Source organism: Eleutherodactylus coqui, chromosome 5 (genome assembly GCF_035609145.1).
Source record: "Eleutherodactylus coqui strain aEleCoq1 chromosome 5, aEleCoq1.hap1, whole genome shotgun sequence".
NCBI classification, from domain to species: Eukaryota; Metazoa; Chordata; class Amphibia; order Anura; family Eleutherodactylidae; genus Eleutherodactylus; species Eleutherodactylus coqui.
Genome location: NC_089841.1, coordinates 77,982,045 through 78,054,133, shown reverse-complemented (window position 1 = coordinate 78,054,133; position 72,089 = coordinate 77,982,045).

Sequence of the window (72,089 nt, the reverse complement as noted above, 5' to 3'; positions counted from 1 at the left end):
CGCTGTCGGATGGGAATTTTACCATCAGTTTGTCCACCAGGGTCCTGTGGTATAGCACCACTCTCGAACCCCTTTCCTCTTCGGGTATGAGAGTGGAAAGGTTCTCCTTATACCATGGATCGAGCAGTGTGTACACCCAGTAATCCGTAGTGGCCAGAATGCGTGTAACGCGAGGGTCACGAGAAAGGCATCCTAACATGAAGTCAGCCATGTGTGCCTGGGTACCTGTACGCAACACATGGCTGTCCTCACTAGGAAGATCACTTTCAGGATCCTCCTCCTCCTCCTCAGGCCATACACGCTGAAAGGATGACAGGCAAGCAGCATGGGTACCCTCAGCAGTGGGCCAAGCTGTCTCTTCCCCCTCCTCATCCTCTTCATGCTCCTCCTCCTCCTCCTCAACGCGCTGAGATATAGACAGGAGGGTGCTCTGACGATCCAGTGACATACTGTCTTCCCCCGCCTCTGTTTCCGAGCGCAAAGCGTCTGCCTTTATGCTTTGCAGGGAACTTCTCAAGAGGCATAGCAGAGGAATGGTGACGATAATGATTGCAGCATCCCCGCTCACCATCTGGGTAGACTCCTCAAAGTTTCCAAGGACCTGGCAGATGGCTGACAACCAGGCCCACTCTTCTGTAAAGAATTGAAGAGGCTGACTCCCACTACGCCGCCCATGTTGGAGTTGGTATTCCACTATAGCTCTACGCTGCTCATAGAGTCTGGCCAACATGTGGAGCGTAGAGTTCCACCGTGTGGGCACGTCGCACAGCGGTCGGTGCACTGGCAGATTAAACCGATGTTGCAGGGTGCGCAGGGTGGCAGCGTCCGTGTGGGACTTGCGGAAATGTGCGCAGAGCCAGCGCACCTTTCCGAGCAGGTCTGACAAGCGTGGGTAGCTTTTCAGAAAGCGCTGAACCACCAAATTAAAGACGTGGGCCAGGCATGGCACGTGCGTGAGGCTGCCGAGCTTCAGAGCCGCCACCAGGTTACGGCCGTTGTCACACACGACCATGCCCGGTTGGAGGCTCAGCGGCGCAAGCCAGCGGTCGGTCTGCTCTGTCAGACCCTGCAGCAGTTCGTGGGCCGTGGGCCTCTTCTCTCCTAAGCTGAGTAGTTTCAGCACGGCCTGCTGACGCTTGCCCACCGCTGTGCTGCCACGACGCGCGACACTGACTGCTGGCGACGTGCTGCTGCTGACACATCTTGATTGCGAGACAGAGGTTGCGTAGGAGAAGGAGGAGGAGGAGGAGGGTGGTTGAGTGGAGGAAGCATACACCACCGCAGATACCACCACCGAGCTGGGGCCCGCAATTCTGGGGGTGGGTAGGACGTGAGCGGTCCCAGGCTCTGACTCTGTCCCAGCCTCCACTAAATTCACCCAATGTGCCGTCAGGGAGATATAGTGGCCCTGCCCGCCTGTGCTTGTCCACGTGTCTGTTGTTAAGTGGACCTTGCCAGTAACCGCGTTGGTGAGGGCACGTAGCATGTTGCGGGAGACGTGGTTGTGCAGGGCTGGGGCGGCACATCGGGAAAAGTAGTGGCGACTGGGAACTGAGTAGCGCGGGGCCGCCGCCGCCATCATACCTTTGTATGAAGAAAAGAAATAGAATCTCAGCGCCTCCAAAGATATATAAAATTATAAATATATAGGTTGGTGAGTGAAAACTCACCTGGTGCACAGTGCGCTCCTAATTAAAGAAGCCACCGGCACCCGATATCCAAGTTTGCCTTAAGAAAGATCCTGGTCTTCAATCCTGTGTCTGCAGGAGAGACGTCCCGGGGTGTAAAGCCTTCAGGCTTCCGATATCCAAAGCGGTAAAAAGAAAAAAGACCCCCGCGCTCCGAGACCAGGAGCTCCGTGACAAAGATTAAATAACTTTTATTGCGACGCGTTTCAACGGTACAAAGCCGTCTTTCTCAAGCATTACATACATATTAAAATACACACCTTTATATACATAAATAAATTAATCCTTACTCACTACACCCGGCTCGGATAGACGCCGCGTCCCGGCGCCATCTTGAAACCACGTGGAGTAATCCAGCATACATTTCACATGATGATGTGTACATCATCTATTTCATAATAAAACAAAACCTTTTCACCATTGTTATGATCTCCATTAAAACCAAATTCCATAGTCAAAGATTGAACTTATTCCATAAACTTGTATATCAAGCAACATATCGTAATTATCAGTAGAACATTGTCTCTATTCTATACAAAAATTCCTTTTCGTTGTATACTATCAAAATATATTTGTAAACAGTTGTAGACTCAAACCATAAATAATCATATACAATAAATATATATAAAAATTTCTTTTTTTTTTTTTTTTTTATAAATAATGTATTTTCACATCGACCATAAATATGATTAGATAAAAATAAATAAATACTTAAATCCCTTTATAAAATATATATAACATGTTATATCTAAACGATAATATTCTAATTATACCCTACATAAATAAAAAATAAAAAATTATTTTTATCATGTAAATATTTATATATTATTCTCTATAAACAGTATTCTCCTATATATACATAAAATTTATATTTCCCCCCAAAATTTTTTTAAAATTTTCTCCAATACCTCATTCAGACCCCCAGGTACTAGGGTTCTCAATTTATAAATCCAGTACATCTCCTTACGTCGGAGATAATTGGTTGACTTGTTCTGAATTTGTTCCAAAGGAGTAACTTTCATATCCTTCGGTTCACAATCATGCTTCTCCAAAAAATGACGTGACAAGCTGTGTTTTAGATATCCCCTCTTTATATTGAACCTATGATTATTGATGCGCATTCTTAGGGAGTTTTTTGTTCTCCCTATATATCTCATATTACAACTGCATTCTATCAAATAAATGATGCGTTTACTACCACAGTCCAGTCTATTTTTACTGCCACATTTCACCATTTGACCATCAAGTTCAATGGATATTCTCCCTTGTTGTATATGTGAACAGCATCCACATTTCGTTCTACCGCATTTGAAAATACCTGTTTTTTTAAAAAAAAATTTTTCTCTCTCCCTCCCGATTTTTTTAGCTTCTGCTCTTGAGGGGGCAATACTATCCTTAATAGTTTTATTTTTCCTGAAAATTAATTTCGGATAGTCATCTATATTTTTCCCAAGTATTGGATCACTCTTAAGAATGGACCAATTTCTTTGTAAAATCCTGCGAATTTCCCGATTTTGGTTGTTATATTTTGTTATAAAAGCTGTCTTATATGTGTTTTTCTCTTTATTAATTTTTTTAAAATTATTTTTATTTAAATTCTCATGTGAAAATTCATTCCCTAAACCATTATTATCACTCAAATCACCAAGTGACATATTTTCAGCACTAATCCTTTCCTTCATTATTTTATTATATGCTGTGTTAAAAATGCCTATAGGATAATTTTTTTAGATAAAAATTATCCTATAGGAAAATTAATAAAGAGAAAAACACATATAAGACAGCTTTTATAACAAAATATAACAACCAAAATCGGGAAATTCGCAGGATTTTACAAAGAAATTGGTCCATTCTTAAGAGTGATCCAATACTTGGGAAAAATATAGATGACTATCCGAAATTAATTTTCAGGAAAAATAAAACTATTAAGGATAGTATTGCCCCCTCAAGAGCAGAAGCTAAAAAAATCGGGAGGGAGAGAGAAAAAATTTTTTTTAAAAAAACAGGTATTTTCAAATGCGGTAGAACGAAATGTGGATGCTGTTCACATATACAACAAGGGAGAATATCCATTGAACTTGATGGTCAAATGGTGAAATGTGGCAGTAAAAATAGACTGGACTGTGGTAGTAAACGCATCATTTATTTGATAGAATGCAGTTGTAATATGAGATATATAGGGAGAACAAAAAACTCCCTAAGAATGCGCATCAATAATCATAGGTTCAATATAAAGAGGGGATATCTAAAACACAGCTTGTCACGTCATTTTTTGGAGAAGCATGATTGTGAACCGAAGGATATGAAAGTTACTCCTTTGGAACAAATTCAGAACAAGTCAACCAATTATCTCCGACGTAAGGAGATGTACTGGATTTATAAATTGAGAACCCTAGTACCTGGGGGTCTGAATGAGGTATTGGAGAAAATTTAAAAAAATTTTTTGGGGGAAATATAAATTTTATGTATATATAGGAGAATACTGTTTATAGAGAATAATATATAAATATTTACATGATAAAAATAATTTTTTATTTTTTATTTATGTAGGGTATAATTAGAATATTATCGTTTAGATATAACATGTTATATATATTTTATAAAGGGATTTAAGTATTTATTTATTTTTATCTAATCATATTTATGGTCGATGTGAAAATACATTATTTATAAAAAAAAAAAAAAAAAAAAAAGAAATTTTTATATATATTTATTGTATATGATTATTTATGGTTTGAGTCTACAACTGTTTACAAATATATTTTGATAGTATACAACGAAAAGGAATTTTTGTATAGAATAGAGACAATGTTCTACTGATAATTACGATATGTTGCTTGATATACAAGTTTATGGAATAAGTTCAATCTTTGACTATGGAATTTGGTTTTAATGGAGATCATAACAATGGTGAAAAGGTTTTGTTTTATTATGAAATAGATGATGTACACATCATCATGTGAAATGTATGCTGGATTACTCCACGTGGTTTCAAGATGGCGCCGGGACGCGGCGTCTATCCGAACCGGGTGTAGTGAGTAAGGATTAATTTATTTATGTATATAAAGGTGTGTATTTTAATATGTATGTAATGCTTGAGAAAGACGGCTTTGTACCGTTGAAACGCGTCGCAATAAAAGTTATTTAATCTTTGTCACGGAGCTCCTGGTCTCGGAGCGCGGGGGTCTTTTTTCTTTTTACCGCTTTGGCCATCATACCTTTGAAAGCCTCCGTTTCCACAAGCCTATACGGCAGCATCTCCAGGCTGATAAATTTGGCTATGTGCGCGTTTAACGCTTGAGCGTGCGGGTGCGTGGCGGCGTACTTGCGCTTGCGCTCCAACACTTGCGCTAGCGACGGCTGGACGGTGCGCTGAGAGACATTGGTGGATGGGGCCGAGCACAGCGGAGGTGAGGGTGTGGATGCAGGCCAGGAGACGGTAGTGCCTGTGTCCTGAGAGGGGGGTTGGATCTCAGTGGCAGGTTGGGGCACAGGGGGAGAGGCAGCGGTGCAAACCGGAGGCGGTGAACGGCCTGTATCCCACCTTGTGGGGTGCTTGGCCATCATATGTCTGCGCATGCTGGTGGTGGTGGCTCCCCGGCTGATCTTGGCGCGACAAAGGTTGCACACCACTGTTCGTCGGTCGTCTGCACTCTCAGTGAAAAACTGCCAGACCTTTGAGCACCTCGGCCTCTGCAGGGTGGCATGGCGCGAGGGGGCACTTTGGGAAACAGTTGGTGGATTATTCGGTCTGGCCCTGCCTCTACCCCTGGCCACCGCACTGCCTCTTCCAACCTGCCCTGCTGCTGCACTTGCCTCCCCCTCTGAAGACCTGTCCTCAGTGGCGTAGCAAACCAGGTGGGGTCAGTCACCTCATCGTCCTGCTGCTCTTCCTCCAAATCCTCTGTGCGCTCCTCCTTTGGACTTACTGCCCTTACTACTACCTCACTGATAGACAACTGTGTCTCATCGTCATCGTCCTCCTCACCCACTGAAAGCTCTTGAGACAGTTGCCGGAAGTCCCCAGCCTCATCCCCTGGACCCCGGGAACTTTCCAAAGGTTGGGCATCGGTCACAACAAACTCCTCCAGTGGGAGAGGATTCGGAACCATTGCTGCCCATTCTGGGCAGGGGCCCGAGAACAGTTCCTGGGAGTCTGTCTGCTCCTCAGAATGTGTCATTGTAATGGAGTGAGGAGGCTGGGAGGAAGGAGGAGCAGCAGCCAGAGGATTCAGAGTTGCAGCAGTGGACAGCGCGGAATTCTGGGTGGTCGATAGATTGCTGGATGCACTTTCTGCCATCCACGACAGGACCTGCTCACACTGCTCATTTTCTAATAAAGGTAGACCGCGTGGACCCATTAATTGTGAGATGAATGTGGGGACGCCAGAAACGTGCCTCTCTCCTAATCCCGCAGCAGTCGGCTGCGATACACCTGGATCAGGAGCTCGGCCTGTGCCCACACCCTGACTTGGGCCTCCGCGTCCTCGCCCGCGTCCACGTCCTCTAGGCCTACCCCTACCCCTCAGCATGCTGTATTACCAGTAGTGCAGAAACAGAACGCTGTAATTAAATGTGCCGCTTATTGGCCTTTTTGGCTTAAAGGCATGGCCTTACGGAATGCACAGCAGAGCCAGGAAACAATTTTGCGCACGCCTGTAGTGAGACGTAGGTGCGTATGACTGAGCTAGTGGAATTCACAGCGCAGAAGCAGTCAAATGGCCAAAGGCCAGTAGTAGGCCTTAAGTATTTTGCTTCTATTTTTTTTTAAATGCTGAGCTGATACAGCAGACAGATACTGTAGGCAGCGTATAATATTATGTATACTCTTTCCCTCTGGTGGGATGACGGCGATCATGAAACAGAGACAGCAGATCCAGGAAACAATTTTGTGCAAGCCTGCTGTAACACTTAGCTGCGTATTAATTAGGACTACTACCCCCAGCAGATAGATACTGTAGGCAGCATATAATATTATGTATACTGTTTCCCTCTGGCGGGATGACGGCGCTGATGTAACAGAGACAGCAGATCCAGGAAACAATTTTGCGCAAGCCTGCGGTAACGCTTAGCTGCGTATTAATTAGGACTACTACCCCCAGCAGATAGATACTGTAGGCAGCATATAATATTATGTATACTCTTTCCCTCTGGCGGGATGACAGCGATCATGTAACAGAGACAGCAGATCCAGGAAACAATTTTGCGCAAGCCTGCTGTAACGCTTAGCTGCATATTAATTAGGACTACTACCCCCAGCAGATAGATACTGTAGGCAGCGTATAATATTATGTATACTGTTTCCCTCTGGCGGGATGACGGCGATCATGTAACAGAGACAGCAGATCCAGGAAACAATTTTGCGCAAGCCTGCTGTAACGCTTAGCTGCGTATTAATTAGGACTACTACCCCCAGCAGATAGATACTGTAGGCAGCGTATAATATTATGTATACTGTTTCCCTCTGGTGGGATGACGGCGCTGATGTAACAGAGACAGCAGATCCAGGAAACAATTTTGCGCAAGCCTGCTGTAACGCTTAGCTGCGTATTAATTAAGACTACTACCCCCAGCAGATAGATACTGTAAGCAGCGTATAATATTATGTATACTCTTTCCCTCTGGCGGGATGACGGCAATCATGTAACAGAGACAGCAGATCCAGGAAACAATTTTGCGCAAGCCTGCTGTAATGCTTAGCTGCGTATTAATTAGGACTACTACCCCCAGCAGACACGCAATAAACTGAAGACGGTCACAGGCAGCCCAAATATAGTATTGTTCCCCAATTTTTTGGAAAAAGCCCACTGCCTATATAGCCTGAATATCTCTTTCCCTGCCTCACCAGTACTGGCCCTATACTCTGTACAATGACTGCAGACTGCGGACGCAATGCTCTGCACGCCCGATATACAAAAAAAAAATAATTGTGCAACACTGCTAAAAGCAGCCTCCACACTACTGCACACGGTTAGATGTGGCCCTAAGAAGGACCGTTGGGGTTCTTGAAGCCTAAAATAACTCCTAACGCTCTCCCTATAGCAGCTCCGGCATCAGCAGCACTTTCCCTGAACAATGTCAGAACGCATCTGTGGCGAGCCGCGGGAGGGGCCGATTTATATACTCGGGTGACACCTGATCTCGCCAGCCACTCACTGCAGGGGGGTGGTATAGGGCTTGAACATCGCAGGGGGAAGTTGTAATGCCTTCCCTGTCTTTCTATTGGCCAGAAAAGCGCGCTAACGTCTCAGAGATGAAAGTGAAAGTAACTCGAACATCGCGTGGTACTCGTCTCAAGTAACGAGCATCTCGAACACGCTAATACTCGAACGAGCATCAAGCTCGGACGAGTACGTTCGCTCATCTCTAATATTAAACTAATTTTTATCAAATATATGTTTCCATTTGTTCATTTTACTTTTGAAGCACAATTGAACAATTTTACATGTTTCTGAGCAATTTAGAGCAACCCCTAAAGGGTTTTTCCATGGAAATACTATTGATGACCTATCCTCACGATAGGTTGACAATAGTTGATCAGCCGGGGTCTGATGTTCATGACCTTTACCGATCAGCTGAGTCAGAGATCAGAGCGGAAGCTTCCGTGCCAACCGCTGTGTAGTGGTTGCTGCTTGTGACTGCAGGTACGCCTCTCTTTGAAAACAATGAGAGCCGTGCCTTTAGTTACAAGTGCTGGCCACTATACAGAGGTTGGCGTGTAGACTTCCACTCTACGCTTTGTGTATTTGGAGCGGAAGTCTCCGCGCCAACCACCCATGAAAGAGATTGTAACTTGATCCTGTGGGGGCTGAAAGACCAATACTATGTTGGAAAGTTCTAAAGTCTGTATTGTCAAATTTCAAAGATTGTACTAAACTTTGCTACTAAGTATAGACTACTACAGTTTATTGCAACACGCTAAATCTCTTTATCTACCTGCCTAAGGCCTCCCTCACATAGACAATTTTTACAGCGCAGCACTAAACTCTGTACAACGCTCCCATTCATTTCAATGGGGCCGTTCACATATGCGTCAAAATGTAGCATCTTCAATGCTGCGCTTTGAAAGTGATGCATGTTCTATCCTTGGCCATTTTCAGCCCTGCGTCACCCATTGAAATGAATGGGCAGCATTAGCAGCGTTGCTGAAAGAGCACCACAACTTCGTGCCGCGCTTTGGGCAGCACTAAATGCAGCGCTAGCTGCACTACCAAAAAAAAGTTACACTCACCAATGCTGGCGCTGTCTGGTCCCTGGCACTGCTTTCCAGGGCTCCAGGCACTTGTCAGAGGATCTTTTACTAGTTACGGGGTCTTCAAACCCTTGCCTTCAGCAAGACATTGCTCTGATTGGCTAATCCAGCGCCAATCACAGCCAGTGCTGGATGCACCAATCACAGCCATTGAATGAATAAATGGCTCATGGCTCAGCCAATCAGAGCAATCTCTTGCTAGAGGCGTGTGTCAGGACAGTGTCCGGGATATGGGGGTCCCTGATATATCCCGCAACCCCTGTCCCTGCCTACTTGCCCCCCTGGGCTAACCCCCAGGGCGACAACTGGGCGGCGGTCCCTACCCTCACTAGGGAAGCGGGACACGGGAAGACAAACAGACACTGAAGACAAACAACGGTAGAACGGTCAGACAATCCGGGTCGGCAACAGGAGGGTACGCAGTACAGGGGGGTCAGGCAAAAACGTAGTCAAGGTCCAAAAGCAGAGGTCAAGAAAGCCGGGGTCACAAACAGGAGTCAAAAGAATACGCGGGTGCAGCTGGAAGACCAAACTAACACTGGCAAGGCCTGAGAGGAAAACACACCTATTTAAATGCTGTCAGCGCTCCCGCCCCAGAAGCTGATTGGGGCGGGGAGCCTGACAGCAGCAGGGCTAATCAGGGCGGTGCTGGGGGCACGCCCCCAGTCTCACTGCACAGACAGTTACCAGGGAAGCCAGCCTGGTAGTCAAGCGACTAGAAGCACCAGCTGCCTCCCTAGCAACCCGGCGGCGACCAGTCTTACAGCGGCCCGGGGAGATCACAAGAACCGGGGTACCTCTGCGCCGTGCTCCTGTACCCCGGGTGGCCGGACCGGTGGTGCGGGCACGGCGGCCCCGAGAGTTGCCGGTTCTGACAGTACCCCCCCTTCTACGGGGGGACACCGGACCCCCATGGCCAGGTGCGGGCTTAAGCGGGAAAGCCCTGTGGAATGCCTGGACTAGGCGTGGCGCATGAACGTCCCTGGCAGGGACCCACGTCCTATCCTCAGGGCCAAATCCTCTCCAGTGGACCAGGTACTGCAGCACACCTCTAACCCGTCGGGCATCCACCAGCCTTTCTACTTCATACTCCAGTTCCCCCTGTACCAGAGAAGGAGGAGGCGGGTTCTGGGTGGGTAGAACTGGAGTCACATACTTCTTAAGTAAGCTTTTGTGAAACACCTTGTGGACCTTCCAGGGGTCAGGAAGTGCCAACTTATATGACACCGGGTTGATGACCTGAGAAACAGTAAATGGGCCAATGAACCGAGGAGCAAGTTTCAGGGAGGGAACCTTGAGTCTCAGATTCTTGGAGGACAACAAAACTTGCTCCCCGACTACAAAAGGTGCAGAGATGGTACATCTTTTATTTGCGTATTTACGCAGTTTCTCTTGGGAACCCTGAAGGTTCTTACGAACCTGGGCCCAAACTGTGCACAGTTCCTCAGAGGATATGTCGGCGGCCGGATTGTTCGAGACCACAGGAGTGGAAAGCGAGAACCGGGGATGAAACCCATAGTTACAAAAAAAAGGTGACAATTGGGTCGACGAGTTAACATGGTTGTTGATAGCAAATTCGGCGAGAGGTAAGTAGTTGGCCCACTGATACTGGTTATCAGAGACAAACAGTCGCAGATACTGGATAAGTTCTTGGTTCATTCGTTCCGTTTGTCCGTTACTCTCGGGATGGAAAGCGGAGGAGAAGGACAAATTTACGTTTAGATTTTTACAGAAGGCTCGCCAGAAGCGAGCGACGAACTGAACCCCTCTATCTGACACAATGTCCTCGGGGATCCCATGTAACCGAACAATCTCCTTGATGAACATTTCAGACAGAAGTTTGGCGTTAGGCAACTTGCAAAGCGGAACAAAATGTGACATTTTAGAGAAACGGTCTACTATTACCCAGATGACCGTATTCCCCAGCGAGGATGGCAGATCAGTAATAAAATCCATGGACAAATGGGACCATGGCCTGGACGGAATGGGCAAGGGAAGAAGAGGACCCTCAGGACGTCTCCTGAGATTCTTCCCCCTTGCGCAAACCGGGCACGCGGACACAAATACCCGTACCTCCTTGGCCATGTGCGGCCACCAATAGAGTCTGGATACTAACTCCAGCGTACCCCTGATGCCGGGGTGTCCAGCTAGGACAGAAGCGTGTGTCTCCTCTAACACTTTCAATCTCAGTGACGATGGGACAAATAATTTGCCTTCCGGAAGGGCTTCAGGAGCAGATTGTTGAGCGGCGTGAATGAGAGGTGAAAGGTCGGAGGAGACAGCAGCGAGGACCACCCCAGGGGAGAGAATGCTCTCAGGCTCCGGCTCGGCAGGTTCCGGAGAACCAAAGCTCCTAGACAGGGCATCAGCCTTGACATTCTTAGAACCGGGTCTATAGGTAACCACAAAATTGAACCGAGAGAAGAACAAGGCCCAGCGGGCTTGCCGAGCATTTAACCTCTTAGCGGAATCTAGATAGGTGAGGTTTTTATGGTCTGTGAGTACCGTGATCTGGTGATGGGCTCCTTCCAAAAAATGCCTCCACTCTTCGAAAGCCCACTTAATCGCCAGCAATTCCCGGTTGCCTATATCATAGTTCCGTTCGGTGGAAGAAAACTTCCTAGAAAAATAGGCACACGGTCTAAGGTTGGTGAGAGTGGAGGGACCTTGGGACAGTACCGCTCCCACACCAAACTCAGAGGCATCTACTTCCACCAAAAAAGGGCTGGACAGATCTGGTTGTACTAGGACAGGTGCAGAAGAGAACGCCGCCTTTAGGGTATCGAAGGCCCTCAGAGCCTCAGAAGACCAGGTCCTCACATCTGCCCCCTTTCTGGTGAGGTCCGTTAGAGGTTTAGCCACCACGGAGAAGTCTTTGATGAATTTGCGATAGTAGTTGGCGAAGCCGAGGAAGCGTTGAAGGGCTTTCAACGACCCTGGCTGGGCCCACTCCGTGATGGCTTTCACCTTTTCAGGATCCATCTGGAAGTCGCATGGCGTGATGATATACCCCAAAAATGATATCTTTTGTACCCCGAACACACATTTCTCGAGTTTAGCAAACAGCTTGTTATGTCTGAGTCGAGCTAGTACAGTCTGAACGTGAGTATGGTGACTTGGCAAGTCGGAGGAAAAAATCAAAATGTCGTCTAGATATACAACCACGAACACCCCCATGATATCCTGAAACACTGAGTTCATGTACCCCTGAAAAATGGCGGGGGCGTTACACAATCCAAAAGGCATAACTAGGTATTCAAAATGCCCGAGGGGCGTATTGAAGGCGGTTTTCCACTCATCCCCCTCCCGAATGCGGATGAGGTTGTATGCTCCCCTGAGATCAAGTTTAGAAAACCATCGGGCACCAGCGACCTGGTTGAGGAGGTCAGGAATGAGTGGAAGGGCATACTGGTTTCGTACTGTGATTTTGTTTAGCTCTCTATAGTCAATACAGGGCCGGAGGCCCCCATCCTTCTTCTCAACGAAGAAAAACCCGGCACCCACCGGGGATTCTGAGGGCCGGATGTGCCCCTTGGCCAGGCTGTCCTGGATATAGTCCCTCATGGATTCTCTCTCAGGAACCGTAACGTTATAAATGCGGCCCTTAGGAAGTTTGGCCCCAGGAATCAAGTCTATTTTACAGTCCCATTCCCTATGAGGGGGCAGAGCTTCAGATAATTGTTTGGAGAACACGTCAGAAAACTCGGAGAGGTAATCTGGTAGGGGGGTCCCCTCGCAGGTGGAGATTCCCACCTTCACCGCACAAAGGTGGTTGGCACAGCGGGGACCCCACTTTACCAGTTCCAACGTGTCCCAATTTACTACCGGGTTGTGCTCCCGGAGCCAGGGGAGGCCTAGGACGACGTCCACAGACAAATCTCTCATCACTAGAAAGGTGCAGGTTTCCACGTGTAAGGCTCCTATCGTAAACCTTACTTCAGGGGTAACCAGATGAACCACCCCTGCTTGCAATGGGGTGGAGTCCACTCCTGAAACCAGAATCGGGGTCTCTAAACGTAAAAAAACCCCGGACAGTTGAGCAACGAAATTAAAGTTAACGAAATTCGCCGCAGCCCCAGAATCAACAAAGGCTTGCCCAGTACGGTGGAAAGCATGAAATTCTAGGGTGCAAGGCAATAACATTTTGGATAACACAGGGAGTACCTTAGCTCCTAGACAGTCCTCCCGACAACTGCCTAGGAGCGGGAGTTTTCCTGCCGTGGCTTCTTAGTGCAGGTGGCAATGCGGTGACCCGGCTCCCCACAGTAGAAGCAAAGATTCTTCTTCAGGCGATATTCCCGTCGCTGCTTGGGGTTCATGGCTCCCAGTTCCATGGGCTCGGTGGTGGGAAGTGAGAGAGTCAGGTCAGTAGAAGAAGTGGGCGTGGGGAGTGGAGTGGCCCGAGCGGCGTGTCGGCCCCTCAAACGTCGGTCGGCCCGAATAGCAAGCGTCATGGCTTGCTCCAGGGTTCTAGGCTCTGGGTGGGCCACAAGTAGGTCCTTGAGACCCTCAGACAGACCGGTCAAAAATAAGTCTTTTAGGGCGGCATCGTTCCACCCGGATTCCGTACAATGTTGACGGAATTGGGAACAGTAGTCCTCCGCCATTTTACAACCCTGGCGCAGGGCCAGAAGTTTGGAGACTGCGTAGCCCGCCCGGTCGGGTTCGTCATAAATTTGACCCAGGGCGGAAAAAAAAGCGTCAAGGGATAGTCGGGCTGGAGAGCCTGCTGGTAGCGAGAAGGCCCAATTTTGGGGGTCCCCCCTCAGGCGGGTAATTACAATTCCCACTTTCTGATATTCAGTACCAGAGGAGTGGGGTCGGAGATCAAAGTAGAGCTTGCAGCTCTCTCTAAATGCAAAGAACTGACCTCTCTCTCCAGAGAAGCAGTCCGGCAGCGTGGCTCGGGGTTCTGACATAGTCCCGGGAGCGGAAGGGGGCTGCATGGGACCTGCAGCCGCCACTTGTTCCTGTAGCTGCATGCGGGCGGTTAGGTCCTGGACCAGGTTAGTAAGGACCTGGACCTGGTTCGCTAACGCAGCCACGGCCTCCATCGAGGGATTCAAAGTAGCCGGGCGGATGCACGAGTCTGACCTACCTTCGGCCAGTGTTACTGTCAGGACAGTGTCCGGGATATGGGGGTCCCTGATATATCCCGCAACCCCTGTCCCTGCCTACTTGCCCCCCTGGGCTAACCCCCAGGGCGACAACTGGGCGGCGGTCCCTACCCTCACTAGGGAAGCGGGACACGGGAAGACAAACAGACACTGAAGACAAACAACGGTAGAACGGTCAGACAATCCGGGTCGGCAACAGGAGGGTACGCAGTACAGGGGGGTCAGGCAAAAACGTAGTCAAGGTCCAAAAGCAGAGGTCAAGAAAGCCGGGGTCACAAACAGGAGTCAAAAGAATACGCGGGTGCAGCTGGAAGACCAAACTAACACTGGCAAGGCCTGAGAGGAAAACACACCTATTTAAATGCTGTCAGCGCTCCCGCCCCAGAAGCTGATTGGGGCGGGGAGCCTGACAGCAGCAGGGCTAATCAGGGCGGTGCTGGGGGCACGCCCCCAGTCTCACTGCACAGACAGTTACCAGGGAAGCCAGCCTGGTAGTCAAGCGACTAGAAGCACCAGCTGCCTCCCTAGCAACCCGGCGGCGACCAGTCTTACAGCGGCCCGGGGAGATCACAAGAACCGGGGTACCTCTGCGCCGTGCTCCTGTACCCCGGGTGGCCGGACCGGTGGTGCGGGCACGGCGGCCCCGAGAGTTGCCGGTTCTGACAGCGTGGTCTTGAAACTCCCTTACCAGCAAGAGATGCTCTGCAGGCACAGACAAGTGCCTGGAAGCCTGCAGGGATGGCAGACATCGCCTACTAGGTGAGTATTTGATTTTTTTTTCTAAGCTTCCTTGGCTGCGTTATAAGCTGTGCTGAAAACGCTGCCAAAACGCTGACATAACGCATGCCAACGGTGGAACCGCAGTAAATGCAGCATTTACTGCAAATGCCTGTGTGAGGGAGGCCTAAGAAAGGACCCCCCACCGCCATATTCCTGTTGTTGTATTACCATACAGTATAAAATACCAGGATGTCTGATGTATCTGAGACTGCTGGAGGACATTATTGGCACGAGCAGCTGTTTAATATTCAATAACTTGATTAGGGTTGTGAAATTGGATTGTATTTCTACAGAATAACTTGGAATGAGAAAATGTTGTTTACCTAAAAGCAATTACTAAATGAAAATATTGATCAAATTTTGGTTTTGGAGACAGATGGAATATTTGGCGCAGTAGCTGTGGCAGCCTCTTCAGAGTTGTAAGTAAAGCTGAATCAAAAATGTGTACATTAGCTAATAAAGGGGTTTTCCCTTCTTGTTAAGAGATGACTTATCACTAGGACATGCATAAGGTGCGACTGCTGAGACAATCGCTAATCCTGAGAATGAAGAGTCGCTTTAGCACCACATTAAATTCCAAAATGAAATGTCCAGCACTCGATCCAATAAAAAATATAAAACTGAAGCTTTATTTCATAAAAGTTTATGAAAATGGTAAAATCGAAACATCCTGCTTAGCGTTTACGGCCACCCGCTGTGCAGGGAGTTTCAACCCAGTTGATCAGTAATCAGTTTCATACAATATCATTTTATGTGATGGAAAATCCTTTCCAATCTAATATTAATAATCTTTATTTGTATAGCGCCAACATATTCCCCAGCGCTTATAATAAAGGGGAAATAAAAAACAGGACCACGGTTACATGTAGTAATCAGTTGATGGGAACAGTAGGGGTGAGGGTCCTGCTCCAACGAGCTTACATACTACAAGTAATGGGTGATACAGAAGGTAAAGGGGCTGGGGATATGCAGGCGAGGTGGAGAGTGAGGGATGCTATACACATAGACAATAGTCAAATTGGGCTGTATAGTGGCTGAATTGGTATGACTGCCGTGGGTGGTTGTTTACCACTAGCAGGAATTGCAGTCGGTAGGACAGGAAGCATGTTATCAGGTGGAGTACAGAGGGGTTTGGTTTAGGGAATATGTTATGCCTCCCTGAAGAAGTGGATTTTTAGAGCATGCCTGAAGTTTAGTGTGTCAGTGATTGCCTGGATCACTTTTGGTAGCACCTTCCAGAGAACTGGTGCTGCTCTGGATCAACATGAAAAGTCCTCCTCCTGCCCAGGAGCACAGCTGTTTTGTGGTTATTGTACCTTGGACTCTACCAACAAATGATTTTTCAATATTTGTAAATGACTTATCGTCTTCTGTTCACGGGAGAAGGAAAAAGATGGAGAAAGAGTAATAGTTTAGTAATTTTTGTAACTACTCTGCAGTGGCAAATATGTAAGCAAATCTATACCAAAATGGTATGAATTTGCCTCTGCGAAATTCCCTACAGAAAGTTATGATGGATTCTCCATGGGAAATCCATCTCTGTGAACACAGCCTCACAAGGTCCTACAAACGTTGAAATATTTTTTTAGACCAGTTTAGTTTAATGTATATTGACAGAATCTTGCTGTACAAAAGCGGAGCACATGTATGAAGGGTTGTAACTGGTGCAGAACTTGTCCAGTTTTATAGCGTTCTGCAGTATGAATTACATTTAATAAGTTGTGCAATGCTTAAAAAATATCTCAGTCATCCTGTATGACAACTTTTATCAATTTTGCCCCTTGCATCTATAACATTGTTACATAGTATGTTAGACAAAAAAAAGACGTGTCCAACAAGTTCAGCCTATTACCCACCAATGTTTATCCAGAGGAAGGCAATAAAAACTCAATGAGGTAGAAGCCAATTTTCCTCATTTAAGAGAAAAAAGTTCTTCCCGACTCTAATCTGACATTTGGAATAAAGAATCGACAACCCTTCTAAAGTAATCAGTGACTAGAATATGTAATATTATTACTCTCAAGAAGGGTGTCCCGCTCCATCACTACGTCCTCAGGCAGACAGTTCCACAGTCTCACTGCTCTTATGGTAAAGAACCCCCTTCTATGTTGGTGTAGAAACCTTCTTTCCTCTAGACATAAAGAGCGCCCCCTTGTTACAGTCACAGTCCTGCGTATAAATAGATGATGGGAGAGATCTCTGTATTGTCCCCTGATATGTTTATACATAGTTATTAGGTCGCCCCTCAGCTGTCTTTTTTCCTAAACGAAATAATCCCAATTTTGATACCCTCTCTGGGTATTGTAGTCCATCCATTATATTTATTACTTTAGTTGCCTGCCTTCGTATCCGCTCAAGCTCTGATATGTCCTTCTTGAGTACAAGTGTCCTAAACTGTACACAGTATTCCATGTGTGGACTGACCAGTGACTTGTAAAGAGGAAGAACAATATTCTCGTCATTTGCCCCTAGACCTCTTTTGATGCACCCCATGATCCTATTTGCCTTGGCAGCAGCTGCCTGACACTGGTTGCTACAGTTAAACTTACAGTTAACTAAAATCCCCAAGTCCTTTTCCATGTCAATGTTACCCAGTGGCTTCCCATTTAGTGTGTAATGGTGACAAGTTCCTCTGTCCATGTGCAGAATCTTACATTTACCTCATCTATGGTTACAAGATTGCTGTACTGTCTTGGAAGATATGTATTGAATGAAGATTTTTATTATTATGAAGACCTTGTAACTACTAGGATTTCTACATTAATTGCTAATCAAATGTGGTCTGATTATTACTTATTACCGGTTCATACTAACCAATCTTTCTTGAGAAGAACTGTTTTGTCAGTAATCAGGCTTTGTATGTCTTTGTTTAACCCCCTCTACAGTTCGCCCTCCTCTATTTGTTCTTCAGGAACTTCAAATCGCTGTAGTTCCGGTTGTATCATTGCTACTGATATGCTTTTGTTATTTTTTTTAAAGCCAAGATTCACCAAAAATATCCACCAAAAATATGTCCGTAGCACTAATAGAACCAAAGGTACAGACTTTTGAGGCTGGGTCAGGAATACTGAGGTTACAGCTGTTATTCAATAGCTGAGAGCTGCCCCTGATTGGCTCAGCGCAGGGACCAATCAGAGGCAGCACTCACTCACCCATTCATGAATTCATGAATGGGTGAGTGAGAGCTGCCTCTGATTAGTGAGGGCTATGACCAATCAGAGGCAGCCCATTCAGCAGGCGGGGATTTAAAATCCCCGGCTGCTGAATACTACACAGAGCAGTTCAGGAGAACTGCCGGTCGGCCGCGGCTGAACTCCGGCTGCAGGGACAAGGTGAGTATATATATTTTTTTATTTTTACACATTTTAGGATGATTTTCAGGGAAGGGCTTATATTTTTAAGCCCTTCCCGAAAATTCATCCCGCGCTCGCCGGCAGCCCATTGCTTTCAATGGAACCGGCTGTATTGCCGGCTCCATTAAATTTCAATGGGTTGGACAGCGCTCCTTTGATCGGGCCCGTTTCGCCGAAAACGCTGCTAGCTGCAGATTCTTCGGCGAATCGTCGGCCCCGGTCACGCGATTTGCGGATGCGCATCCGACATGCGATCCGCAAATCGCGGCAAAAAATGGTCGTCTGACCGAGGCCTTAGAATGAAGTCAGCATAATATTTATACCACACGGTGAAAGCCAGAAAAATAATTTTGAAAAACAATGGTGAAATTGCTTTTGCTTTCATTATCCTCCAGCAAAAAAAATAAAATTTCGAACTCATCTCACAAAATACAAGGAGTTGGAGATGAGGGAGCATACTTGCTAAGGGCAATTACTCAATCGAGCATTGCCCTTAGCGAGTACCTGCCCGCTCGGTAGGAAAGATTCAGCTGCCGGCGGCGGGCGGGGAGCGGCAGGGGAGAGCAGGGAGGAATGGAGGGGAGATCTCTCTCTCCCTCTCCCCCCCCCCCACTACCCCCTGCTTACCGCCACAACTCACCTATCACCAGCGCCGGCAGCCGAACCTTTTCTTCCGATTGAGTAATTGTCCTTAGCGAGTATGCTCGCTCATCTCTACAAGGAGTCATACCGCTACATTGAAAAAAAAATGTAAAAAGTTCTGTCTGCTGGAACACAAAAGGGGGTTCCAAATTCTAAAATTAGTTTTGTCACTAAAAGTTTAAAAGGGAGTTAAGGCAACTACTAATATTTTTACATGAGGCATAAATTAAAAATCTACAGTTGCAAAAAGAGACATTTTTGGGAGGGTTTGCGCACTATTAGGGTAATTACACACGAGCAATCGCGATTTTGCCACGAGAAAATCATGGCAAAATCGAATCTTTTATTAACTGCGCTTTGTGAGCACCAGTGAGGGTTTTTTTGGAGAATAATCTCGCATCGCATCACTGCCTCCTGCGATAAAATCGTGCGTTTATCGCAAATGTCAATGGGATTTCTAATGTTAAAATAGCATCTCCTGAACATCACATCAGTGAAAATTTCGCAAGTCTGAAAGAAATCATTGACAATTATTGGTTTCATAATTTGTTGACTATCACAGCAGGCGAAAATTGCGGCAAAAACGCGCATTTTTCTTGCCCGTGTGAAACCACCTTTAGAGGATTAACGCTTGTGACCCTCACACTTCTAATCTTATTTCCTTAAAGGGGTTGTCTCGCGAAATCAAGTGGGGTTATACACTTCTGTATGGCCATATTAATGCACTTTGTAATGTACATTGTGCATTAAATATGAGCCATACAGAAGTTATTCACTTACCTGCTCCGTTGCTAGCGTCCTCGTCTCCATGGTTCCGTCTAAATTCGCTGGCAGCTTGCTTTATTAGACGCGCTTGCGCAGTCCGGTCTTCTCCTTTCAGCACGAGCCGCTTCAGTGTGCTCCCCGCTACAGCTCTTCTGCGCATGTGCAGACGAGCTGTCACTGCTCGGGAGCGCGCTGGAGCGGCCATTCTGTACCATCCTCTGTTACAGGAAGGTGCAGAGCCGCCCAGCTGTCCCGAGAAGCCGTCCAGCTGTCCCACCGTCCAGCTGTCCCGCCGTCCTGGTAAGTGATGGGCCGGGGGAGCTGCCGCTGCGATGGGAGGGCTGCCGCTGCGATGGGGGGGCTGCCGCTGTGTCGGGGGGGGGGGGGGGGGCTGCCGCTGTGCCTGGGGGGGCTGTCGCTGTGATGGGGGGGCTGTCGCTGCGATGGGGGGGGGCTGCCGCTGTGATGGGGGGGCTGTCGCTGCGATGGGGGGGCTGTCGCTGCGATGGGGGGGGGGGCTGCCGCTGTGATGGGGGGCTGTCGCTGCGATGGGGGGGCTGTCGCTGCGATGGGGGGGCTGCCGCTGCGATGGGGGGGGCTGCCGCTGTGCCTGGGGGGGCTGTCGCTGTGATGGAGGGGCTGTCGCTGCGATGGGGGGGCTGCCGCTGTGATGGGGGGGCTGTCGCTGCGATGGGGGGGGGCTGCCGCTGTGATGGGGGGGGCTGTCGCTGCGATGGGGGGGCTGTCGCTGCGATGGGGGGCTGCCGCTGTGGTGGGGGGGCTGTCGCTGCGATGGGGGGGCTGCCGCTGCGATGGGGGGGCTGCCGCTGTGCCGGGGGGGGGGGCTGCCGCTGTGATGGGGGGGCTGTCGCTGCGATGGGGGGGGGGGCTGCCGCTGTGATGAGGGGGCTGCCGCTGTGATGGGGGGGCTGTCGCTGCGATGGGGGGGCTGTCGCTGCGATGGGGGGGGCTGTCGCTGCGATGGGGGGGCTGCGCCGGTTACCTGCTGCCTGGCGGTGGGTGACTGGTCGGCCGTGTTCACTCCAGGGGTCCGGTCGGCGGCTGCGGGGCGTCTGGTTGTCAGGGAGACACAGCTGGTAGCGTCTCGGGATCGCGCACGTCGGGCTGCAGCAAGCGAAGGGAAAAGAGCCGGCGGCCATCTTGGGAAAATTTTTATAAGTTGCTGAAACGCTGGAACGGTAAGTAGAAACCGGCTAGAAAAGTCATTTACAGGGGGGCTTAGTAATGTATGCTTAATTAGGGGGACTGGGCAAAAAAAAAAATCCACTCCTGCCTCGAGACATCTCCTTTAACTGAAACACCTTTTGCCAATAACTTAGCGCTTGGAGTAGTCCTTAACCCCTTAACACTACATGACATAAGTTTACGTCCTGCCTGGGGGGAACTTCATGAAACAGGATGCAAACCTACATCCTGTGAATGGTACGGAACCAGAAGTGGAGCCGCACCATCCCATAGCGGAAGCAGGCTGTGACTGGTAGCTGGCCTCCTGCTGCAACACTCGGGGATTGAGGAGAACATTGATACCCCTCCATACCCACCTTGCATGCCGTGATCAATGTAAAGGGCTCACAGATTGACATCATAGGCACTCCGCGATGTAAGGCTAATGGGTTGCCAAGGCAACTGGACATCATAATAGCCTTCGATAGCTATTGTGAGCGTTAATGCATTGCAATACAAAGGTCCTGCAAAGCATTATCATAGCAATCAGAGCAATAGTTCAAGTCTCCCATAGCGACATAAAAAGTGTTAAAAAATAAAAATAATCTAAAAAAAATGTAAAAAAAAAAACTGCTTCTGTGCACTTTCCTGTTTGTATTAAAAAAAAGTTAACATTTAAAAAAAAAACCACATCTTTGATATTATCGTATTCATAGAAACCTGTAGAATAAATTAAACATATAATTTATCCTGCACAGCAAAAACAATAAAAATAAAAAACGGAGGCAAAATGCTTATTTTGTTCATTTTGCCTCCCAAATAATAAGACCACTTTCACACACTCTTACACATGAGTTTAATGTTTTCCTGTACCGCACTACAAAAAATTGCGGCAGGCCCATCTCTTTGCGATCCTTGAAACACATTGCTCATTGATTTCAATGGAACCTTTAAAGCATCGCATGGCTCTCTCACGGTGTGTGATGTTCATGCGAGTGCGATGTGAGGTTTCCCATTGAAATCAATGGGAAACACTTTTGATCCTCTATCGCTCATGGAACTCACACGAGAGGTTCGGAATATTACCGATGCGGGGGATTTTTGCCTGAAAAATGCATAGAATCTGTGGATAAATCGCATGTTCACGAGAATGAAACCCAGCCCGATATCACACTCACCCGTGTGTAGGTAGTCTAAAAGTGATCAAAAAAGCCATATGCACCCAAAATAATTCCAATGTAAACTACTGCTCTTCATGCAAAAAAACAAGCCCTCACAGAGCTCCATCCATGAAAAATTTAAAAAGTTCTGGGTCTTAGAATACAATGATGTAAAAAAAAATCGCTTGCGGATGAAAAATCGCAGCATGCTCCATTTTTGAGCGGATTCCGTACGGACGGCTTCACTGTAAGTCAATGCATGCTTCCCAATCCACAGCCCTTCTGCAATTGACATTGCGGAAAGGTTGCGGACTTTGTGTTTAAGAAAAAAACTTGTACTGCGGATTGTCCACATGGCTCAACATGCGCAGATGAAGATTCAAAAAAGCAGGTACGCGCGACGCCGCATGCGGAATCCAGCTCTGCCGTGTGCATGCGGTCTAAGTTTGACACTATTGGTGAATTGACCGCTCGGAGCATCTGTGTTCCTCATTATGTATCATGCAGTAACAGGTGATCTTCATACTTTACAATTCGTGACTATTTCTGCCTCACGTTCACACGGCACAACACAATCAAACAGTTTCACTGCAGTATCCATATGAGCAGCAAAAAAGACAGAACAGAGAATTACTGTAGAAAGAAGGAACTCATAGAACACTTGTATGTCCTCTGTTGATTTAACATTTTAGGCACAGGATATCCTCTACGAGGTCCAGGAAATGTCAGCACTTTCATTGAAATACTTATCAGTGCTGAAAAATATGAAAAAAGTGTGGAGGTCTGTAACATTTCATTCTTTAGGTTACAAGCTTGATGTTCCTTACTTTGATGTCCACTTTTGGGCAAGAGAACATGGAAACACCTACATAATAGTCTATTTCTAAAATGACAATGCTCATTTTTTCCATTTCTGAGTGTTAACATCAGTACACAGGGGAAACAAAAATCTGGGGATAATATGGTTGGGTGAGATGAAGGATAGATACTAAGAAATGCCAGCACTCGCGAATTATAATAGGAACGATTGGGATGGTTGTCCCGGAATCATAGGAGCCCTTGGCCGATCAAATTGACCTATTAGTAATGCTAAAGCAAGCAGCTGCACTACTATATTGGCGCCCCACCACACAACAGGCCAAGTCTCCAGTGCAAGTTTGGGGCTGCCAGGCCCTGCTGTTAGAACGCTGGCCACTGGTAGAGGACGCGGTTAAATTCATTAATGTACTCACACTGCCTTCCGACGCTGCATACAATCTTGCACAGACTCAAAGCATAATGTCTTCACTCCTCTCCTCCTCTCCAATACTCAGAGAGCAGTGAGTGCCAGAACCAATGGGAGGTGTGAAGATGTTATTCTGTTTGCCTATGCAAGATCATGCGCAGTGTTAGAAGGTAGTGAGTGCTATAATGAATTTAACCTCCTCCTCTATTAGTGTCTGGAGTTTTAGCAGCGAGTCTGGTCTCTCTATATAGGGCTTTAGTACTAATTGAAGCCACAAAGGATCCTATTACTAAGTTGGGCCACAAAAGGGGTCCAATTACTAACTGTGGCCAGAGGAGGTCATATTATTGAGTGGCACCACGGAGGAAGTCACTATTTACAGGTCAGACCACAGAGAGTGTCACTATTACTTAAATGGGACCACAGTAGGCGCATTATTACTATAGGGGGACACTGAAAAGTTGATTAGGGTTGCAGAAGGGTGGGAAGAGTGTGCACAGGTGAATCATAGCTAGAAGAAATATTAATGGCAGATCTGGGCTCAGAAAGAAGAATACTGAAAGCAGATGACTCTAAACAGAGACAAGCTCATCTGTGATCACTAGAGGTAACTGGACTGTAATCACTATCACTATGTAGAGCTAGTATTCGAGTCCATATATGATTAAGCAACCTTAAAGGGGTTGTCCAAGTGCAGAAAATGTTTTAAACATGGGTGCAAATGTGTTAAAATAATAAAAGTAGCCATACTTTTCCCTGGCAATCCACTGCTGCATTTTCCGCAGTTTCCCCAGTCTTTGCTTACAAACACCTACCATCTCACCGCTGCAGCCAATCGGTGGCCACAACAGCCATGTGCCATTCTTCTGGCATCATGGCTTCCAGCATTGGTGATGCCAAGAGAATGGCACGTGACTTCTGCAAATTTGATTGGTCAGCTGGTTGCTGTTTATAAACAAAGACCATAAGGACTGCGGGAGCTACAGTGCTGGATTGTTCTGGGAATCAATGGTCGAGTATGGCTGCTGTTATTGTTTGTTTTTTTTAAACATTAATTTTTATTGAAAGTTTTCCAATATGCAAAATTATGTTGGTGTTATATAAATGATTTATCACATAGCAATATTTGATCTGGTTTGATAAACGATACCAAGTTTCGGTGTTCCAGTTTACCAGAGTTTTCTCCACCTTTCATTGCTGTATTCCAGGTAGTAGCAATTCACTGGTAACAATAGCCTGGCCAGGGCCAATGAAGATCAGAGGGGAGGAGGAGGGAGGAGGGGATGTTTCAGGGGGGAGGGGTATTCTTCTCTCTTAGCATGATGACCCAAAAGGGGCAGGGGGAGCTGTAAGACTATGTTTTGGATATTGGACTTATAGAGAGGTTGTTAGGCCAACCGCGGTTGCAGGGAGGACATAATCTATCCATGGGGTCTAAATACTCAGGAACCTATCATACCTGTCTTCTATTATCAACATTAGTTTTTCATTGACTAGATACCTGTTTATACGGTGCTTAACCTCAGAGAAGTCCAAGTTAGCCTTACTCCAAGATTGAGTGATAGTTTGTGTTGTGGCTAAAAAGAAGAACGATATTAGTTTTCTGGAAGATGAGGGTATATTTTCAATCCTCTTATTTAACAGAGCTTCCCATGGTTTTTTCTCAGGGTATGATAGGTTACTGAATAAATTAGGAAATATGTCCTAATCCAGAGTCTTTTGACTCGAGGGCAGGACCACCACATGTGGAACAAGTCTCCTGGGGAGGAGGACCCCCGGAAGCAATCTCTGGAGTAGCCACGAACCACTTGTGCTATTCTAGTGGGAACTAAATACCAACGCAGTAGAATTTTATATGATGTTTCCAACATTAGTGTATTCTGGTCGATCTCCATATCTGACACCACTCACCTCCTCTAATGTATTACCTATATCTTGTTCCCATCTAGATACATATGGTAGTTGTGTGCGCCATGAGGAATCCACTAGCCCTGAGTAGATTTGTGAGATGAGGCCTTTGCTCGCGGGTATTTAAGACAGAATGTTTCGAAGGGGGTTATGATTAATGGGGAGTTTGTATTTCGTAGGAGAGAGGATATGAAATTCTTAAGTTGTAGGTAATGAAATATTTCGTAAGGCGGTAGGTCATATCTTTCCTGAAGGGTGGAGTATGTTACCATGCCAGCGGCTGTTATTGTTTTAACACAGTTGCACCTATGTTTAAAAATATTGTTTGCACTGAAGATAACCCCTTTAAGATGAGGATGAAGGAAGCTTTCTTCTCTCTATTATAGTAAGTGACATGTAAACAGAGAATATTATTTCTGGATCTCGGTAAGTTTAAAGGTTTTTGTGATAAGACTTGTGCCTATTGATTATGTTGTGTATTTATGAATGCTAATTTTTACAAATGGGCACAGTTCTGGCCAGTGACTGAATAGTATCTGTCTGATTTCGAGAAACTGTGCCAACCTAGCCACAGGGCAGCATTTTTAAGGCTTCACATTCTTGAAGATTTAGTACGTTTAACTCTTTCTAGGTCTCAACTTGGTTTGTAAAATTTCCCAACAGAGGGAACATTTATATTGCATACTTGTATTGATCAAACATCTGCATAGACTTGCCTAGGTTTCAAAGGTTTCCTTGTATGTAATGATGTGGACCAAATACTTACCAATTCTCCTGCAATCTAGATTCATTATCTAGATGGGATGATGGGAAGATGAAGCAATCATATTTATGCACTGAGCTTGGTTCTGATACAGTATTTATTCAATAAGATGTGTTGGTACTGTATTATGTTATGAGATTGCTTTTGGTGCTGTATTTATAGTATGAGCTTGGTTCTGGTGCTGTATTTATTTACTGAGCTCATCTGGTGTGAGTATCCTGTTATATTGCTGCTTTCTGCATAGGCAGAATACAGGCAGATTGCATATCTGTGCAATATATATATATATATATATATATTTCTTGTTTTTCTTATGATGGGGGGGAAGCACCAAAATACATCTCAGTGTGCTATCTAACCTAATGAATTACAGTACAAGACAGACACCCCACTGGAATCAATTAGTCAATCAAGAAGGCAAGGAAAAGTGAATGTGGAGTATGTATTAGGCTGCATTCCCACGAACGTATATCGGCTCGGTTTTCACGCCGAGCCGATATACGTTGTCCTCATGTGCAGGGGGGGGGGGATGGAAGAGCTAGGAGCAGGAACTGAGCTCCCGCCCCCTCTCTGCCTCCTCTCCGCCAAGTTCAGAGAATTAGCCCCGCCCCCACCCCTCCCCATTGCAAATAGTGCAGAGGGGCGGAGAGGGGGCAGAAGCTCAGTTCCTGCTCCTGGCTCTTCCATCCTCCCCCCCCCCCCCTGCACACCAGGACAACGGTGAAAACCGAGCCGATATACGTTCATCTGAATGCAGCCTTATGAATAAGGACAGTAGGGATTGGTGGGAAAGTGGGGTTGGGCAACAGGGGTTCATCTAACAGCAATCTTAGACCTCATGTCCTCGGGCGGGAGCCCGCAGCAGAATCCCACCCTACCTGCGGCAAGAGGACATTACTTACCCATCTGGATCCACTGCATACTGTACAGGTCTTCCATATTCTCCACTGCGGATGTGGGTAGGAGTTTTTTTTTTAATGTCCTGCTTTCCCACAGGATCCGTGGCTTGTCTGCAGTGTCAGCTGCGGGTGGGCCATGGATTGGACGGCTTCCATTCCATGGAGCATGCTGAGATTTGTTTTCCAGGCCGAAAGGTTTGCAAATCAAAACCGCATGCTTAAATTTACCTGCGGGCACCCATGATTGTCTATAGGCGGCTTGAATTGCGGATCGTTCGGACAGGTGTCCTGCGTGGATTCCGAAATTTAATTCTGCCCAAGGACATTGGGCCTTAGTGAGCTTATAGAATTGAGTGTATGAGAGGCCTTCTTAAACCCCTACTTTCTGGGCTTGTATAGCACCTGTAGGTCCAAATGAAGTTATATGACCCCTGAGGATCATGGGCTTCTGGTATTAGCTGTTTGAGAGGACTTGTTGCAATACAAGCAGTGGCTCAGGAGCCACATGTCACACTCAGGTCCCTTATATCTGGTTTCCCAGCGGGTAGGAGCTCTTAATACTATTGTATCCTAGTTGCATCAGGGTTAGTTTTACTGAAAATAGGCACCTGGGTCAAAACCATATCAGCGGCACCAATACTGGGATAAGAGGCATGAGAGTAGGCCATGCTTATATAAGACTTTTTCCATTTTAGTTTCCAGCTACCCAGTGAGGTTCAACAACACCCCTTGTATTTGAAAGTGGTTTGCAGGCTAGAAATGTTTGGAATTACTCTGCATTGCGCAGAGTACATAAAGGCCGACATTTACTAATCCTTTTACATGAGCAAACTGGTGTAAAAATATGCAAATGATGATGCACACCATTTCTGCACATAAATAGCAACTTTTTGCCACACAGGTCAAAATTGAATAATACCAGAAAATTTAGTGTGGTCTTCAAGAAATAGGAACTCCAATACTGATTACTCATCATTTGGGTAGATCATCAATATCTTATCAGTGGAGATCTGCCGCCCCAATGAGCACTGCGCCCTCTTTACTGCATACCAAGCACAGGTCCATAGGCATTGCATTTGCTTACTTCTAGGGGTGCCCATCATCTTTCTTCATGGCATACCAGCTCAATCCCATTCCCTTTAAAGGTGCTGTTAGACCATGTGACATATGAACATGACATCACTGGCCTTTAAAAAGGTTGCGGCGCTCAAGCAGTTGATCAGTAAAGGTCCTGAGCCGCAGACCCCCACTTATTTGATAGTGATGAGCTATTTTGAGGGTAAATAATCAATATTTTAGTCCCAGTTAAATTCTTTAATAACTTTGATGGACTTGGCACTGCCTAAAAGTCAGAAAATGAAATCTAGGCAGTAGATTTATGAAACGGTCTAAAAGAACAACAGTCTTAGTTGACAGTTTTATAATCTTGTACTCTAGGTCTGCTATGGGCAGGCATACATTTGGACCAAGAGCACTATTTTCTGGTTTTCATCTTAAGAAATCTGTCTGAAAAAAAGGAAACCACACCCACCTATGTAAGCCACACCCACTTTTATTTGCCCTTTTTTAATATTTGGCACCATTTTTAGTACAAATCTGGTGAGTGCCATGATTTGCAACTCTTTTACGCAGTTTATACTAAGAGGCGTAAACAACTTAGTAACTGTGCCTCACAGTGTCATGTAAAAAAACGCTAGAAAAGTACAATGAAATGAAGTTGAAAGACAACAGAAGACTCGGATCATATTTTCCAGCTTGAAGGAGGGGATCTGTGGGAATGACTCTTGACAAGCCTGGGACACACTGTGGGAGTCATGCCGCTAAGAGGAAACACAAATTGGCAGCACCAGCCCGTGGGACACCGTCCACGTGGTTTGCTTCATCGGAGGCAATAACGTGCTATCACTCTGGAAAGACACTCTGACAGATGTGCCAGGAAACATTCACATTTCAGAAGAGGAAGAATGAGAATCGCTGATTTCCTTCATTATGGGAAAGAGACATTTGGCGTTCTTTTTTACAGTAAGCCCAATCTGTAACATAAAACGTAATGTAATATTTTCTGGAGGGTTATAAAAGGCATGTTTGTGAAAGTTATAGGAGCGCAGCGGCCATTAATAGTGCTTAATGGCAGTTTATGGCCTTATGCTGATTGTAAAAATCCAGACTTGGTCAAATAAACCGAGGTGACATCATGTCTGTCATTGTGTGTTCAGTGACAAGGCCTGACGTGCAACATCAGCCTGGGATAACCCAAAATCACTGTTTTTAAAGGAAACAGTAGCACTCAACACCTGCTGTGTTATGGGAAACAGCCTCGCCATCATCTGCTAATGCATTTAACACATGCAAGAGTGGCACGACTGAAGGAAAACATGGGAGACACACTCTATAATAAACATAACTGAGAAGGGTTAATTATAATGATAATGTCAATTCTTAGTACAGTATACATGGCAATTTTGGGCAATGCCAGCCTAGATGGCACCCTATGCTGAATTTGTTTTGGTGCCCTTTGTCATAAGAAAGAAATAATATACAGTCTGTACAATAAGCAGTCTGCAAGTATTCCATTTCGGCAGAAAACAGCAAGATAGCAGCATACGAACACCAGAACAGCTCAGTGAATAAATACTGTACCAGAACCAAGCACATAACATATATACAGCACCACGACCAAACTCATAACATAAATAAAGCACAAACCAATCTGTTGCGGCTTGTTGGTTGCGACAACGTCGTGGCATGGTGGCTTCAATACAGGCAAAGACCTGTTGCCTTGTTAAGCAGGTCAATAGTTAATGTGCAGAGTCTGCTGGTGCTGTCTGCCTTTACTGCATGGTTGCATGCTGGATTAGTCATGTCTAGGAGTAGAGTGGAGGTATGGTTTTCTATTCACTCTGCCTGTTTTCAGCTGCAGAGTGGCTATATATTCTCACCCCTCCTGGTGAGCAGTGCTGCTTATTCCGTTTCATAGTGGAGAACTTGGAGTTTGGAGCTCGGCTGTGCTGGGTGTTTTTCTACTTGCAGATAAGTTGTTGTGGGTTCCTTTCCAGTTTGGTTTGTTGCTTTTCATTTGTTTTTTCTTTGCATGTCAGTTCATCTCTCCAGGGGTTCTTATAGGGACAATCAAGGCCCAGAAAGAAGACAGTGGGGCCACCTTTTATCGAGGCGATGTCCCTGTTTTAGGCAGGGACCCATCACCTCCCTGCTAGGTTAGGGCCAGGCTTCCTTCCTTCTCCCTGGAGTGGTGCTACAGTCCCACATTGCGTGGTGCGAGGCTTTTTCCAACTGTGTGTACATTCCCTGTTGCTGTGCTGAGTGCAGTACTATTGTGTCGCACAGGCTTTACATCTGGGCTATGTCTTTCAGTTGTGGTGTGCACTGCTTTTTTGGTGCATTTTCTATCTACTAAAGTAGTCGTGAACATCACACTGCGTCCGTGCTGTGCGTGGTGCTTGTGAGCTGCACAGATGTGACACAATCTCAGTAAATACATACAATACCAGAATCAAGCTCACAACATAAATACAGCACTGCAACCAAGCTCACCTTATAAATATAGCATTGGTGAATATAATTAAATATTGTATAGTACCAGAACCAAGCTCATATCAGAAATAGAGCACCTAAATAAAACGCATAACACAAAGCAGAAATCAAACTCAGTAAATAGATACAATACCAGAACCAAGCTCATAACAAATATACAGACCCAGAATCAAGTTCATAACATAAATGCAGTAGTAAAAGTGAGCAATCATACGCCGTACACAGCACTCGTTCATCTAGCAGCTATTTCACCCGACACCACCAGAGACATGCACATAACCCTCTATCAGTGGCTTATTTACCTCAGAAAAATCATTGGACACGTTGTAATCAAACCTATTTCCTCTTTCTCTAAACCTTTGTCGTTAGGGAAGAATCAGCTGTGAGAGCACCAAACACATAAGAATCTTTTTTCGACTTCAGCTCACTTATCTTATGCAAATGGATAGTTTTAATTTTATTACCCAAATAACACTTCTCAGCCTAATAATAGTCTGACACTTCCTGTTCTGTAGAAAAAACTTTTCAGCAGTTATCTCATTATCATCACAGGCAGGATTACATTGAAAAGTGTCACCTATGTATAGAAAACACAGAATCCACTAGTATATGTGATGGTGACAACTCACCTCCTACCCCTTCCTGCACAATGACCTTTATGCAGGTCAGAGAACATTCCCACAGCACTTTCTCATAGAAGTCAATTAGTCCCTTCTGCTCTCCTGAACAGGAAGTATAAGATTATTATCGAGCTTGGTGGCCCAGTGAAAATTGCAAGACGTTAGAATTCTTCTTAAATATATACGGTGAAATGCAAAATTAAAAGAAAATTACTAAAAATAAAAAATATATATATATTTAACTTACAAACTTAATTCAAACAATATTTCTCAAGCTATTTAAGACACTTTCCTGCACTGGAAGGTGTCTGAGCAGTAGGTTCTCTGTAGGGGTTTTTGCTTAGCATTTAATTTTCAGTTTCAACCCTTACCTGTGTACCCAGCTTTCCCAAATTCTTCCTGTCCTGACCTCGGCCTGTTTCCTGACTATGGTTTACCTGATTGCTGCCTGCACTGACTTTTCACCTGTCTTACCATTTTCCTTTAACTCTGTCTGTCTTGACCTGGGCATGTTAAACTGACTACATTCTTGCCTGTCCCTTTGGTAACATGCTACAGTGCTTCTGACCAACCCATGTTAGCTGTCAATGCACTGAGACTACTCCTGGTGAAGTGACCTGGGGGCTTCCTACAGTGAACACCAGATCCCTCAAAAAGAGGTTAAAGGGTGAAAATCAAAGGATCCCTTAGTCCTGCCCTTAGATTTAGCTCAAAGCCAAATCAGTCAGTGACAAAGTTGCTCCACACCTGCTACATAGCAATGGCATCTTCTGATGACACATTTGTCCAGGCCAGTGGATTGCTTTAAAGTTATTTCCTTAGTAGAGATGAGCGAGCATACTCGCTAAGGGCAATTGCTCGAGTGAGCTTTGCCCTTAGCGAGTACCTGCTCGCTCGAGAGAAAAGGTTCGGGTGCCGGCGCAGGGGAGCGGTGAGTTGCGGCAGTCAGCAGGGGGGAGTGATGGGGAGAGAGGGAGAGAGAGATCTCCCCTCCATTCCTCCCTGCTCTCCCCCGCAGCTCCCTGCCCGCCGCCGGCACCCGAACCTTTTCTCTCGAGCGGGCAGGTATTCGCTAAGGGCAATGCTCGCTCGAGCAATTGCCCTTAGCGAGTATGCTTGCTCATCACTATTTCTTAGCCTTTTTGGTGCCCCTGATTGGTTGCAGGGTATCTGCAATATTGTAGTGAGTTGTCTGATTGGCTTATCAGCAATCCAATAGGTACCCTTTTTACTGCAGTAGCTCACAAATTGAGCCACAATGCCTAAAGCCTGCACAATTCCTGCTGTAACCCATTTGTACAATGTAAATAGGAATAATTGGGTCAGGTATAGCAGAGATAAGTAGTAAATGTTGACAGTGTGTAAACAATAAATAATTACAAATGATGTGCACATGTGCGGTACTCGGCCCGGGTCAGTGGAAGGGAAGCGGGACCAAATCTGAATGAGGAATCTATAAACACTTTATAAACACTCTAGAACAGAGGAGGGAAAAGTTGATTGAAGCCCTAGGCAAAGCTTGGCTTTCTAGTTTTTTGCCATGTGCAGTTTCCAATTTCCATTTGAGTCATTGCCACTTACACATGGTAATGTTAGGAAGCTGCAGTTATACAGATGCCACTCTGAGATGACTGACTAGTGTACAATACACAGTGGGAATCATTTATAGTGGAGCTTCATCACATGTAAACAAACAAATATTAGGAAATTATGCCTCTATGGTCACGGGCAATCCGATTTATGCAATTTGGTCATACAATGTTATTAAAAAATCCAAAGGTGAGACCTTATTTTTTAAGAAGACCTCCAGCTAAAACATACATGTACAGAAACATGTCTTCTGAGATCTTCTAAAAGTTGGTGGTTTAAGGCATTGTCAAGTCTGAGTGGCACAAGAGCACCACTCCCAGCACGAACGCAGGGTGGCGTTCATACAGAAATGCACGATACAATGCTAACACAGACTACACCACTCCAGGCAAAGATAGATGGAGAAACTTGTCCCTTGCAAATCAGGGAAATGGGGAACCCCTACATAAAAGCAGTGTACGCGTCCTGTTAAGGACCACCCAACAGTCTTCACCTAGGACCTGTCTATCCCTGATAAGGTCCAGTGATACCTTGGGTTAAGAGTGCCTCAGCTTACAGGCTTTTTAACTTGAGAGCAGGCTCTCTCCCGAATTTTAGCTTTGATTTGCTGCCGGTGGCCCAATTGAAGGCAATGGCCTGCCGGCAAGCCCTGCAGTGATTTTCGGGGAAGGGCTTTAAATATAAGCCCTTCCATGAAAAATCATCCCTAGCTGTAGTACAAAATATATACTCACCTGTCCGCCGCTGCCAGGGCTCAGGCGTGTCTAGCCGCCGCTTGTTCTACCTGCATTTTTAATCCCCGCCTGCTGAAAAGCTTCAGAGTAGTGCAGGGAGAACAAGCAGTGGCTAGACGCACCTGAGCCCTGGCAGACAGGTGAGTTTATATATTTTTAAATTTTTTTACTACAACTAGGGATGATTTCAGGGAAGGGCTTATATTTAAAACCCTTCCCCAAAAATCACTGGGGGTGTGCCGGCATCCTATTGCTTTCAATGGGGCAACGCCATCCCCATTGAAATCAGTAGGAGAGCTTCACGATCCAGAACGGATTAATGGCTTTTCCATTACTTTCAATGGGGAAAATTGATTTGACTAACCAATGTTTCTTCAGAACCTTTATTTAATGGGAAAAGCACCCATGTAACCCAAATTTTCAATCTCTTCTCCTTAACTGAAACACTAATCGCTGATTATTAGCTCATTAACACAGGTTCATGAATTTTCTTGCACAGTAGATGACTACTGAATGTGTTCAATAAAGGACATGAACTGTACAACTGTTTGGATTATTAGTTAGATTGCGTTTGTCTATAACTGTGAGTTAGAAGACAATCAGGACCAGTAGGAAATGGATAGCTGGAGCGACACTGTGGTGGTACCTACAGGTGAAGGTTTAGAGTGAGGCCGTAGGATTACGTTGATGGGCTCATGGAGGTGTTACCAGACAGATGTACACCTTACTGGTGATAGGCATGGACTAATGTGCAGACAGCAATGTGTAGAAAAAAATCTGGCACACGGAGCAACCTTTTAGGAGAAGGAAGTTGAGAAGTGGAGGAAAAAAATGTCTTTATTGATAAACCAACTTAAAACCAGGATAAAAGGTGTTTCGAGGTGGAGAACCTCTCCTTCATTTCAACTGGGGCGAGGACAACAGAGCTGTGTGGGTGGCTTGCTGATCTTCTTTAGGGTAAAAGGTAAGCCCCATAACAGCATGTGGATGAACCTGTGTCCAGCTGTGGGGGAATCAGATCACATTTTATTAGTAATCAATGCAGATATCCCAGTAATTTCAAAGGTTCACTTACGTTTTCTTGCAACTGCAACTCTTCAACATGTCATCTCCTACCTCATTGTCAGAACCACTCCAACACAAATCAGTGAGTGTGCCAGATGCAATAGAAAAGTGTGCTCCTGCCCACAGGCATATGCAAGTTTCACCCAACATTCCCGGATGCAACTCATGGCTCACAGCACACAGACAGGCGTCTGTGTGAGAACCGCAGGTAGTAGACATTGCATATGTAATTCCAGTCCATAATACAGACCAGAATAACACATGCTATGTGTATAGCCTAATTGCCTATAATGGGTCTGTGTGCTGTCCCATTGGTACACGGACTGAATTTACGTTTGTGTGCATGAGCCCTAATAATGACATTGGATTTTTGACCTCGGCCAATCTACTTTTCATGGCCTATCCTTAGTTTACAAATGGACAGCCCTTTTAATACTCTCAGGGCTTAAACAGGCGTGCAAATGCATAAATACCCTTGCTGCTATGGAGCATATTAGTGCGTGAACCAGTCAAAATCCCTCTTGGTATCGACAGTTCACATTTTGCGTTATTTCGCGCAGGTAGAAAAAAAAAGCAGGAAGCTAGGTTCTGCCCTATCTTTTCTCTCACGTATAAAAATGTAATAATTATGTACGAGAATCACGCTAGTCAAAATGAAATCAATGGATTCATTTTGTCACGCTTTGCAGGCGGGATTTTCATGCCCGCAAAATCTGACAAAATCACGGTTGACTGCTTAAACCCTCATAAAGTGACACCTTAAACATTTTCAGAACAGAAAAAAATTAGATAACACAATGCTGCAAGAGCTTTGAGCTACGGTTGTTTTACAAATGAAGCCTGATTGCTGTGGTTTTGGCATACACTCTTTTACAGCCAGCTAAAGCCTGCTGTTTATCCAAACCTGTTGTCAGGCCTGTTAGGATTCATCTATATAAACCTTCTTTCTGGTAGCAATTTAACTCTACGGATATCAAGACTGCCTATTAAAAACTGTGTAATGCTTCATTTGCCCTGTAGAGGCGCTGCTGGGAAACTGAACTCTTACTGCCAGATTCACCCACAGATTACGACTGATTACTGTGGTCTAAACAGTAAGACACCCGGACCTCATTACTTTGAGGACACTCTGCTAACATATAAAGTGAACACCCTTTTTAACATTATATTGGTCTCACCATTCCTACCAATATAGCAAAGTTTCAATTGACTATAACTTTCTGCAAGAAGCTATCTTTATCTTAAGCCATTATAAAGCTATTGTTCTCTTATCTTAGCACAAGAAAACCCATATTAAAGAAATTGAAAGGGCAAACAAACTATGGCATAGAAAGTTATCATATTGTAATGGTACCAATGGGTCGTGTGGTACCGCTGTGACATTGGTCCAGAACCCTTTTGCTGGTGTAGGTGGAAGGATTGGATACAGCAGCACTACAGGTGGGGCTTTTTTGGAACTTGGGGCCAGTGAGGGTACCTGTACTATGATGAGCAACAGTCACTGGGAACTGGAATGACTTTGCCCCTCCAATTGCAGATCAAGTTGCCCTATTTTCAACTTTACAGCTGCATACCTTGTGTGAAACCACTGGTCACAGGGTTGTCGTTGAATCATGTGGGACCCCTAAACAGACTGTTTTGTGACACCACATGGTTGCTTGCAAATTACCTTTACTTGGATATTATTAACACATTCTCTTAAAGTTCTTCCCTTTTTGGCGGTACAGTCGGATGGGTGCTTCAATGCAGCATTCCCACCGGTCTCTCCTCTCTCCCATTTGGCTGTCTCTATCTCTTCAACTGACCTCTCACAGACCATGTACAGACCCTTATCAGTGTGCATACACAGCGAATGTCTGTCTCCCTTCTCTTCCGAAACACTGGAGCATGTGTCTTCCTTCTGCTTCCACCTAGCCTTTCCCTCTCACGGAATTCGGTTTTGTTCTCCTCTCTATATCGGCCTCTCGTCCTTTCAGACACACGCGACAGCGGCATCTCTCAATTGCTTCCATGTCTCACAACTTACAACTCCACTATTTCACCTACCCGGTCTCATCAAAGCAAGGGCTTTCTATATCTGTATGGCCATTCCCGCATACACAAGTCATTTGGATAGCTTGACATGATGGGGCAAATTCAACATGTATTTGTTAAAGGGAACATGCCATCAACTATCAGTACCATAAACTAAGTTATGGTGCTTGTAGTTTAGGTGACGTGGAATCTGTCTCCGTCCATCCATCAATCCCTGTGTGCACATTTAGTGAGTAAGGCTAAATTCACATCTAAGCTTGGGAATCCATTTTTCTCCTCCATTATGGAATCCCCAGGATGAACAGATCCGTCTCCTAACGGAACCAAACTGCGCCAAACAGAGCCAATTGACTTTAACCCCTTAGTGACCAAGCCTGTTTGCGCCTTAATGACCAGGCCAAATTTTGCATGGAAAAACACCAGAAAGGTTTTGCATATCCAAGCGATTCTGACATTGTTTTTTCGCCACATGTTGTACTTCATTTAGGCGGAAAAAAAGACCGATAGAATTTGTGTTTATTTATTAAAAGCGCCAAAATTGGGAAAATTTTGAAAAAATCGTCATTTTTTCACATTCCCAACTGCAATATCTCAAATATGTGCAAAGATAATATAGAAATTTTTGCTAAGATTTATATTTCCATCCGTTTACTTTATTTTGGGCGCACATTGGAAAAACTTTAGTTTTTTTTAACCATTTAGGAGACGTACAAATGTAACATTACTTTTCAGCATTTTGAGGAACACTTTGTTTTCCTACACCAATCCAAGATTGGAAAGGCTCATAGGAGTCAAAATGATAGATACCCCCACAAGTGACCCCATTTTAAAAACTACACCCTTTAACGTATTCACTGAGGGGTGTCATGAGTATTTTACCCCCACAGTTTTTTTTCAGGAGTCAATGCAATTTAGAAGAGAAAAACTAAAATTTCATATTTTTGCAAATATGTCATTTTAAAGACAGGACCTTTTTCTATAGTACACATGAAAATTAGGATTTGCACCCCAGAATGGATACCCCTGTTTCTCCCGTGCTCAGAAACATACCCTTGTGGCCCTAATCGTATGTCTGGATGCACAATGGGGCCCAAAATGAAAGGAGCAACCGGTGGCTTTCGGAACAGAAATTTTGCTTGAAGGAGATTTAGTCCCCATTGCCCACTTGTAGAGCCATTGAGGGACCAAAACGATGGAGAACCCCCACAAGTGACCCCATTTTGAAAAGTAGACCCCCTAACGAATTTATTTAGAGGTATGATGACTTTTTTGGCTTCACAGTTTTTGAATGAATCTAAGCCAAGCAGAAGCAAAAAATTATGATTTTCATTTTTTGGGCAATTGTGTCAATTTAAAAGCTGTTTTTTTTGGACAGTGTACATAGGAATGAAGACGTTCACCCCAAAATGGATACCCCTGTTTGTCCTGTGTTCAGAAACATACCCATTGTGGCCCTAATCTACTTAAAGGACACATGGCTAGGCCTATAATGGAAGGAGCACCCATTGGATTTCAGGGTACAACGCAATAAATTCCAGTCCCCATTGCCCACTTGTAGAGCCATTGAGCGGCCAAAACGATAGAGAACCCCCACAAATGACCCCATTTTGAAAACTAGACCCCTTAAAAAACTCATCTAGGGGTGTACTGCGTATTTTGACCCCAAAGTATTTGAATGAATCTAAGCAAAGCAAAAGGAAAAAATTACGATTTTCATTTGTTTGGCAATTTTGTCAATTTAAAAACTGTTTTTTTTTTACAGCACACATAGGAATGAAGACTTTCACCCCAAAATGGATACCCCCATTTGTCCCGTGTTCAGAAACATACCCATTGTTGCCCTAATCTACTTACAGGACACATGGCTAGGCCTATAATGGAGGGAATGCCTGCTGGATTTCTGGGCAGAACTGAATAAATTCCAGGCCCCATTGCCCACTTATACAGAAAAAAAAATTGACTTCCTAAAAATAATCCCCCGCCATCCCCATTTTTTGCATTCCCTAAATATTAGATAAAGGTAATAATATAAACTGCGTTTTATGTCCGAAGACAGGGGTAATTACGGAGGCTGCTTGGGATGGGCACATGGGGCAAGAAAACCAGGTATCCCCCCCTCCTCTCATGTGTTTTGGGGGGTATTTCGCAACATCAGCAGCGGGTATGGTATGTAAAAAGTGGCGCTCTGTGAGGCTTTGTAATTTTGCTGTGGTGCGGCGGTCTCACAGACAAGGCGCACAACAAGCTGCTCCTGGAACTGCAGGAAGGCGAACGTTCCAGGGGCTTCTTGTAAATTACGGATTAAGGTAGCGGTCTGAATAACGCCGGGCTCACACAGCCGTATGTGGAATCTGCTTGCGGAGGCGCGCAGCGGATTCAAGCTGTGAGCCCGGCTGTGACCCTGCGTACGGACGCGTAATTTACTGCGCATAACTGTCTACTCACACAGGCGGTTTTTTGTTTATATTTCCCGTGCCGTCGCTTAGAGATGACTCGGGTACCCGCAGCCCGTACACAATGTGTTTGCATATGGGCTGCGGGTATATCCGCGGTCATAGAGCACAATGGGCTCTAGGTCACGGATATCCACGGTAAAATATAGCATGCCGTGTTCTGTTTCTGCGAGTGGATTCCGTAATTCTGACCCGCTAATTGGGGGGAATTGTGTAATCCAATGCATGCGATTGATCCGTGGATTACCGCTGATCAAGCGCATGCAGAACCCGTAATTCCTCTCCGGTCATGTGTGACCGGCCTAATGTTAGTTCGCTACTTTATCACGTGACCGGGGACCGCTCAACGAGGCCTCCGGTCACTGCTCCAAGCACTCAGCGACCGTTGGTCGCTGGGAGCAAGGAGATTTAAAATTTCCTGGGCTCCCCGGCTCCTGCGAATGTGTCCGGCATTTTGCCGGCGGGCGCATACCCAGTAGCTGTCAGGATCCATGGAGGATAATCGCATCTGGATTCAAATGCGGAAGCCTCCGAGAAGATGTTTCATCTCCTCTCACCGATCGCATCGGTGAGGGGAGATGAAACTGCCACTTTTTAAAGAACTTTTACGTGATCGCCATTATGCATTGGATAACGGCGATCACGTGACTAGTAACCGCATACCGCGGCCCCCCGTGACATCTCCAGGCTGTTGGCTACCTTTGGTAGCCAGCAGCAGGGAGATTTTACATTTCTTGGGCAATCTTTCACTTTTGCGATGCGTCCGCCATCATGCTGACGGGCGCATGCGCCGAAGCTGGGGTAAGGTCCACGGATCAACATCCCACCAGGGAACAAATCCGGGACCTTGGGTACGTAATTTCATCCCCCCTTACCGATACGATCCGTAAGGGGAGATGAAACTTTAACTTTTTAAACTTTTAACTTTTTTTTTTTTTTTTTACTTTTTAACTTTATATGATCACCGTTATCCGATGGATAACGGTGATCATATGACTGGAAACCACATACAGCGGTCCCCAGTCATATCTCCCTGCACTCGGCTATCTGTGACAGCCGGGTGCAGGGAGATTTTGAATTTGCCGGGCTCGCCGGCTTCTGCGCATGCGCGCCACATTGGCACATCGCAGAAGCCAGCGGGGGGTCCCGACACCGGCCGGAGGACATCGGCGGACCTGAGGTGAGTATTTTCACCTCCCCTCATGGATCCGATCCATGAGGGGAGGTGAAACTTTTCTTTTTTTACACTTTTTTGCACTTTTCCGTGATCGCCGTTATCCATTGTATAACGGCGATCGCGGTACCGGGGACCGCTCACCGCGGTCCCCGCTGACATCTCATGCCTCCCGGCTACCTACAGGAGCCGGGAGCCAGGAGATTTTAAATTTCCCACGCCGCCGGGCCTTCTGCGCATGCGGCTGACGTAATGCCGCCTGGCGCACATGTGCAGAAGGATGGCTACGGGACCCTAAGCATCGGGACAGCGGGGAGCCATGCCGCGGTGCTCGGTGAGTAATTTCAGCTGCTCCGATGGATCCGATCCATCGGAGCAGCTGAATCTTTAACTTTTTGGGCACTTTTATTTACTTTTTTGCGATCGGCGCTATCCATTGCATAGCGCCGATCGCAATGCCAGGGGGAAGGGGGTCCGAACAGCCCGGGATGACAGCTCCATGCTGTCGGCTACCTGCGGACACCAACAGCATGGAGCTGTCACGTCCATAGCCCGAAGGGCTTTATTCTCTGCAGGACACATGTTTTTACGTCCTCAGAGAATAAAGCCCACTTCGGGAGGACGTAAAAACACTATGGCCCGGTCGTTAAGGGGTTAATGAGGTCTGTCCGGCTCCAGTTTGGCATTTTTACCGGATGAAGAAGTCCTACATGCCCAACTTTTTCGTCTGGCAACTGTAAATGTAGCCCTGGACTATGAGAAGTGGTTTAAGATAAATCATGCAATGAATGTACAAGATACTCAACTTGTTTTATAGAATCATGACCAGTGGACACAAGTTTAATCCAAACTTTTAGTCCAGTTTATACTTATAAGTTTTCATACATTCTGCTGTTTTAAACTTTTGAATATCATTCCAGTAATAAACTCTTCATCGTGTTCTCCTATCACAGTGCCCATATATCATTAATTGTCTTTTAATTTTGTGGTTATTCGTCTATTGCCGATTTCCAGCTGCTTTTGAAAAGTAGCAATCTGTTGAAGCCTGTTTTTATTTTTCACACTCCCATTGAGGCCCCTCTCTAAAATGTCACCTTGAATCTCATACTGACTCCTCTAGCATGCGTTTGATTAATATCATATTGTGTATTTTCTGTCTGATATTAAGTTCCTTTAAACCTTTTCCAAAAAGAAAATAGGATCTGTATTTCAGACATGTAACATTCATACCGATTTGCCTATAGGCTGCATCCTGATTTGTGAAGATTTTCCTTTATCCCAGTGTAAATCAAAGATTCCAGCACAGACTTGGCAACATTTCAGAAAATAGCATTGCCTATACCTTATATGACCCTTTACAAAGATCTGCTCCACTCGCACATGTTGCATTAATATTTGGTTACCGTGGCTGCACTCAGCTGTGATTCTGGGTGATTATCACATACAGAGCTTATAGAGCATATAAAAAGCTCCCATCCCGCAGTGAGGAGTAAATAATGTAATCTGGTGTGTATGAGACCAAATGGTCCCCATCTGCACCGTCTGAATGTCATAACATCTATTTATTACATTATTACATGACGTACTGTATATGCAACTTTATTGCTTACTGCTCTGTGTTGTTTTACTTGTGCTACAGCAAAATCCATATATAAATAGATACAAATAAGTATAGAAATGTATATAAATATACACACACGCTCACACTGGTGAAGGAATCAGTGGAAGTCTACCATGAAACCTGGTAGATATGAACACAGTCTTATCCAGAACAGATTGGAATTAATCATACAAAGTTTATTACTGTTTGCTACAAGTTTCAGTAAGAAGCACCCTTTATTTACAGGGATTCTGATCTACCCCATAGAAAGTTCTGCTGATCTAGGAGAATTTTCCTGACATTTTCTTAGTTGCCTTTTCTTTAGCAAAAGCCGTAAAGATCTTACAACACATCAAAGGACCATGATTGTTGAAAGGTATCAGTAAGGAGAAGGGGAACGAAAAAAATTCCAAGCCATTACATATACCACAGAGCACAGGGAAGACAGTCATCAAGAAGTAGGTTCAATTTGACACAACTGTGACATTACCAAAAACTGGACGTCCCTAAAAAATTGTTGAAAAGACCTGAAGAAAATTGATCCAGGAGGATGCCAGGAGGCAGAACGTGTTATGGTCTGATGAGACCAAAGTTGAACCTTTAGGCCATAATTCTAAGAGGTATATTTGGCACAAAGCCAACATTGTGCATCACCAGAAGACCACCATAACCGCAGTGAAGATGGTGGAGGCAGCATTATGCTTTAGGGCTGTTTTTTCTGTTGCTGGAACTGAAGCTTTAGTCAAGGTGGAAGGAATTGTGAGCAGTTCTAAATCTCAGTCCATTCGGGCACAAAACCTTAAGGCCTCGGCTAAAAGGTGAAATTCATCTTCAGCTTTTTAGCAAACAACAAAAGCGTACCTTCAAATCAACAAAAGAATGGCTTCCCCAAAACAAGATCAAAGTTTTGAAACGGCCCAGCCAGAGCCCAGACCTGAATCACATTTAAGATCTATGGATTGACCTGAAGAGGGAGCGACACGCAAGATCCCCTCTCAATTTGACAGATTTGGAGCACATTACAAGGAAGAGTGGGCAAAGATTGCCAAGTCAGCATGTGCCATGCTGATAGACACCGACCCAAAGAGACTGGATGATGTCATAAAGTCAAAGGGAACATCAGCAAAGGATTAATTTTAGGGTGTGCATATTTACGCAACCATGTTATTTTAAGGGGGGAGGGTTCCACCTGAAAAGATTTCAGCTTGTTTTCCACTGGAATTGTACAGATAACGAGTCGCATTGAAGGTGGAGATAAATCTGAAATTTTATAACATGACAAAAACATGGCATTTTGACACGGGTGTGTAGACTTTTAATATTAACTAGTTAAATAGTTAAAAGATTTTCCAAGAAAGAACACCAAGCTATAGAAGAAGCACAATAATAGAACTTCCCATTCTCTCCGGTCAAAGACTGATTTTGTATAGCAATGATAATGTGGGCTTAAATTTCCAGTTCCCGTAGCTAAGGAAATACTTTAAGTGCTTGTTACAAAATCCCGATTTTTGCCGTGTTGCGCAACTCCTCGCTAAAAATATTGTATTTGGATTTGACTTTCTGCTACATTTAAGCTCCAAGCATGTCATAGAGCTCTGCTAGACCCTGAGCTCGGCTTTCAGGACATTTCAGCTTCACTGACTCTGTTACATGACTTTAAGCAGTGAAGCGGCCGGATTTTATGTTCCTCAAAGCACAATTCCAAACATTCTTCACCATAATGCCCCTCAGTCACTGAGGGCAGATCCCTTGTATAACACAGTCCTCTGTGACCGTGTCAGTTTACTGCACAGGGTAGAATATATGGTAATACAAATGTCAATATGATGGATTTTCAGAGCTCCTGATTTAAGCTAGTTGTCTAGGATTAGATAGAAAGAGCTGTTTATTTTCCAAAAACAGCGCCACTCTTGCCACAGGCTACATCTGCAAATACAGCATTTACATGAATAACGCAAATTTATAATATCAGTCCTAACCCTTGGGCAAGAATAGCACTGATTATGAGAAAAAGTGGACCCTTTTTACTAATCCTAGACAATATGACCAGCCTTAGCTATGTGGAACTCATCGGTCGCACAGAGCACCAGCCACCGGATTGTATGGGAAGGAAGGGGGGGACCAAGGCTATATAGGCAGGGGGTGATGGCCCCTCTTAGATCTGCTATCCACATTATCTTCTTCCTCCTAATTGCTTAGTTCTGTTAGTGTATTTATGTTATGAGGCTGGTTCTGTGCCTGTATTTATGTTATTAGCGCTCTGCACAAGACGAATACAGGCAGACAGCCTAACAGTGCAATATATGATGCTTTTAACCCCTTAAGGATGCAGCCCCCTTTTTTTTTCCATTTTCAGTTTTTACTCCCCCCTTTTAAAAAATCATAACTCTTATATTTATTCATCCACCTAGCTGTCTTGTATTTTGTGGGCCGAGTTGTATTTTCCAATGGTACTCTTTAATATACCATATAATGTGCGGAAGCACTTAAAAAAATTAAATTCTGCTATCTTTTGGGGGGATCTTGTTTCTACAGCGTACAGACTGCATCAAAAATGATGTGCTAATTTTATTTTATGGGTCAGTATGTTTACTACAATACCAAATTTATATAGTTTTTTTAAGTATTTTTATATATTTTATTTTTAATATGTACTTTGATAGATCAGACTTTTATGGACGCAGGAATATCAAATATACTTTTGTCTTTTTGTTTAGATTTTTTGTAATATTAGTAACACAAAAGTTTTTTTTATATTATATTACCTTTTATTTTGTTTATTAATTAAATGAAATAATTAATGAAAACTTTTTAAAACTATTTTTTTAGCCCGTATTGGGGACAAGAACTTGTGATGGTTTGAGCGCTCGTGCAGTATAATGTAATGCTATAGTATTACATAATACTGTGCTCTGACAGGTAATCTATCAAGCTATACCACAGGCATGGCGTGATAGGCGATCTGTAATGGCAGCCCTGGGGGCTTTCAGAAGGTACCACAGCTGCCATGGCAATCACACGGCACCCCACAATCTCATCACAGGGAGCCATTCAAGACCCCCCAATCATAGATTGGGGCATTTAAAGAGTTAAAAACTCTGACCAATGGTGCTGCTAATCAGAGCTGTTGTGGGCGGCTGCTGACTGTAAGAGACACCTGGTAACCACATAGTATGGAGCTGGGTCATCCCTTATTCCCCCTCCAAATATACACTGAACCTCCAGGGCATAACTGTTTGTCCTGTAGCATTAAGAGGTTTAAACAGGGGCATAGCTAAAGGCTCATGGGCCCAGGTGCAAAAGTTTATCTTGGGGCCCCCCATCTTCACTTGGGGTTAAGTGAAGTTGGCGTAATTTGAAGCTCCTAGGCCCCAACGCAAAATCTGTAACAGGGCTCCAACTATAATGCTTTATTCAGAGTACTGGGCTCCTTATATGGAGAGGAGAGGCCTTATGGGCCCCTTAAGGCTCCTGGGCCCGGGTGCAACCGCATCCCCAATAGTTACGCCAGTGGGTTAAAGGGGCTGATCTTAAAAAAAAGTTTTCCAACGAAATTAAGTTATGCACAGGATAGAACTATCTGATGGGTGGGAGTCTGACTGCTGGGGCCACCTCCAGTCAGGAGAGCAGGGATCCTTGAAGGCTCTCAAATGAATGCGGCGCAGTTCAGGCATACACACCACTGCTTCATTTATCTCACTGGGTCTGCTGCAGATAGATGGGCGCTTGAACTCGGGCTCCCTCTGTCACCTGCTCTCCCTTCTCTTTGATGCAATAATGGGGTGTTGAGGTGTTGTCATGGCAGGCGGAGGCTTTGGCAAAGATCCTAACGTTTGCCATCTTAGCATTTATTTTACAGCCTGCGAAAGGCAGGGTATAATAGGATAATACTGACTGCACAGTATACCGTGTTACCAATATACCCTAGTAAAACTAAAATAAGGCGTGAAAAAAAAGTTATACCATTAATCTAGTATCAATACTCATACCGACCCGCAGAATAACGTTAACGTAATTTCTAGCACACAATGAACTCCATAAAAATGACATACAAAAAACTGTGGCGCAATTATTCTTTTTTTAATTTCAATTTCACCCCACAAAAAATTTTTTCAACCTTCTTTAATACACTGTAGAAGACTTTAAGGATGCAGCTGGTTTTAGAAAAATAAATGTTGACAGAAAAATAAAAAAAGGTACAGCTCTTAAAATGCGGGGATGAAAAGAAAAGAAAACATTGTCGCCAAAACTAGGTGTTTTGAAAGAGAGGCTAAAAGTGGACATGATCCTGTGGCTTTATTATTGAAACATCAAAGTTTACATGTGATGTAAAATAATTTTGTTGCACTTGCATCACCATATGAGATCATTTGTAGAGATGAGCGAGCGTACTCGTCTGAGCTTGAAGCTCGTTTGAGCATTAGGGTGTTCGAGAAGCTCGTTACTCGAGACGAGCACCACGCGGTACTCAAGTCAATTTCATTTCCTTCCCTGCATGTTTAGCGCCATTTTCTGGCCAATAGACATGCAGGTAAGGCATTACCACTTCCTCCTGTGACGTGCCAGCCCTATCCCACCCCCCTGCAGTGAGTAGTTGGGGAGATCAAGTGACCGCCGAGTACTTAAAGCGGTCCCGCCCGCGGCTCGCCTCAGACACACACTGGGAGAGTATAGGGAAAGTGCTGCTGCTGCTATAGGGAGAGTGTTAATGTAGGATCCTGTCTACAAGAACCCTAATGGTCCTCCTTAGGGCTACCTCTGACCATTTGCATTTTACAGGGTGTCTGGTGGGAGTTGTAGTGCATCACTATTGCACAGCTAGGCCTGTTTGCAGCCTTCCGTATAATTTTTTTCTGGCTGGAGTTTGCGTTACAATACCGCTCTCAGCCTCAAACTGTACGCCAATAATTCCATAATTATTTACACCGGTCTGTGTCTGCAGTGAATTTGACGCACAGCGTACGGCCACAGCCACTGATAGAGGGAAAGTGATATACACACTATATAGCCTGTATTCTTTTTCCCCCCCAAAAAAGCTAATTCGTTGGGCTACCTCTGACCGTCTGCATTTTACTGGGTGTCTGGTGGGAATTGTAGTGCATCCCTATTGCACAGCTAGGCCTGTTTGCAGCCTTCCGTATTCTTTGTTTCTGCCTGGAATTAGCGTTACAATACCGCTCTCAGCGTGAAAGCGTACGCAAATAATTCCATAACTATTTACACCGCTCTGTGTCTGCTCTATTCGTAATCCACCATGCTTTGGGGTAGGGGTCGAGGACGTGGACGCGGGCGAGGACGCGGAGGTCCAAGTGAGGGTGTGGGCACAGGCCGAGTTCCTGGTCCAGGTGAATCACAGCCGGCTGCTGCTGGATTAGGAGAGAGGCAAGTTTCTGGAGTCCCCAGCTTCATATCACAATTTATGGGTCCACGTGGTAGACCTTTATTACAAACAGAGCAGTGTGAGCAGGTCCTGTCGTGGATGGCAGAAAATGCATCCAGCAATGTATCGACCACCCAGTCTTCTACACAGTCCACTGCTGCAACTCTGAATCCTCTGGCTGCTGCTCCTCCTTCCTCCCAGCCTCCTCACTCCATGAAAATGACACATTCTGATGAGCAGGCAGACTCCCAGGAACTGTTCTCGGGTCCCTGCCTTGATTGGGAAAAAATGGTTCCTTTCTCACCTGAGGAGTTTGTCGTGACCGATGCCCAACCTTTGGAAAGTTCCCGGGGTCCGGCTGATGAGGCTGGGGACTTCCGGCAACTGTCTCATGAGCTTTCAGTTGGTGAGGAGGACGATGATGTTGAGACATAGTTGTCTATCAGTGAGGTAGTAGTAAGGGCAGTAAGTCCGAGGGAGGAGCGCACAGAGGATTCGGAGGAAGAGCAGCTGGACAATGAGGTGACTGACCCCACCTGGCTTGCTAAGCCAACTGAGGACAGATCTTTAGAGGGGGAGGCAAGTGCAGCAGCAGGACTGGTTGGAAGAGGCAGTGGGGTGGCCAGGAGTAGAGGCAGGGCCAGAGCGAAGAATCCCCCAATTGTTTCCCAAAGCACCCCCTCGCACCAAGCCACCGTGCAGAGGCCTAGGTGTTCAAAGGTGTGGATGTTTTTCAGTGAGAGCGCGGACGACCGACGAACAGTGGTGTGCAACCTGTGCTGCATTAAAATGAGCCGGCGAGCCACCACTACCAGCCTCACCACCACCAGCATGCGCAGGAATATGATGGCCAAGCACCCCACAAGGTGGGACGAAGGCTGTTCACCGCCTGGGGGGCACACCACTGCCTCTTCCCCTGTGCCCCAACCTGCCACTCAGATCCAACCCCCCTCTCAGGACACAGGCACGAGCGCCTCCTGGCCTGCACCCACACCCTCACCTCCGCTGTCCTAGACCACATCCAGCAATGTCTCTCAGCGCAGCGTTCAGCTGTCGCTAGCGCAAGCGTTGGAACGAAAGCGCAAATACGCCGCCACGCACCCACACGCTCAAGCTTTTAACGTGCACATTGCCAAATTAATCAGCCTGGAGATGCTGCCGTACAGGCTTGTGGAAACGGAGGCTTTCAAAAACATGATGGTGGCAGCGGTCCGACGCTACTCGGTCCCCAGTCGCCACTATTTTTCCCGGTGTGCCGTCCCAGCCCTACACCAGCACGTTTCCTGCAACATAAATCGTGCCCTCACCAACTCGGTTACTGGGAAGGTCCACTTAACCACAGACATGTGGTTTAGTCAGAGCCTGGGACCGCTCACGTCCTACCCACACCCAGAATAGCAGGTCCTTCCTCGGTGCTGGTATCTGCGGCTGTCTATGCCACCTCCTCTAAACCCTCCTCCTCCTCCTACGCAACCTCTACCTCTCAATTAAGAAGTGTGAGCAGCACGTCGCCAGCAGTCGGTGTGGCGCGGCAGCACAGCGGTGGGCAAGTGTCAGCAGGCCGTGCTGAAACTACTCAGCTTAGGTGACAAGAGGCACACGGCCCCCGAACTGTTGCAGGGTCTCACAGAGCAGACCAACCTCTGGCTTTTGCCGCTGAGCCTTTAACCGGGCATGGTCGTGTGTGACAACGGCCGTAACCTGGTGGCGGCTCTGCAGCTCGACAGCCTCACACACGTGAAATGCCTGGCCCACGTCTTCAATCTGGTGGTTCAGCGGTTTCTGAAAAACTACCCACACTTATCTGACCTGCTTGGCAAGGTGCGCCGCGACTGTGCACATTTCCGCAAGTCCACCACGGACGCTGCCACCCTGAGGACCCTGCAACATCGGTTTAATCTGCCTGAGCACCGACTGCTGTGCGACGTGCCCACACGGTGGAATTCTATGCTGCACATGTTGGCCCGGCTCTATGAGCAGCGTTGAGCAATAGTGGATTACCAACTCCAACATGGGCGGCGTAGTGGTAGTCAGCCTCCCCAATTCTTTACCGAGGAGTGGGCCTGGATGGCACACATCTGCCAGGTCCTCGGAAACTTTGAGGAGTCTACCCAGATCATTAGCGTTACCATCCCGCTGCTATGCCTGCTGAGAAGTTCGCTGCAAGGCATAAAGGCCGACACTTTGCGGTTGGAACAGGAGACAGGGGATGACAGTATGTCACTTGATAGCCAGACCACCCTCATTTCTATATCTCAGCGCGTTTTGGAGGAGGAGGAGCAGGAGGAAGGGGAAGAGACAGCTGGGCACACTGCAGAGGGTACCCATGCTGCTTGCCTCTCATCTGTTATGCATGTATGGGCTGTGGAGGAGGAGGAGGATCCTGAAAGTCATCTTCCTAGTGAGGACAGCCATGTTTTGCGAACTGGCACCCTGGTACACATGGCTGACTTCATGTTAGGCTGCCTTTCTCATGACCCTTGCGTTAGACGCATTCTGGCCAACACGGATTACTGGGTGTACACCCTTCTTGACCCACGGTACAAGGAGAACCTTTCCACTCTCATTCCCGAAGAGGAAAGGAGTATGAGAGTGATGCAATGCCACAGGGCCCTGGTGGACAAAGTGATGCTAAACTTTCCATCTGACAGTGCTAGTGGCAGAAGGCGCAGTTCCCAGGGCCAAGTAGCAGGGGAGGCGCGGAGATCAGTCAGCATGTTTAGCGCAGGCAGGGGAACACTCTCCAAGGCCTTTGCCAGCTTTATGGCTCCCCAGCAAGACTGCGTCACCACTCCCCAGTCAAGGCTGAGTCGGAGAGAGCACTGTAAAAAGATGGTGAGGGAGTACGTAGCCAATCGTATCACCGTCCTCTGTGATGCCTCTTATTACAACTATTGGGTGTCAAAGCTGGACACGTGGCACGAACTTGCGCTGTATGCCCTGGAGGTGCTGGCTTGCCCTGCCGCTAGCGTCTTGTCAGAGAGGGTGTTTAGTGCAGCTGGGGGAATCATCACGGATAAGCGTACCCGCCTGTCAACTGCCAGTGGCGACATGCTTACACTCATAGAGATGAACAAAGCCTGGATTTCCCTAGACTTCTCTTCTCCACTGGCGGAGAGCAGCGGAACCTAAAGATTCTTTTCGCTGCAACCGCAGATAAAAGCACTCTTCTCTATCACCAGAAAAACGGGGCATTTAGCTTTGTCAATCTGTCTATGATATTAGTCTTCCTCCTGCTACTCCTCCTCCTGAAACAACATGTCATCACGCTGAACTGCCAATTTTTCTGCGGCCCAAAAGGTTCATCTAACAATTTTTTTTACAGTTTTTCAAAGTTTCAAAAATATTGATATTTTAACATGAAACGATTTTTTTTAACAGGGCTGCCTCCAGGCTCTGTTACAAATTAAGCAACAGCGAGCTTTATCTTTCAAAAAATAATTATGGGTTTCACCTGCCCTCTCGGTTGATAAATATTTCAGAGGTACACTTGTACTCTTGGTACACTAATTTTTCGGGCCCACGCCTACACTCTTATCCAACTAATTTTTCCGGCCTTCGCCTACACTCATGGTACCCCAATGTTTGAGAGGTTGGCCTATACTCTTGCGACAGAAATTTTACTGGGGTCTGCCTGCCTATACTTCTACCACATTAACCCTTTCCAATCCATTTATTTTTTCTCACCCATTCTCCCCAGCTCCAAATAAATTGGAGCTGGGGAAAATGGGTGAGAAAAAATACATTTTCCCTGCACCCTCCTGAACTGACAGAGTTCAGGAGGGTGCAGGTGCTCACTGCACTGTGGGGGATCCTGCTTACCTGTCCGGCATCTTCCACATTCTCCTTCTGCCTCCCAGCTCGGTGATCATGTGACCGCTGGGCCGGGAGACAGAAGGAGAACGCGCAAGACGCCGGTCAGGTAAGCAGGTCCCACAGTGCAGGCTCCCGGCTCGGAGTTCATGTGACCGCCGGGGGTCAGGTGACACCGGCGGTCACATGATCGCCGGCCGGAATCTCTATGCATTACATAGCGCTAATTGAGCGCTATGCAATGTGTAAAGGAAAAGGCAGAAAGGGTTAAAAACCCTTTCTGCCTTATCCTAGGGGGTCCTCAATGGGGACCAGTACACAAGTGTATCTGCACCCGATGTGTCTGACGATCGGGTGCAGATGCACTCCTGCACTGCAGTGTCGGGCCTGCCCCGACATTGGAGCTATGGAGGAAAATGATGATGTCGGGGCAGGCCCGACATTGGATTGGAAAGGGTTAATGTTACAGGGGCCTGCCTATACTTCTGCCACGTAAATGTTACAGGGGTCTGCCTATACGTCTGCCACATAAATGTTACAGGGGTCTGCCTATACTGCTGCTACATAAATGTTACAGGGGTCTGCCTATACTGCTGCCACTTAAATGTTACAGGGGTCTGCCTATACCTCTGCTACAAGAATGTTCCTGGGGTCTGTCTGTACTTCTGCCACGTAAATGTTACAGGGGTCTGCCTATACTGCTGCTACATAAATGTTACAGGGGCCTGCCTATACTTCTGCCACGTAAATGTTACAGGGGTCTGCCTATACGTCTGCCACATAAATGTTACAGGGGTCTGCCTATACTGCTGCTACATAAATGTTACAGGGGTCTGCCTATACTGCTGCCACTTAAATGTTACAGGGGTCTGCCTATACCTCTGCTACAAGAATGTTCCTGGGGTCTGTCTGTACTTCTGCCACGTAAATGTTACAGGGGTCTGCCTATACTGCTGCTACATAAATGTTACAGGGGTCTGCCTATACTTCTGCCACGTAAATATTACAGGGGTCTGCCTATACTGCTGCTACAGTAATGTTACAGGGGTCTGCCTATACTTCTGCTACAAGAATGTTACTGGGGTCTGCCAATACTTCTGCCACATAAATGTTACATGGGTCTGCCTGTACTTCTACTACAGAAATGTTAATGGGATCTGCCTATACTTCTACTACAGAAATGGTGCAGGGGTCTGCCTATACTGCTGCTACAGAAATGATACTGGTGTCTGCCTTTACTGCTGCTACATAACTGTTACTGGGGTCTGCCTATACTTCTGCCATGTAAATGTTACAGGGGTCTGCCTATGCTGCTGCTCCATAAATGTTACAGGGGTCTGCCTATACTGCTGCCACGTAAATGTTACAGGGGTCTGCCTATACTTCTACTACAGAAATGGTACTGGGGTCTGCCTATACTACTGCAACCGAAATGTTACTGGGGTCTGCTTATACCTTTTCTACTGGAATGTTACAGGGGTCTGTTTATACTATGGGTGCACACAGACTTCCCATCGCGGTGTTTTATCTATCTGGCCCAAAAACACTCACTGACTAGGGCATGAATTGTGGGCCGAGGCCAATATGTATTTTCTCTCGTGTTACCACAGTTATCTGATACACTGTTTGGGCCACAGAAGAGGAGCGTTACTGGCTTTAAGAGACGTTCACAGCTGTACAAGCATCGGAGTCCGCTCTATGCCCGCGATTGCTGAGGGTTTGTGCAGAGGCCTATGTCCTCGGTGCAGTGAAAGTCTGCCATGTTTGGGCACTCTGATTTCTTCATGGTTCATCTCTTGGGTTGCCTAGGACCCACCTATGCTGTGGGTGCACACAGACTTCCCATAGCGGTGTTTTACCTGTCTGGCACAAAGTCACTGACGGACTTGGGTAGGGTGCAGAGTGCAGATGGCTTTCCCCTTGCAGTGCCGATTGAGCTATCCGACACCAACACAGAATGAATAGTGTGAGGGGACCCGGATTGCCCATTGCTATGTAACTCGCGGCACCTTGGGTACCACAGTGTGTTTGCTGGGACCGAGCCGGACCAAGGGCCTGCTCACATACTTCCCACACAGGCTACAGTGGGTCCTGGTCATGGTTTCTTGGTCTTGTAAGGCCACCTCCTCCTCCTGCTTGGGGTCAGGGGATCAGCACTGGGCATCATGTATTTTCTCTCGTGTTACCACAGTTATGTGATACACTGGTTTGGGCCAAAGAAGAGGAGCGTTACTGCATTAATGAGACGTTCAATGCTGTACTAGCATCGAAGTCCGCTTCATGCCCGCGATTGCTGAGGGTGTGGGCTGAGGCCTATGTCCCGGGGGAACTGCAACTGCACCAGGTTGGGCCTGTGGAACTTTTTCCTGGCTAATCCAGTCATTGGAGCGGTGAAAGAAAACGTAACTGATTTACTGAGACCTTTGCAGCTGAACTAGCATCGAAGTCCGCTTCATGCCCGTGATTGCTGAGGGTGTAGGCTGAGGCCTATGTCCCAGGGGAACTGCAACTGCGCCAGGTTGGGCCTGTGGAACTTTTTCCTGGCTAATCCAGTCATTGGAGCAGTGAAAGAAAACGTAACTGATTTACTGAGACCTTTGCAGCTGAACTAGCGTCGAAGTCCGCTTCATGCCCGCGATTGCTGAGGGTGTAGGCTGAGGCCAATGTCCCGGGGGAACTGCAACTGCGCCAGGTTGGGCCTGTGGAACTTTTTCCTGGCTAATCCAGTCATTGGAGCGGTGAAAGAAAACGTAACTGATTTACTGAGACCTTTGCAGCTGAACTAGCATCGAAGTCCGCTTCATGCCTGTGATTGCTGAGGGTGTAGGCTGAGGCCTATGTCCCGGGGGAACTGCAACTGCGCCAGGTTGGGCCTGTGGAACTTTTTCCTGGCTAATCCAGTCATTGGAGCAGTGAAAGAAAACGTAACTGATTTACTGAGACCTTTGCAGCTGAACTAGCATCGAAGTCCACTTCATGCCCGCGATTGCTGAGGGTGTAGGCTGAGGCCAATGTCCCGGGGGAACTGCAACTGCGCCAGGTTGGGCCTGTGGAACTTTTTCCTGGCTAATCCAGTCATTGGAGCGGTGAAAGAAAACGTAACTGATTTACTGAGACCTTTGCAGCTGAACTAGCATCGAAGTCCGCTTCATGCCTGTGATTGCTGAGGGTGTAGGCTGAGGCCTATGTCCCGGGGGAACTGTAACTGCGCCAGGTTGGGCCTGTGGAACTTTTTCCTGGCTAATCCAGTCATTGGAGCAGTGAAAGAAAACGTAACTAATTTACTGAGACCTTTGCAGCTGAACTAGCATCGAAGTCAGCTTCATGCCCGCGATTGCTGAGGGTGTAGGCTGAGGCCTATGTCCCGGGGGAACTGCAACTGCGCCAGGTTGGGCCTGTGGAAACTTTTCCTGGCTAATCCAGTCATTTGAGCGGTGAAAGAAAACGTAACTGATTTACTGAGACCTTTGCAGCTGAACTAGCATCAAAGTCCACTTCATGCCCGTGATTGCTGAGGGTGTAGGCTGAGGCCTATGTCCCGGGGGAACTGCAACTGCGCCAGGTTGGGCCTGTGGAACTTTATTCTGGCTAATCCAGTCATTGGAGCAGTGAAAGAAAACGTAACTAATTTACTGAGACCTTTGCAGCTGAACTAGCATCGAAGTCCGCTTCATGCCCGCGATTGCTGAGGGTGTAGGTTGAGGCCTATGTCCCAGGGGAACTGCAACTGCACCAGGTTGGGCCTGTGGAACTTTTTCCTGGCTAATCCAGTCATTGGAGCGGTGAAAGAAAACGTAACTGATTTACTGAGACCTTTGCAGCTGAACTAGCATTGAAGTCCGCTTCATGCCCGTGATTGCTGAGGGTGTAGGTTGAGGCCTATGTCCCGGGGGAACTGCAACTGCGCCAGGTTGGGCCTGTGGAACTTTTTCCTGGCTAATCCAGTCATTGGAGCAGTGAAAGAAAACGTAACTGATTTACTGAGGCCTTCGCAGCTGAACTAGCATTGAAGTTTGCTTTATGCCCGCGATTGCTAAGGGTGTGGGCTGAGACCTATGTCCTCGGTGCGGTGAAAGTCTGCCTTGTTGGGGCACTCTGATTTCTTCATGGTTCATGTCTTTGGGTTCCTTGGACCCACCTATGCTGTGGGTGCACACAGACTTCCCATTGTGGTGATTTACCTGTCTGGCACATAGACACTGACTGACTTGGGTAGGGGGCAGAGTGCAGATGGCTCTCCCCTTGCGGTGTCGATTGAGCTATCTGACACCAACACAGAATGAATCGTGTGTGGGCACATGGATTCCCCATTGCTATGTAACTCACGGCACCTTGGGTCACACAAGATGGAGGCTGGGAACGAGCTTGATCCAGGGCCCGCTAACGTGAAGATCGAACATCAATTTCTCATCAATTCTCAACAGCATTGTTGGCTATCGCCCACACTTTCAAAGAGGGTCGCTGTCTGGCCCTGCCAACCCTCTGCATTGTGTGCCTCCGATTCCTCCTCATCGCAGACGCACTTGGAAATAGACATGAGGGTCGTGTAGCTATGAAGCAAGCGTGTGGCATGAGGGCAGCTGAAAGCTGGGCAGGGAAACTTTTGTGTGCGCTGTGGACGCAGGGTCATGTGGGGGTTGCATGTAACCCAGGAGAAGAGGCAGCGGTGTCAGCCACAGGCAGTGATTGTGCTTGGTTGCAGGTAGTGTGGTGCTATGCTAAGGTGTGCCTTGCTAATGAGGGTTCGTCCAAAGTAAAAATTGTTAGGGGGGGGGGGGGGCAGACTCTTGCCCCTATTGTGGCTTAATAGTGGGACCTGGGAGCCTGAGATGCTGCCCCTGCCCTGCCCTATCCTTTTCTGTGGTGTTTCCATGGATTTCTGATGTTTTCTGTTTTTCACAAGTGAAGACCTATCCGGAGCATCGGTCATATACAAAAATGCTCGAGTCGCCCATTGACTTCAATGGGGTTCGTTACTCGAAATGAGCTCTCGAGGATCGCGACAAGTTCGACTCGAGCAACAAGCACCCGAGCATTTTGGTGCTCGCTCATCTCTAATCATTTGCCATCTTCACCTGGATAAAGTCTTACATGTTGCTTAGTCAAGTTGCTATAGCCAGATACATCCTGTCCTCGGGCAGGAACTTCACCACAAAGTGAGGGAGATGTCAATTAAGAGGCATCTACCGAGACTCCTTTGTTTTTCTTTTCTGTAAGCTTTTGAGTTCCTGTTACAAAAATATGTATCATATATCACACCCAGCGACAGGATATAGCAGTGCAACGGAACCTAACTAACAAGTGCTCATTCCTTTTGGATCTCCAGCACTGCATAATTCTGCAAAGTTGGTGATATTGGGTATCACGGCATGTTTGGTTGAAGGGTTGACTGGGCTGCTCGGTGGGTGATGTGTTAGGTATCACTCTGCTTGCATGGAAACATTCTCATCTGGTATAGGACTTACATTCTTCAGTCTTGCTAATTAGAAAATGCATTTTAAATATTCAATTCTTGGTTAATAGAGAAAGTTTCCTTGTTGAGGACCTTCATGTGTCAGCCAAAGCAGAACGACTACTAAGAAAGTCTCTTTCTCTGAAGGAGATGTCCTGTATTACACAAACGGCATATTGGTTTCAATATATATCATGTAATGCTTCTTTTCCTCTGTGGGGGGTGCTGCAAGGGGATTTATAATTTGCTGCTGGGTTTGTGAGAGGGCACTGGGATCAGGTCCGGAATCTTCCCTGCTTTCCGGAGGAGAGTAGCATCCCACTTGGGAGACAAGAGGCACATCCGAGAGTGTTAGGTCCAACTCTTGCAAGGTAACCACTCTCTCCCAATCCACATAAACAGTTACAGGCGGCAGAAGGGCCTTGTGGCCTGCTTCTGGCCAGACCAGTTCAATAGAGGGCTGAATTTGGAAGCAGACCCAAGGGGTCAGCATAGCCTGGAGATGGCGCTATAAACTTCAGTACTCTCCAGACCCCAACACTGATGCAGTAATCTTGACATCAAAGCACAATGTTTAAAGTCTCTACCCAGTAGGGTGCAGTCCAGTAATCTCTCTAGCCATTTGTTGGGTGCTTTAATTTTGCTTATTCAATCGTTTTGGAACATTTCTTACTGGGTGTAAATGTCTGCAGCTCAGAGTCTCCAACCGACGTTGTCAGGCAATCAAGGATGGGAAAGAAGCCGTCTCTCAGTGGCTGCAGAAGATGTACTCTACATTGTCCAGATGAGTCTGTTCTATAGAAGAGCTCAGACCCATAAGGCCTGCACACTGCAGGTCCTAGCACAATGGGGAGCATCCTGCGCTCCTCACTCAACAGCGTAGCTGCACACACTGACACACTTTCTGGGGCTTCCAGCTCAGAGAGAGATGTTCCTCATCGCTGCCTTTCTTGAAGTCTTAGGGTGCCTACCCACTGGCGATTTTTTTTCCTGCGATGCTAAATTGTGTTTTGCGTTTTTTCTGAAGAACAATTAGCATAGAATGTGTTCTTGTCCATTTGGGTTTTTTTTTCGTTTCGTTGCAATTTTTCACATAGAAACTGTCAGTTGCATATGTCTCCTTATTTTTATCTTAATGCACCCATGATTGTCACTGGAAATTAACGAAAAAGGCGCGAAAAACGTGCGGAAAAGGCGCGAAAAACGCTGCGTTTTTCACGCACGAAAATCGGCAACGCCAGTGGGTAGGCGCCCTTAGGCTGAATGCACATGACTGGGTCGGATTCCACATATGGGATCCTGCAGCAGAATGCGACCCTGTACCCAGCTGGTGACCTCTGGGTACTTGTTCGCAGTCTTCTTTAACTGTAATACGGATGTGCTGGCTGGGGCACCGCTGCACATGCGCAGTACAGATATTGCCGCACCGTCGCTAGGTGATGACGCGGATCTCGTGACCTTTCCACAATGATGATTGCGGAAGGGCTGCGGGTCAGATGGCTTCCATTGACTTCAATGGAAGCCATCCGAGCAGAATCCACACAGAAGTGACGCATGCTGCGATTTCTCCTCCGCGATCGGAAAATCGCAATTAATTTCTCCTCATGTAGAGGAAATTGAGTTTTTCCATAGCATGCTATGGGCGGTATTTGCTGTGCAATCCAGAGGAGGATGCCCGCTCCAGATTCCGCAATGCAAATTCGACTGTGTGCATTTGGCCATAGTGAGCAACCTTCATCATGCCCGCTTTACAGGCTCCCCAGGAGATCACTGGGGTTTCAGCTGAAGGACATCTAAAGATCACCTTAGTTTGAGGACCCTTGTAACTACACAAAGAACCCCTTTAGGGCTTATTCACATGGGCAAAAAGTAGTTTTGGTCTGTGTGTAATTGGCTGGACCAATTAAAGTCAATACATGCTATTTTTTTTAATATTGACTTATGTTCTTAAAAAATCACCTCACGTCCTATTCTGCTCTGTTTTACAGACCAGAATTACCCATTCAAGTCTACGGTTGTGCCAAAAAAAAAAAGGAGCGCACAGAGCACATCCATGGGCACTCCATTTTTCACTGATTGTTGTTAAGCAATTCTAGTAAAAGAAAATTGTGCCACCTCCAGTTTTTATTTTTAGTGCATGTGGGAAAAAAATGGACGACACGCGGCTGACGCACAGAAATTAAGAAATAACATTTTATAATCAACGGTTTCCTAGAAGTTGTCAATCCCCTTATATTTAGAAAGGTCCTGACAATCCACTGATCTCTGGGTGTCCTGTTGCTGTAATCTGCAAGAGGAACCATTAGCAGATATGTAATCTTTCTACAGTGCCACCACAGGGGAGATAAGGCATTACACTAAAATCAATAAATAAGGGAGATGGAACAATATCTCTGCAGCGCCACCTATTGGAAGGCAGCATTCCTACAAGTCAATGTTAGACTCTTTATACAAGCCTTGTAACAATGACTGGGAATTGAAAGCCTAGCCAGAAGCCATGCACAGACAGCTGTTTCTGGGTGTTTGTCCCTCATCAGTGTACAGTAGGATCCTGGCTTGGCTAGTGAGAGGCCTGTGACGTAGGTCAGGAGGGGTGTCTTTTCTCCTTAGGGAGAGCACCTAGAAGGTGAGTGAGTGAGAAGACTTATATGGCCATTCGTTGCAGAGGTATTATTTCATGTCCCTTATTTGCATATTACCCAGAGGAGCATGAATGGCCTTATAAGTCTCCTCACTCACCGTCTAGGTGCTCTCCCTAGGGAGAAAAGATACCGTTCCTGACTAAAATCAGTGGCCTGTCCATATAACATATGGATATGCTGGGTCCTCCAAATATGAGACATTGTTTGTAGCCGCTCAACTCTTTGGCTAAAAGAGTCTTGAACATGCAACCTTCCGAGAATCCCTTAATATGGTTTTTGAAAATTAGTTTTCTAAACCCGACAACCCCTTGCGTAACTGCAACAGGGAATAAAAACTTTTACTTTAGTTAATTGGAGAAACTAAAGTTCAGATAGAAAGTTCCTGGACTGAAGAAGTAGCTCCTAAGAACAAGATCCATGCGTACATCTGGGTTTTTATGCCGTTTTTCTCCTAAATTCAGGCTGTTTATATCACTATTAAGTCGTCTCCATAGCTTCCATAACTCAGAGCACAGGATAACCGTAGTGAGATCAATAAAAAAATGTTCATACAAAAGTGATTACAATATAATAATGTTATAAATATATGTATGAATGGTAAATGTCATCTGTACAGCTTGTAATAAAGTTATCAGAAGAAAAGAGCAGAAAGATTTTTAGGGTAAAACTTTGGTCAAAACGTTGCTACTCATATCTTGCACCATGGCGCCATCTAGGAGATATATTGAGAAGAGCACAGGGCATGCCAGTATTATGTGACCAATGTTGTTAACAGGCTTCAATAAATACAGAGATGGCTGCATTTCTTATTGTACTAAGAGATGTTTATAATATAGAAAGTATTTTCTGATCATTCTCTTTTATTTTATAACATTGATATCAGAGTAAGGGCTCATTCACATCTGCACTAAGGGGTTCCATTTACCTGCTCCGTAATAGGAGTAGTAGGAGCAGGAAAATGGTACCTACTGGCTAAATGGATCATCTTATGATGGGACTGAATGGTGACGAATGGACATCATTGACTATAATAGGGTCTCTTTGGTTTCCGTCCAGACTTCCGGCATTTTACTGGATCAAATAGTGTTGCATGCCTTGCTAGTTAATCCTGTATTGTAGCGGAATTCAGTGGCAGAGATACCGGACTGATGTACGCTGATGTAAGCATGCTTCTCTCTATTGCCATTTGTAGTATCTCCTATTCTATCTATCTAATATCTGTCTATCTATCTATATATCTCATCTCTGTCTCATATCTATCTATCTGTTCCATAACTACAGCATCTCTTCTATCTATCTCATTTCTATCTATCTGTCTATCTATCTAACTCTCTCATATCTATCTATCTATCTATCTATCTATCTATCTATCTATCTATCTATCTATCTATCTATCTATCCCATAACTACAGCATCTCTTCTATCTATCTATCTATCTATCTATCTATCTATCTATCTATCTATCTATCTCATATCTATCTATCTATGGGCCCTTTTACACGCAATGATTAACGCAATTGATTTGTTCAAACGATTGCTTTTGAGGGATAATCGTGCAGTGTAAATGCTACCATCATCTGCTTGTCTGCAGAATGATGGATTTCATGTGAGCATGAAATCCATCATTCATGATAGAAGGAACCACACGCTGGGTTCTCCAGGGGAGCGCTGATAACATTGTTTTCAGCTGCAGTCCTGCAGCAGAACAAAGGGGCTGTATGCAGATAACAGACCAGCTGCTGTTATCTGCATACAGTGGAGGGAGCCTCATTTACATGCAAATTAAGCTAATAAGCTTATGCAAAATGATCGCTCAAACTGTCAATCAATCTATCTTTTTAACGGATTTTGCGTATAAATGGGGCTTATCTCATATCTATCTATCTATCCCAATTACTTTATTAAAGAAAACCTAGACTAATTTAACACATGCACTTGTTTATGTTACATTTAATAAACGTAGTCAGACTTTCTTATGTCTCATCTAAATAGTGTTTGATGATTTAATACTTACACTTCATTTGATTAGAAAATATTGATTTAGAAATTATTGAACTATTGATTTTGTTGTAATCCTTCATGCAGGATTAGAATAAAAGGTAACAGACATATCTATATCTAACTCTAACATAGGATCCACCATTCACAATAGGTGATGGTCCCAGCTTACCTCTGCCGCCTCCCTGTGCAATGAACTCTGCACAGGACACAGAACATACCTAGAACTAGTGCTTAAGTGGGCCTTTGAGGAACACAGTTTTAATGCACCCCTTTTCAGTGTGTAATGCACATGGAGCGGCACATACAATGGCCATATAACAGTAGATAACAGCTCTACAAAAGTATTTTACAGACCATATATGTGATGACAGTGCCGTTATGTCCAGTGATCACAGATGACATCCTCTCTGACTGAAGTTATTCAGTTTCCCTTTTCTTCTGCATTTGACCCAGACTGCCATGGCGACTTCTTCAGGCTACATTTAGTCTCACAGACAACTTTGGCTCCTTGGTTTTCCATCATCCTCCCTGTGTTATCTACATCTTTACACAATCCCCCCTTCTATAGTACCCAAGATAGTAATAATGCCACCTGCAATACACCACACAGTAGCACTGTCCCCATTTTTGTGCCCCCTATAGGCCCCACACAGTAATTACACTGGCCAACACATATTTTGGTGCAGAGCGTTTGATAGCGGGTCTAAGGTATATTTTGTGTGCTGATTTTAAATATGCCATCCATTTTCCCCTATCAGCTCTAGTTTCTGTGATATAGGCACCTACTGAATTTTATTACCCTATTCCATATTACACATATGATCGATATAATTAAACAAATACCGTACAAATTAGTGTTGCTTTCTACAATATTGTGATGCAAGGAACAAAACAAAGTAGACTATGTAACAATTTACAACAAGGGGTGGGCCCAAGCTGAACTTTTGAACCCGGGCCCCTGAGCCTTTAGGTACACTCCTGAACACAACGATTGTATAGCTATAAAACCCCACAACACCTTGGGCGACAAATGTACACAACCGTTCCTCACTACTGGTTGTGACAAACTAAATGTACTAATAAGATTGATGATGTGACACGGCGTGGCTGGCCATGTGCATTCGCCGAAACTATAGCTGATGGAGAGAAACTGTTTGCATATTCGTAAATAATAGGCCAAATATACACTTAATCAGTTGTAACATTTCTGGCACCAAAAATTTTTTACAATTTTGTTGGCCAGTGTTATTGATCATAGTGACCTTTACCCAGTAACAGAGCCCCTGTTTGCCACATTTTAGAAAAAAACACCCCAATTAGAAATAATGCATCTTTTCAGATATAATGTTCTTGTTTTCCCACTTTTAGAGATAATGTCTCCATTTCCCCTTTTCAGCAGTAAAGCCCCATTTTCAGCAATGATGCCTTCTTTTCAGAAATATAGCCCCCTTTGAGTAATAATACCTCCTTCTTCGGTAATTATGCCCCCTTTTCCCTCTTTTCAGTAATAATGCCCCCATTGAAATAATCACCTGTCCGAAAGCAAAGCTGCCCATGACACCTGACACCAGTACTACCACCCCCAACATCTCTCAGAGGAAACTATTAACCAGTTTGGGGAAACACGGTAGCTACATGAGAGCTTGTTTTTAGAGGACGAATTGTATTTATAAAATGGTACTATTTAATGTACCAGATGATGTAGGGTAAAACTGAACAAAATCCCGCAATTATGCCATTAGGGTGAGAGGGAATACAGCGTTCACTTTGCAGTAAAAATGACATTTTTCTTCTGTTGGTCAGTACTAGAGATGAGCGAGCATACTCACTAAGGACAAATACTTGAGCGAGTATGGTCCTTTTCGAGTACCTGCCCGCTCATGAGAAAAGATTCGGGTGCCGGCGGGGGTGAGCGCTGTGTTGCGGGAATAAGCAAAAGGGAGCCGGGGGAAAGGGAGAGAGAGATCTTCCCCCCTGCTCTCCTCTGCTCTCCCCCGCCGCCCCCTGCGTGATGAAACTGAACGACTGAATGAGGGCTCCTGCACACTTGCGTTTTTCTTGCGCGTTTTTTTCACGCGATATCACTCCATTTCACGCGATTGTCAATGGGCTTTCTAATATTAAAAACGCATCGCACAAAATTGCAAAGCACAAACTTGCGATGCGTTTTTAACATTAGAAACTCCCATTGACAATCGCGTGAAAAAAACATAGTGATATTGGTGTGAAAAAAACGCGCAAGAAAAAACGCAAATGTGCAAGAGCCCTTAACCCCTTAATGACACGGCCTATTTTGGCGTTGAGGACCAAGCGATTTTTGGTATTTTTCTATCTCCATTTTTCAAAAGCCATAACATTTTTATTTTTCCGTCGACGCGGCCTTATAAGGGCTTGTTTTTTGCGTGGCGAGCTGTAGTTTTTATTGGTGCCACTTTTGGGTACATAGACAATATCGTAAAACTTTTATTATTTTTTTTATGATAACAGGGAGAGAAAACGCATCAATTCTGCCATAGATTTTTTATTTTTTTTTCCAGCGTTAATCATGCAGCATAAATGACACACTAAATTTTTTCTGCGGGTCGGTACGGCTACAACAATACCAAAATTCTTATATTTTTTTTAGGTTTTTACACTTTTTTGCAATAAAAACTCTTTTTTTTGGAAATCTTTTTTTTTTCTCTATAGCTGCATTCAAAGTCCTGTAACTTTTTTATTTTTCTATATACGGAGCTCTATAAGGGCTTATTTTTTGCAAGACGAGCTGTAGTTTTTGTTGGTTCTATTTTGGGGAATGTACGGCTTTTTTGATCACTTTTATTGCATTTTTTGGGAGGCAAAATGCTAAAAATTTGCATTTTGCCTCTGTTTTTTAGCGTTTTTTTGTTACGTTTTTTGCCGTACAAAATAAAAAGCATGTTCAACTTTTTGTACATATCATTACGGACGCATCAATACCCAATATGTGGGGTTTTAATTTTTTTTTACCTTTTTTTATGCTAATATTAGAAAAAGCATAAAAAAGGGGTTTTTTTAAATTTTTTTTTACATTTTTCTTTTTTTTACATTTTTATTTTCTTTTTTTTACACTATTTGAGTCCCTCTGAGGGACGTGCAGCACTGTGCCTATGATCGCTGTCATAAGGCATGGCAGAGCTACTGCTCTGCCATGCCTTATCGCTTATACAGCGATCATAGGCATAGGCAATACAGGACGCCAGTGTCTGGCATCCTGTTGCCATGGTGACAGGCCGGGCTCTCGTGATGACATCACGAGAGCCGGCCGGAGACACAGAGGGAGCGCGCTCCCTCTGTGAACTCTTTCCCTGCCGCGATCTACTTAGATCGCGGCAGGGAAGGAGTTAACAGCCGGGGGGCGCATCTCCGATGCCCCCTGCTGTTGCAGCGGGATGCCGGCTGTGACTGACAGCCGGCTCCCGCTGCAGGATAGCGCGGGATCATATGTGTACCGAGAGCAAGGCAGGTGGTTTGGTCTCCGCAACCAGAAAGGACGCACACGGGGTGGTCAAGTTAAGAAAAATGTATTTACTACAGGTTAATAAAGGCAAGTTAATGGTAAAAGAACAGGAATAAGGACAAGCACAATACACAGTATAGTTGGAACAATTCAAGTTGTATTTCACAATATATTCCACGTTTACTATGTCCACCTCCACGGCACGGACACTGAAAGAACAATAGTCCCCAAACTATCCCTAACTGACCCTAACTTCACATTTGGGTGCGCACCCCTCTTACCAGTGGTCCGGGTGGACTGCTTACAGTTTGTAGAAGCGCGCGTTGGGGCCCGATGTCGTCCCTTTCTAGTATAGCAAAATGTGTCCTCTCCTCACGGTTATCACAACATCCGAGGCAATAAGATTCTTCTCAGCAGGCAGGAAAACAAAATGGATGCAATGGAATCCAACAGCAAGTAGCTCAGCAAACTGACAGGCCTCCAGAATCCATACACCGCGGTGTGATATAAGCCAGGGGTTGTGCAGTTACCGTCCGATACTCAACAGCACTGCCAGTCTATAACTTTGGCGGCAATGTCCACAGCCACAATGTCAGTATTACTGGTTAGCCACTGGGCACAGTCCTTTCAGCATGGCTCCACTGAACATACTGTCTCTTTATACTCTGTCTGCCTCTGGACTGAATTACACACAGGTTAGCTGCACAGGACAGTCCTATAAGATCTCCACACACTCTCAATGCAGCACAGGCACTTGGTTCTCTCTCTGCAAAGATGGCTGCTGCTCTCTCTGTGTCATCACATCCTGCTTCCTTCTCATACTGGCAGGCTGACCTCATAGGGGTGTGTCCCTCCAGCATCACATTCCCAGTGCAGGGGCTGCTGACCAGAATCACAGAAACACATATACACTCAACTTTAACACAGTTTAAACAAATGAAACTTGGCACATCATTGGGCTGCATATTAGGACAAGTATATGCACAGAAGCAGCACTCCTATTGCAATAAGGCTGGGACACAGTCTGTATATTACACATATGTGATCTCGCACTATCCCCAGGACGTAACGGTACGTCCTGTTGCGGGAAGTACCAGGCTCCCAGGACGTACCGGTATGTCCTGGGGCGGGAAGGGGTTAAGGGTGCCTTTCCACTAGCGTTTTTTTAATGCTGTGATATCGCTGCGCTTTTTAAACGCGATTGTCAATGGGACTTTCTAATGTTAAAAACGCATCGCACAAATATTGCACGTTTGTGCTTTGTGATTTTTGTACGATGCATTTTTAACATTAGAAAGTCCCATTGACAATCGCGTTAAAAAAGCGCAGCGATATTGCAGTGTTAAAAAAACGCTAGTTGAAAGGCGCCCTTACTCTCACTAAGTCATTCAGTCTCTGCATGCATTTACATGGGACAACTATCATTCAATCTCCCGCGGGAAGATTGAATGATAAATGGCCCTTTATACTATATTCTGACAGGCAATCTAATAAGACGAGCCACAAGCGCATCTTAATAGGTAAACATTTATGACTTCCCTGGAAGCTTTCAGAAGATCCCAGGCTCCCATGACACCTGCATGGCACTGTGCTATCTCATTAATAGATGGCCATCCGTGACATGTCAATCCTGATTGGGACAAATGGCGCTATCAGAATTGACAGCGGCATATAAATGGTTAACAGCTGCAAGCAGACATCTCTGATTATAGCTGTTGTGGCTGGGTGTCTAAAGACAACCAACATCCATCGTGTATGGAGTGGGCTCTACTACATAAAATGACACTCGATGTGCATCATACATCAATTACTGATAGGTATCTGTGTATATACATGAAAAGTGCAGGAGGGTGTGTGAGGGGTACAGTGGGTTTCCAAGGGTGAGTGTAGAAGTGGGGTAAATGGAAAAGAGTTTGACTGAAGAATATGGTAGGCCTCCCTAAAAAGATGCATTATACAGTATAAGGGACTCACCCTAAAGAGTTAAAATGTTATTATGATCTCTTTCAGGGGCCACAACACAAAATGCCTGTGTGCCATACCATAGTGTAGCACATCCATGCCTTCCTATTCAAGTACGGACACCAGTATTGAGATATGCAGGGTCTCCGTCACTAACCCACCCCCTCCCCTCCTGAGTGTGGCAGGAACTGATCTTTTTATCTCACATCCTGCCACACTCATAGATCTTTTCTCTCTTCTCTGCAGGTAATGTCTGTCTAATACCCTCTACAGGCCACTCTGTACCCTCCACGTCTACACCCTATAGGTCATAAAAAGAGGCAGCAAAAGCAATTTTAGTAGCCCAAGAAAAAAAATGGACTGTTAAAAAACCACATGCCTAAAATTGCTAAAAAGTGACTGGTAAATCAGAGTGGAAAACCTTTGGTCATTCAGGGGTTAACAAGATCCAAACTCATTGATGCGATCTTGTTGCTTTATTCTTGGAGGACTCATGGTCAGTTATATGCAAATTCCAGTCATACCTAGCCATCGATGCTGACTTTATTTTGAGGTCTGGAATTTGTATCTGCTTAAGACATCATGTTTATATTAACTGAAATATATAACATGATGCACAGCATACAATATTTACTTAATAATTCAATTATATTGGCACATCATGTTATCCAGACTCCTCCGCTAGTACATAATATCTCCTGGAGATAAGCTTGAAAGAACTCCAAGCACCTACATCTGGCCTGCTGGCTGACCACACTCTCTCTGCCTTTCTTTATATGCATTTTGGTCAGTTATGGTGAGTAGCATTGGCTTGTGATGTATGCAAATTATGCGTGTTGCTGAACTACTTTACATAAAAATGGTTCTCATTATCAATTTAACAGTAATTATTTTGACCTGCTGAGAACTTACAGTCCTGGCCTAATGTGCCAAAGAATGGTTCTATACAGAACATCTCAAGCTTAAAACGCCCAGAGATGATGAACATTGAACTTTGCCAAGTGAATTACTGAACCTACTGAACTCCAACCAACATTACTAGAGTCAACTGTAATTACTATATAATTGTAGCAAGCAGGGTGCGCTCGCCTGCGGATCGCCAACTCTCAAACCGGAATGGGCACCGACCACGTAGAAGTACTCTCTGGAGACACGGGTTTCCTTTAAACCTGGCTCCGGCCAGTCTTTATTCGCAGTACAACCAACATAAACAGAGTCCATATAATGTTCAACAAAACATAAAAGTCCACATGCACCCCACTTGGGTGTGAGTCCAGGGTTGTCGTCCCTGTCGGACTCTGGCCTTTCATAGGCCACCAGCCTGCAGCACCTCAGCTCTGCTGCACTGGTCCTCTGTCTGCTGCTTACTGCACAGCTGCCTCTTTTGTAGCTAACTCTTTCTACAACTAGGGTATTAACCCTTTCTTTCCCTCTTGCAGGTACTAGAATGCCTGACTAGCACACTCAGCAGGTCATTCTGTGTAATGCACCACTACAATATATAATATATATATATTAGAGATGAGCGAGCACCAAAATGCTCGGGTGCTCGTTACTCGGGACGAAATTATCGTGATGCTTGAGGGTTCGTTTCGAGTAACGAACCCCATTGAAGTCAGTGGGCGACCGGAGCATTTTTGTATATCGCCGATGCTCACTAAGGTTTTCATTTGTGAATATCTGGGCGATTCAAGAAAGTGATGGGAACGACACAGCAATGGATAGGGCAGGCGAGGGGCTACATGTTGGGCTGCATCTCAAGTTCCCAGGTCCCACTATTAAGCCACAATAGCGGCAAGAGTGGGCCCCCCCCCCTCCCAACAACTTTTACTTCTGAAAAGCCCTCATTAGCAATGCATACCTTAGCTAAGCACCACACTACCTCCAACAAAGCACAATCACTGCCTGCATGACACTCCGCTGCCACTTCTCCTGGGTTACATGCTGCCCAACCCCCCCGCATGACCCAGTATCCACAGCGCACACCAAAGTGTCCCTGCGCAGCCTTCAGCTGCACTCATGCCACACCACCCTCATGTCTATTTATAAGTGCGTCTGCCATGAGGAGGAACCGCAGGCACACACTGCAGAGGGTTTGCACGGCTAGGCAGCGACCCTCTTTAAAAGGGGCGGGGCGATAGCCCACAATGCTGTACAGAAGCAATGAGAAATATAATCCTGTGCCACCGCCATCAGGAGCTGCACACGTGGCCATAGCAATGGGGAACCTATGTGCCACACACTATTCATTCTGTCAAGGTGTCTGCATGCCCCAATCACACCGCGTTTTTTTATAAATAGTCACAGGCAGGTACAACTCCGCAATGGGAATTCCGTGTGCACCCACAGCATGGGTGGCTCCCTGGAACCCACCGGCTGTACATAAATGTATCCCATTGCAGTGCCCATCACAGCTGAGGTAATGTCCGATTAAATGCAGGTGGGCTTCGGCCCACACTGCATGCCCCAGTCAGACTGGGGTTCTTTAGAAGTGGACACATGCAGTTACAACTCCCTGTGGACCCACAGCATGGGTGGGTGCCAGGAAGCCACCGGCGGTACATAAATATATCCCATTGCATTGCCCATCACAGCTGATGTAACGTCAGCTTTAATGCAGGTGGGCAAAAAATTAATTCGATTACACTGTAGACGAGGGCCCAAAAAAATTGGTGTACCAACAGTACTAATGTACCTCAGAAAAATTGCCCATGCCCAACCAAGAGGGCAGGTGAAACCCATTAATCGCTTTGGTTAATGTGGCTTAATTGGTAACTAGGCCTGGAGGCAGCCCAGTTAAAATAAAAATTGGTTCAGGTCAAAGTTTCAACGCTTTAATGAGCATTGAAACGTATAAAAATTGTTTACAAAAATTATATGACTGAGCCTTGTGGGCCTTAGAAAAATTGCCCATTCGGCGTGATTACGTGAGGTTTCAGGAGGAGGAGCAGGAGGAGGAGGATGAATAGAATACACAGATTGATGAAGCAAAAAGGTCCCCGTTTTTGATGGTGATAGAGAACGATGCTTCCATCCGCGGGTGCAGCCTACGTATTGCTTAGGTATCGCTGCTGTCCGCTGGTGGAGAAGAGAAGTCTGGGGAAATCCAGGCTTTGTTCATCTTGATGAGTGTAAGCCTGTCGGCACTGTCGGTTGACAGGTGGGTACGCTTATCTGTGATGATTCCCCCAGCCGCACTAAACACCCTCTCTGACAAGACGCTAGCCGCAGGACAAGCAAGCACCTCCAGGGCATACAGCGCGAGTTCAGGCCACGTGTCCAGCTTCGACACCCAGTAGTTGTAGGGGGCAGAGGCGTCACCGAGGACGGTCGTGCGATCGGCTATGTACTCCCTCACCATCCATTTACAGTGCTCCCGCCAACTCAGCCTTGACTGGGGAGCGGTGACACAGTCTTGCTGGGGAGCCATAAAGCTGGCAAAGGCCTTGGAGAATGTTCCCCTTCCTGCGCTGTACATGCTGCCTGATCTCTGCGCCTCCCCTGCTACCTGGCCCTCGGAACTGCACCTTCTGCCACTAGCGCTGTCGGATGGGAATGTTACCATCAGTTTGTCCGCCAGGGTCCTGTGGTATAGCATCACTCTCGAACCCCTTTCCTCTTTGGGTATGAGAGTGGAAAGGTTCTCCTTATACCGTGGGTCGAGCATGTGTACACCCAGTAATCCGTAGTGGCCAGAATGCGTGTAACGCGAGGGTCTCGAGAAAGGCATCCTAACATGAAGTCAGCCATGTGTGCCAGGGTACCTGTACGCAACACATGGCTGTCCTCACTAGGAAGATCACTTTCAGGATCCTCCTCCTCCGGTCATACACGCTGAAAGGATGACAGGCAAGCAGCATGCGTACCCTCAGCAGTGGGCCAAGCTGTCTCTTCCCCCTCCTCCTCATGCTCCTCCCCCTCCTCCTCAACGCGCTGAGATATAGACATGAGGGTGCTCTGACTATCCAGCGACATACTGTCTTCCCCCGCCTCCGTTTCCGAGCGCAAAGCATCTGCCTTTATGCTTTGCAGGGAACTTCTCAAGAGGCATAGCAGAGGAATGGTGACGCTAATGATTGCAGCATCCCCGCTCACCATCTGGGTAGACTCCTCAAAGCTTCCAAGGACCTGGCAGATGGCTGCCAACCAGGCCCACTCTTCTGTAAAGAATTAAGGAGGCTGACTCCCACTACGCCGCCCATGTTGGAGTTGGTATTCCACTATAGCTCTACGCTGCTCATAGAGTCTGGCCAACATGTGGAGCGTAGAGTTCCACCGTGTGGGCACGTCGCACAGCAGTCGGTGCACTGGCAGATTAAACCGATGTTGCAGGGTCCGCAGGGTGGCAGCGTCCGTCTTGGACTTGCGGAAATGTGCGCTGACCCGGCGCACCTTTCCGAGCAGGTATGACAAGTGTGGGTAGCTTTTCAGAAAGTGCTGAACCACCAAATTAAAGACATGGGCCTGGCATGGCACGTGCGTGAGGCTGCCGAGCTGCAGAGCCACCACCAGGTTACGGCCGTTGTCACACACGACCATGCCCGGTTGGAGGCTCAGCGGCGCAAGCCAGCGGTCGGTCTGCTCTGTCAGACCCTGCAGCAGTTCGTGGGCCGTGTGCCTCTTCTCTCCTAAGCTGAGTAGTTTCAGCACGGCCTGCTTACGCTTGCCCACCGCTGTGCTGCCACGCCGCGCGACACCGACTGCTGGCGACGTGCTGCTGCTGACACATCTTGATTGCGAGACAGAGGTTGCGTTAGAGGAGGAGGAGGGTGGTTTAGTGGAGGAAGCATACACCGCCACAGATACCAGCACCGAGCTGGGGCACGCAATTCTGGGGGTGGGTAGGACGTGAGCGGTCCCAGGCTCTGACTCTGTCCCAGCCTCCACTAAATTCACCCAGTGTGCCGTCAGGGAGATATAGTGGCCCTGCCCGCCTGTGCTTGTCCACGTGTCCATTGTTAAGTGGACCTTGGCAGTAACCGCGTTGGTGAGGGCGCGTACAATGTTGCGGGAGACGTGGTCGTGCAGGGCTGGGACGGTACATCGGGAAAAGTAGTGGCAACTGGGAACCGAGTAGCGCGGGGCCGCCGCCGCCATCATGCTTTTGAAAGCCTCCGTTTCCACAAGCCTATACGGCAGCATCTCCAGGCTGATCAATTTGGCAATGTGCACGTTTAACGCTTGAGCGTGCGGGTGCGTGGCGGCGTACTTGCACTTGCGCTCAAACAGTGGCGCTAGCGACGTCTGGACGCTGCGCTGAGAGACATTGCTGGATGGGGCCGAGGACAGCGGAGGTGAGGGTGTGGGTGCAGGCCAGGAGACGGTAGTGCCTGTGTCCTCAGAGGGGGGTTGGATCTCAGTGGCAGGTTGGGGCACAGGGGAAGAGGCAGTGGTGCAAACCGGAGGCGGTGAACGGCCTTCGTCCCACCTTGTGGGGTGCTTAGCCATCATATGCCTGCGCATGCTGGTGGTGGTGGCTCCCCAGCTGATCTTGGCGCGACAAAGGTTGCACACCACTGTTCGTCGGTCGTCAGGCGTCTCTGTGAAAAACTGCCACACCGTAGAGCACCTTGACCTCTGCAGGGTGGCATGGTGCGAGGGGGCGCTTTGGGAAATAGTTGGTGGATTATTCGGTCTGGCCCTGCCTCTACCCCTGGCCACCGCACTGGCTCGGCCTGTGCCCATTCCCTGACTTGGGCCTCCGCGTCCTCGCCCGCGTCCACGTCCTCTAGGCCTACCCCTACCCCTCAGCATGCTGTATTACCAGTAGTGCAGAAACAGAATGCTGTAATTAAATTTGCC